The following is a 72,089-nucleotide window of genomic DNA, read 5'->3' on the forward strand; positions in this document are numbered from 1 at the left end:
ATACATTTTGAACCACCTTATAGACTCTTTTATATACTTTATGAGCCACCACATAGCTTCCTATATAGTGTCCACCCATATGCTGTCCACCGCCATTAACTTGAGATCGGCAGCAGCTATAGGCATAGAAGTGGTGTCTAGGTATAGTAAAGTAGCCATGCGCTACACAATGAAAGCACCTACTGCTCCACCTGGTGGAAAACAACGGAGTTAGCATTTGTATCTTGAAAACTGAACGAGATAGAGAAATAAAGTGAATAACAAAGTTGTAGGGCATCATCAATTTAATACGAATTGACACCTTCCATACAGAAATGCTATGATTAGAACGTGTAAAACTCACAAGGTTGCGGATGTGAAGCGATACCTCATGGTGACCTTCCTACAAGTCATTCGGTATGGTGGCTGCATGGAGTGGCCTCCACACACACCTGACCTGACCCCATTGGACTTCTTTCTGTGAGGTCACATCAAACAGCAGGTGTATGGGACCCCTCTAAGAACATTGCAGGACCTACAATGACGTATCACAGATGCTTGTGCAAACGTGTCACCTACCATATTGCACAACGTGCAGCAAGATACATTATGATGGCCAGAGTCCAGATGTACATTGCATCTGACGGTGACCACTTTGAGCATCAAAGTTAAATGAGCGCCATATCCGTGACCAGCATTCAATGTTTTTTGGGGGGTCATAGGTTTCATATCATAGCATTTCTGTATGCAAGGTGTCGATTCATATTGAATTGATAATGCCCTACAATTTTTTAATTCACTTTTTTTCTCTATCTAGCTCAGTTTTCAAAATAAAAATGCTAACTCTGTTGTTTTCCACCAGGTGGCGCCACTCCCTTTTTGCTCTGCTTAGGTCTCCGGCGCGCTGATGCTCCACACAGCACACGCAATGATGTGATGTCCCTCCTATGCCAATGTATTGACCTCTGTCTGTACCCTAAGGATGCACATAGCTGCGACATCAGAAAGCAAGTGGCGGTAGACGGGTAGCAAGGGAGGGTATTGTGTGGCCCCTTGGCCACTGATTACAGCCCATTGGCTACCTTGGTTCACGGTATGGCACATTGATAGGATCCGTCATCTGTTCAATACATGCAGGTCCATTCAGAACTTTTCAGAATTCTTATAGAAATGAATGGAGAGAGCCCTCACGTGTGCAGCCACCGCTCCTTTTCTGGAAGCCACCACTGCATCTGTATTATTTCCGTTCAGCAGTGGGACCTGAATTTATCGGACATACGCTGTGACAAATCCTTTGAATTTGCCATAAATATCCCAAACGGAACATAATTTACACATTTACTTTTCTTCTTGTGATGATGGTGTTGTTTGTATTTTTAAAAGGTGTCAATCTCCCCCAAAATGCATATTAAACTAGTTATACATGGGACTTAGCCCCTATAAAGAGTAGCGTAGTACATTATAGTGGTGCAGTCTTTGGTGCACACTTGGCTTGGCCAAGAGATCAGTCACCATAAGGCTGTGTCGCACGTCTGAGTGTTGCATGCTTTTACGCTGCGTTTAGAACTGCAGCGTAACTGCATACGTCTTGCATCCCCAGCAAAATCTATGAAGATTGTGCACGTTGCATTTGAGAGCGCAGCGTTTCGGATGCTGAAATTTGGATCCAAAACGCTGCGTTCTAAAAAGCAACATGTCACTTCTTTTGTGCTTTCCCACTCTGTCTATGGCAGAGCAAGCATCCAGAACACATCAATTCAGCATTCAACAATGCATTCAGAACGCAGCTTTTCGGCTGCGTTCTGAAACGCAAGAATGCTGCAGAAGATTTGCCACGGCAGAACGCAGACGTGCGCACATACCCTTACCATTTTTTGGAATGTAAGAATCTGTGCACATGGGAAGGGGGCTGGGGAGGCAATACGGTATGTGTACCAGGGCTGATTTTTAGTTTTTTAGTCCCAGTCCGGCCCCGAGTTAAAGCCTTTCCAATATTTACATATCTCGCGATAAAAAGAGATGAACTTGCTAAGCAAGAAAAATATAAGTATTTAAAAATAATAATATGCTGTATAATCTGTGTTGCTTCCTTATTAGATCTACAATGCCCAAATATCCATGTATCAGGCTTAAACACACAAATGGTGTGTGACCAGAAACTGTAGTGCAAAGCACCAGGTAGAATTCAATTCCACATTTTATAGAAAACCCCTGTGTGTTCATACCTATATATGGCCAGCAGGTGGCGCTACAGAACGCTCCTATCGGGCCTTCTCGCTGACTGTAGTTACAATTAAAGGTCCATTGACATGAAGAACTCATCATTATCATTGATATTGGGAAGTCGCAATACCATTCTGTTGCACGAGACTTCTGTTCACACCTAGTAGGTCTTAATAATGTATTTCTATTTATAAATCACAAGTTTGATTAAATCTATATTTATCTCATCAATTTATTATTTGACTCGTATACCTGGGGCAATAATCACTATAAACGCTTGTAATCAGGTTGTTTAATTTGTGTAATTGGTTCCTAATAGTTTAATTGTCGTTATCATATAAATAAACGTCTTTTAAAATATCTTTTTATGATTTCAGACTTCTCTTGGGAAGCTGTGAGTTTGATATATGAACTTAAGCCACATTTATTTTCACATTTTACAGGTGTATATGGAAAATGAGGTATGAAAATAAGAGACCACTTTTTTTTTTTTTTTCCACAATACAGAATAGTTTCTGAAACAACCACTGGTGGGCTGTCCGACAGCCACATTCACACTTAGCAATATTGGTGTGGCATTAAAGGGAATCTGCCTACAGGTTTTTGCTATGTAAGCTAAAGCTAGCATGCTGCAAGGGTTAACACAAAAAGTTCAGCCATGTCTGTCACAGGTTGATCTGTATTTTATTTGCTATGTTTGATTAAGCAGCAGTACACTTATCATTACAGGACTAGAATCTCATGTGCACTGCAGTCTGACGCCCCCTGCGGTGATCGTACATTGTACAGTGAAGTGTCAATCTCTATAGAGAGCTTGGTGTGGGCAGGGACAGCTCTCTGGGCTCAGCTACATGCCTAAACCTAAAAATTCAGTTGTTAGAATGGCTGCACTCTGAATCCAATGATGTACCACTTAGATTACTGTCACCTTGCCTACATAATACTACTCTCAGATGAATTAACAAACTTGCTGACAGATTCCCTTTTACAATTAGGACTTAGCACATGGGCAACACCCATGTCTAAATATCTAAACGCTTACTAAATAGGCCATCTAGTCCCTTTCCCATTTCTGACATTGTCCATTACCTTCTACTTTTTTCCACTTAGGTCCCACTCTAGACTACCGCAACTCAAGATTATTACCTGGATTGCTCAAGTTTGTCATTTTTTTCAGCTTGGAGATCTTAAAGCTAGATATGAAACAGCACAAAGTACTTTTGACCTAGTGATCAGTGGGAGTGTAATCTCCCTTTTTTAGCTGACCATAGTCCTTCAATTGCTGACAACCATTCCTACCATACCCTCACGGTCCAGCCAAACTTAGACTATGTTCACACAGGGCTTTTTTGGTAAGTTTTTTTTTTTTTCCTGACCAAAACTTGATCTTGTGGCAGGAAATCTTCTTTGAGTCATCTGCTTTTTTTGGTGTGTTTTTTAGTGGTGTTTTTGCTGCGGATTTGCTGCTTTTTTTTTCTACAAAATGGTTTGTATCATTGAAAAAACTACATGCTCATTCTTTAAAAACCTGACCAAAATCGCAGGTATGTGACAAAACAGTCAGGGAAAAAACCTAATGTGTTTGTGTGTGTGCATGAGATTTAAGAAATCTCAGACTTTGCTGGGACTGTAAAAAGAAGCTTTTTATTAGTATGGATTTGCATAAAACCAAGGCAAATCTGCAGCTAAAAAATGCAGCAAAAACTTACCAAAAAAACCCTGTGTGGACATAGCCTTACATTGTTTTTTCAATAGGAGGTAGGAAATGAACTGCTGACAGATATCTCTGGCGACAGCTTATCTCCTGTGAGAACAAAGGATCAAGCATGTTGAGGCCACATGCCACATGCCTTAAGGTCCCGTCACACTTAGCGACGCTCCAGCGATCCCACCAGCAACCTGACCTGGCAGGGATCGCTGGAGCATCGCTACACGGGTTGCTGGTGAGCTGTCACACAGGCAGATCTCACCAGCAACCAGTGACCAGCCCCCAGCCAGCAGCGACGATGGAAGCGATGCTGCGCTTGGTAACCAAGGTAAATATTGGGTAACCAACCCGATATTTACCTTGGTTACCAGCGCACACCGCTTAGCGCTGGCTCCCTGCACTCCTAGCCAGAGTACACATCGGGTTAATTACCCGATGTGTAGTCTGGCTATGTGTGCAGGGAGCCGGCACTGGCAGCATGAGAGCGGCGGACGCTGGTAACGAAGGTAAATATCGGGTAACCAAGGAAAGGGCTTCTAATATTTACATTGGTTACCAGCGTCTGCAGAAGCCGGCTCCTGCTTGCCTGCACATTCAGTTGTTGCTCTGTCACTGTCACACACAGCGATCTGTGCTTCACAGCGGGAGAGTAACAACTAAAAAATGGTCCAGGACATTTAGCAACAACCAGCGACCTCACAGCAGGGGCCAGGTTGTTGCTGGATGTCACACACAGCAACATCGCTAGCAACATCGCTGTTGCGTCACAAAAGTCGTGCCTCAGCAGCGATGTTGCTTAGTGAGACATGGCCTTTAGATGAAGGATGGCTAAACTTTCCTTTTTGGCAGATTGGCCAACCATGGGAGTTGTTTGGCGACCTCTTAATTCTTCCCCAACAGGTAATGTTGAATGTTTGTAGAGGAGATAAGCTGCTGCCATATGATGTCTGGCAGCGGCTTTGTCCTTATTGAAAACACATGAACACATCCAAGCGCACACGTGTTTAGGGGGGATTCAGCAAACAGCTCTCACATGTGTATGGTCTGCTCTGTAATTCAACATGCTAATATTTTTTCTCCCTAATGTCACCGTGTCTGACCAATATAAGTCTTTATGTTTGGCCACTAGTGATGAGCGAGCACTACCATGCTCAGGTGCTCGGTACTAATAATGAACATTCACACTATTGGATGGACTTGACTCGTGTACCAAATATAATGGAAGTCAAAGGGGAACTCAAGCATTTTTACGGAAGGGTACTCTTAACGAGTAGTCAGAAACTCGGACGGACTCGATTTGTGTACCAAATATAATCAAAGTCAATCGGGAACTTGAGCGTTGTTCCGGATGATCTTCCTTAAAAATGCTTTAGTTCCCCATTGACTTCCATTATACTCTTTGCATGAGTCTAGCCCGTGCGAGCTTCCGACTGCTCGTTACGAGTGCAGAGCATGGTAGTGCTCGCTCAGCAATAGTGGCCACCCTATATCTATCACATTTTTTTTTTAGATACAGGTTCAGTATATTTGCACAGGTTGTTCTGGACTTTTAACTACAGCCAACAAATCTGGTATAACTTGCAGAACATGGTCTTATTGACATATTTTGTCTTTTTGTTTGCATGCGACAGTAATTTGTGTTGGCAGTGTAATAATAGGGCAGGAGATGTGATTGGCATGTTTATGGTAGAATGAGTTTCTCTCTGTAAATCTTCCATTGAATCCCTGGGTGTGAATATTTTTGTGTACATAGGTGTGAAAATCAACAGCGAATACTTTTTTTTTGTAGTTGCATTCAGGCATGGCCATTCTACCCGAGTTAAAGAACTGAATTCTGGTGCCTCCAAGCTAGTATACCATAATATGCCTTCCCTCTCAGTATATGTGACTGTCCTCACTTTTCATTAAGTTTGTGCCAGTTTTGTGTAGCCTTCTCTTATGTATAAGGAAAATCATACATTATTCTACTATCTGTACAAAGCTGGCAATGGTCAGATAGGCAGGTAGATTGGGTATACCATTGTAGGACAGCCTGTGTATTTATAACAATATCCAATTATGGATGGGAAATATTGGACTACAATAAAAAAAAATTAAGCAAAATAAAACAAATACGCTTGGATTGTGGCTTTTTTTTCCCCCTTCACAATCAGGCACCTGATGTAATGGCTGAGATCTGTGTAACTGTAAGCTGAGACTCCTCCAAGTGCTTTGCAACTTTGGTAACTAAGTATAGATCAAAAGTAAAAGATAAATACAAGGCCGGTCACTTAATAAAACGGCCCTCGTCACATAATTGAATGGCATCCCATCCTAGTTACGTGTCAGGATGGGCTGCGGTCTGAAGAAACACAGTTCGCAAGACCTGCCCCCAACTGCCAGGAGCACACATACCTCTGTGAGCCCCACAAGTATGTGGCAGAAGAAGAAATATATCTTTTCCGCATGGATGACTGAGGCTAGAAATAAAATGTCTTTGTGCTCAGTCTGCAAAAAGATTTATGTATTCTTTTGTCACACTGTTTCATTGGCCCATGGGAGGTATGTGTGCTTATAATACAGCTCCTGTCACTTGAATCACAGGTCTCGGGGGCAGTGTGCCTTCAGATTGCAGCCTGTCCTAACACCTGACTATGACGTGCTATCATTTAAATTATGCAACAGGGGCCATTTTATTATTACATTCTTGGATAACTTCTCAAGTTTAACAACCTAAACATTCACTTCCATATTGAGTGGTCAAAATATTGTGTCTGATATGCAGATTTGTATGCCTCATAGACTGCACCCATATAAATGTTACCAGATCAATTCTTACCTCTCAAAATGAATTGGATACCTGTTAATTTAGAAGCGAGCATAGCCCTGTATGTAACTCTTAAGGCCCCGTCACACACAGAGATAAATCTTTGGCAGATCTGTGGTTGCAGTGAAATCATGGACATATTGTTCCATTTGTACACAGTCACAAACCTGGCACTGATTGTCCACAATTTCACTGCAACCACAGATCTGCTGCAGATTTATCTGTGTGTGACAGGGCCTTTACACTCTTCCTGGGTCAGTTTGGTGATGGATCCAGCTGACCGGTCTGCTATCAATTATACAATATTCATGATATATTGCTGCTTATTTCAGCTTACAATCATGTTGTTAACTTTACTTCAATTTAAAACACATGAAATTAGGTATTTATTGTTTTTATTTAAAAAAAAAAGTTAAAAATGTAAATTACAATTGTATCACGAGTTTTCAAGAATATGACGATGAACATAAATAATGAATTTGTTCATTTTATTTACAAGGATGTATCTGATATTTCAGCTGCTTTCAGAAAACGCTTGGAGAAGCATGTCCGCTGCATGACCTGGTGACAAGACACCAGCGAGGACCTGCTCCTCCAGGAGAGGTATCTGATCCTTAACTGCAGGATGATTCCTAAAGTGCAGGAGCACATTTTCCTGAATGAGACTCCACATCCAGACCTTCTGCTGACTCCTGCGTCTGGCTAGAAGTTCTTCGCTTGTGACCATGGTGTTCTGAAAGTTCGTCATTTTTTTCCACAGCTCTTGGATGCCTTCTCCAGTCTTAGCAGAAATGCGTACAACCTGCAACAGACAGCATTTGAAGAAATTGGTAAAGCTGGGTTAGAACATGAAATGGTCCACCAAAGGACTAACTATAGTTTTTGAACGACATTTTTTTTTCATTTAAAGGGAATCTGTCACGTGTAAAAATGCTATAAATCTGTAGATGTGGGGTTAATCTGCATGTTAGGCTGGTTTCACACTACGTCTTTTTAACATCCGTTGAAAACGTTTTTTTAACGGAAGTACGGATCCTGTGCAAATCCGTTTTCATGTCAATGCATTTTCAATGGACTCGCGTCCACCTGCGTTTGCGTGCGTTTGCGTCCGTTAGACGCAGGATCCGTCCTTTTGCGTTATTTTAACATGTTTCAAAAACGCAACATGTAGCGTTTTTGAGCTCCGTCCAAATACTGCAAATTGCTGGATCCTGACTATAACGCACGGAAACGCAGGTGAACGCTGCTTGCTGATAGACAGGATCCTGCTTTTGGATATCTCTCTCTCTCTCTCTCTCTCTCTCTCTCTCCCCGAGCAGCTGACTCGTAACCAAGATAAATATCGGGTATCCAAGGCCAATGTTTACCTTGGTTACCAGCGTCTGCAGCTGTCAGAAGCCTCCTCCCAGTCTAGTTCCCCTCACTCCCGATCACATGACTCCTTTGCCCGCCCCTAAACATCCACTGCAGGATCCTGCAAAATAACATATGCGTTTGCATACGTTATTTGCTGTAAAAGCAGGATCCGTACTTCCGTTAAAAAAACCTTTTCAACAGATGTTAAAAAGACGTAGTGTGAAACCAGCCTTAATGGCATCTGAAATGTTCCTGACACATGCACCTTGAACCACAATGTTGGGAGGAAAAAACTTTAATCCTCCCGGCAGCGTTTGGGTTTAGACACGGGGACGGTGCCATTGCGGGTTCACTGCTCTGTGGATGGAGAGTGGAGGTTGTAATCGGGTTCCCCCGCCGCACTGAATGACAGAAGGTTCTAATGCTGAACGTCAGTCAAGTCTGCGGGGGGCACAGTTACAGCCACCGCTCACTATACACAGAGCGGTGACTGTGCCTGCGCCGGCACCGCCTGATCACTGCAACCTGAATGCCTCTGGGAGGATTAAAGTTCTTTTCCTCATGGCATCAGGGTTCAATGTTCAGGCACCGGGCGGGTTTCAAACGCTTTTAACCTGCAGATTAACCCAATATCTACTAGAGTACAAAAACACGATAGCATGCAGTTTTACTTTGAATAGATGTGATTGTGCAATTTTTATTCTTGGCTAAACATTGTTAATCAAGCTCTGTTCACTCCGGGTATTCTAGATTAAGGTTACCTAGTATTTTTGTGATAAAAGAACTAGAATTAGTGGATCATTATAGAAGATTGCCAAGCTTTCACTGTAACATGAATTAATTATGCAGGAATGTTGCAGATGCAAAAAACACTACCAAAGCTTTATCAACCCAATGCTCCCATTTTACAGACTGTAGTTGGCTGAACACGTCAAAGTTGGTGAGATTGGGTGGCTATCTAATGTGTATGGAAGACTTTCGAAGCTTCCCTGAAGAATTGAAGGTTCTATCAACCCTGGATTTCCAAGGGCCGTTCCTTCGGTTTTCTTTGATATAAGCCACTGAAAGAGAAGTCTTTCAGCAACTCTCACATAGGAAACACGGGAGTGTCCAGCTGAGCAGAGCACTCCTTTGTATGGAAGCGAAACAGGAGATAGATGTTGGCTGAACCTTACTTTAAAGAGTCTGTCAGCACAAAACAACTCTTCAAACCAAGCACAGCAACTGAATGCACCATTGGCAAGGCCAAAGAGTTCAATGCTTATCCATTTAGGTGGGAGTAGATAAATGGAAGACTAATAGGTGCGAAGGTGCACTGAACTGTTTCAAGGGTGCAGCAAGGGGCTGTGCTTGGTTTGAACAGTCATTTTATGCAAACTTATTCCCCTCAGATGGACTTTGTCACCACATAATGATTGTTTAAACAAAGTACAGGCATAAAGGCATGGCCAAACATTAAAGTGGACCCTCCCACCTTCTTGTTTTCCCCTTCTATTTCTATCCCTCCCCCTTTTTTTTGATTGACAGCTCTGGTCTCAGAGTCAGAAAAGATAAATGGAAAACAAGCAGGTTAGAAGAAGCCCTTAAATGTCTGGCCTTGCTATAATGCACTGAGCACCTGTACTTGGTTTGAACAGTCATTCTATGCTGACAGAGTGATAAATGTGATATATCTTGATAGATATGCAAGGACACAAAACAATGGCATGTCCTATTGATAAATGAGGCGCATTTTATTATGTGACATGTTTTCTAGAGCTTTCAAACACGTCTAGGGGAGCAAAGTGTCTAAACAGACAAAATATGGCACAAAACTAGGTTTTGCCACAACCAGAATTTAGGCACATTTTTCTTAGTTCCTCCACTGTTCATCTAAAATAAAAATATGAACATTACATGTCTTTTGTAACGGAAATGGAATGAAATTTGAAGGATGCAAGGATTTTAGGGTTCCCTATGTTTTTTATATTTTTTGTTTGATTCAGCAACATTCCCAAACCATTCGATCTTCAAGTCGAAAATCACCTAAAGAAAACATGATGGCAGTGTAAACTTGTTGGATGCAAATTTTGACCAAACTGCTGTTTACATTTTATCTTATTTCAATACCTTTTCTTCTTTACAATGCAAATGATACAATTCTGTAAGGATGTGATATAGTTGCAGTATGATAATATTTGTTCACTTATATAGCCAAAAATATACCCTTTAAAAATCAGCCTTTATTCAATTTAAGTTAAAAAATCACCCAATGTAAATCACATCAATATAAACAAAAATAGAAGAAAAAGGGAGGAGGGTATAGTGTTCACCCTAAAAATTTGAGGCAAATTTGAGGCATCACTGAGACGCACATGTGACCTCAATACGATAAGTGATATTGACTACCTCTTTTGTTTGGCTGCTATCAACTCCACTGTATCTTATGTATTGGCACACTATTTATTAAGTATTTGCACTTTAAAGGACAGCTGTACCTCAGTATATGAATTGTGAATGGGACTATGTGCATTAGATTTTAGTAGCACGTTGGCTCTTTAATCATATGCACTTCTATCCATTGATTGCTAATTTTTGCTTGTGCTTATCAACACAGAGGATAGAGGTTAACAACTAGGCTGCTTTTAACTTCGCTGCACTTCTATGCATTAGCACCTTATGTGATGGGCATTTACATCTTAGAGGACAGCTGTATCTAACCATGTGCACTGTGAATGGGGTTATGTGCATTTAACTATAGTAGCACTCTAGTTCCTGAATCATATGCACTTTGCACTTTTTTCCATTGATTGCCAATATTGTGGTAGCTCTCTTGTCTATATCTATCAATATTAAGGATAGGGGGTAGCAACCAGAGGTAGTCTTGTTGGGGTATCAGACACTTTATCTATATGGTTTGACCCCTTGTTGGTTTGGAGAATGTTATTAGGTCCCAATTGTGGTCTACTGTGGACTCGTTCCTATCCAACAATCAATATCAGCATAAATTGAGGGGTATTTGAGTATCTTTTTATCCTGTCCACTACATTAAGCATACCCTACCTATCTGTCCTTTAATATCATAACTGTCGGAAGGGCCTTATAGGGCTTCCTTAGGGACAGCCGCCGTTGAGTGGGGGCGCCATACTCGTATTAGGCCTAGGGTGCCGACCTCCGCGGTAGGTAGAGGACAGGAGGGAGGGGAAATTTTTAGGGTGAACACTATACCCTCCTCCCTTTTTCTTCTATTTTTGTTTATATTGATGTGATTTACATTGGGTGATTTTTTTAACTTAAATTGAATAAAGGCTGATTTTTAAAGGGTATATTTTTGGTTATGTAACACGTCCCTTTGTCAATATTATTTTGTTCACTTATATAGCACAATTAATTCCACAGCACTGTGTCCATCAGGGCTCACAATCTAAGGTCCCTATCAGTATGTCTTTGGAGTACACGGAGGAAACCCACACATTTTTTTTTTAATATCTCTGTGTTACGTACATTATTTCTCTCACACTCGCCCCAAACTCATCCAATTCTTCATCCTTTTCCCCCTCACTGGCTATTAAAAAAAAAATGTAAAAAATTATCAATCCCCCTACTCTGGACATTATGCCTCCTTCCCTTTTCTCCATTATTTTTTCTTTTCACTTAAGAAACTTAGGTTAAACCAAACCAAGAGCCTTCAAAGCCCTTAATAGGTTAAAGTCTTCTAGTTTCTTTAAGGCTCTGTGCCCACGTAGCGTATTTTCATGCAGTTACGCTGCGTCCTGCGTCCCCAGCACAATCTATGAAGATTGTGCCTAAACCATGCCCACAAGGCGTTATTAGAACGCAGAACTTCATCTGCTGCCAAATCGCTGCGTTCTAAAAAGCAACATGTCACTTCTTTCATGCACTTTGCATGCAGCCCCCGCTCTGTCGGAGGGGCTGCATCCAGAGTGCATGAAATCGGCTTTTCATTACGGACTGTTTCTGCAGTGATTTGAAGCGCACATGTGCTGTTCAAATCGCTGCAGAAATTTCTGCAGGGACAGAACGCAACGTGGGCACATAAGACTTGAAGGACTTCAACCCTCATCTTCTAAATGCAACTGAAATACATTTATTAAGATAAAGTCTGCTAGAATAATGGCCCTCGATCCCATAACATTTTAGTTAACAGCTAAACACTCCATCGAGGAAGCTTTATTCTACTTCTCCCATAAGAAGAAGAAACGAGAGAAGCCCCGGCAGAACTTCTCAGCTTCTCAGGGGTTGCAATCCTGCGTGTAACACTCCAAGGCCTGATAAGAATAGGAATCAAACCTTTGTGCTCGGGGTTACAACCCGCTGCCTTACTCTCGGCCACCTTACCAGTGATAATTCCCCGATGATTATTGTTCACAAACCACAAAGATATCGAAACTCTATATTTGGTCTTTGGCGCATAAACTGGAATAGTAGGAACTGCCCTTAGTCTTTTAATTTGAACTGAGCTGAATCAGCCTGGTTCACTTTTAGGCGATGACCAGATTTTCAATGTATTCGTAACTACACACGCAGTTGTAATAATTTTTTTATAGTCATACCTATTTTAAGTAGAGGTTTTGGGAACTGACTAGCTCCCCTGATAATTGGCGCCCCTGACATAGCCTTGCCCCGGATAAATAATATAAGCTTTTGACTCCTCCCACCCTCTTTTCTTCTTCTATTAGCTTCAGCAGCAGTGGAAGGCGGAGCAGGAACAGGATGGGCAGTTTATCGGCCCCTTGAGGGAAATTTAGCCCATACTGGCCCATCAGTTGATTTAACCATTTTCTCCTTACACTTGGCCGGAGTCTCATCTATTCTAGATGTAATTAATTTTATTACTACCACCTTGAATATGAAGCCCCCCTCATTAACACTATCAGATCCCCTTGTTTGTCTGATCTGTCCTAATTACAGCTACTCTCCTTCTACTTTCACTCCTAGTATTAGCTGCCGGAATCACTATACATACGGAGAACATACAAACTCCTGCAGATGTCGTCCTTGGTGGAATTTGAACCCAGGACCCCAGCGCTGCAAGACTGTAGTGCTAACCACTGAGCTACAGTGCCGCCCCCATAAGATCAGGGCAATGCCAATGACCAGGTGTAAAGAAAATGACTGTGGTTGAAGAATATAGTAATCTGCGTGTCAGTAGATGCATACGTAAGACATAGGCATAATCCCAGGTAAGGATGAAATCCGCTACTTTAATTGCCTCTTCCCGCTGTTCTGTTTACCTGAGGTTTCCAGGTCTTGGATCGCTTCCGCAGTAACTTTAAGGCGCTCACATACTCAGCCTGAATCTTCCTCGCAGGTACAAGCAAATCTCCATCAGCCTTGGTTATTGTAACTAGGTCAGCCATTTCAACTATGCCTCGCTTTATGCCCTAAGGGAAGACAGATCATTATGTACTTGAAATCCCGGCTGTTGCCCACTTTATCAATATGTCTGCACACTGGGGAGGCAGGAATTATGTGAAGTAGCCCATTAAAATTAAATTACTTACTTTTAGCCAGGCATAATAAGAAAAAAAATTACCTTAAAAGCGTCTTGTTATATTATTAAAACTAGTTAAAGGAAAAAAAATTGCCAGTGAATATAATCCTCTGGGAACGCTTATATCAGCTAAATTACAGCTCCATTACCCTTTAGTAATGTAGTGATATGAAAGCAGAAGTGTTACTGCGTCAGAAGACAATTGTGACATTCAGAGTATAGGAAAGCTGGGTGATCACCACATCTATCGTGGTAGCCGTATAAGTAAGCCAAAAAGTATCTACAAGTCATTCTAGAGACCTTCCATAAGATACTGGGGGACGGCCTTCTCCTGAATGTATGTTCGCCCTTTGTACATTATACAAACACGCCAACACCTGGTTCCAATCTGCGGCACACATTTCAGTTCCTCCATGATTGTAACAGGAAGGCAGAGGAGAAAGTATGAGTCTCCATAATCCAGATGAAGCCCTAAGCCGTGGGCTTGATTTGCATACTCGTTTGTGCAGCGTCTGTGACTTCCAGTGATTTAAAACATCAGTTCCAAACTAATGCCACATAAAACTTCCTGTGCACTACAGGAAGCAGACAGAGGTGAACGCTAATGCAAATTACAAGTCATCCAGCCTAACTCACATGGAACCTAAGTGATTGCTCCCATATGGTCAGCTTTCTGGAGCAAAGGCAGCTGATTTATATTCCTTGGCTAACCGGGTGGATAAATATTTAAAGAAGAGACACAACACAGAGAGAATTTATTGGAACCGATGCAGATTTAACAACATCGCTACAGGATATGTTCTCTTTTTTTTTTTATTTTGCTTCGTAATGTAATATATAGCAAATCCTGCATAATAATAAAAAGGAGGCACATTCTCTGGTAAATGTCAGCAACACAGACACCGCTCCAAGTCTACTTAATCTATATTCACAGAAATTATATACCTGCAACTCGTCGCCCCCTGCTGGTGGCAGCAGTAAAACAAACATGTCAACCATGTCAGCCACGGCAAACTCTGACTGTCCCACTCCTGCAGGATGACAAAATAAATGCCAATACTCAAACTGAATACATGGTACACAGGAATCTGGTTCAGGACATGCTCAGATCATACAATAGAGCAGAAGACAGGAGCAGTTCATACAGTAGAGCAGAAGACAGACATCACCAGTTCATACAGTAGAGCAGAAGACAGGAGCAGTTCATACAGTAGAGCAGAAGACAGGAGTAGTTCATACAGTAGAGCAGAAGACAGGAGCAGTTCATACAGTAGAGCAGAAGACAGGAGTAGTTCATACAGTAGAGCAGAAGACAGGAGCAGTTCATACAGTAGAGCAGAAGACAGGAGCAGTTCATACAGTAGAGCAGAAGACAGACATCACCAGTTCATACAGTAAAGCAGAAGACAGACATCACCAGTTCATACAGTAAAGCAGAAGACAGACATCACCAGTTCATACAGTAAAGCAGAAGACAGACATCACCAGTTCACACAGTAGAGCAGAAGACAGGAGCAGTTCATACAGTAGAGCAGAAGACAGGAGCAGTTCACACAGTAGAGCAGAAGACAGACATCACCAGTTCACACAGTAGAGCAGAAGACAGGAGCAGTTCATACAGTAGAGCAGAAGACAGGAGCAGTTCATACAGTAGAGCAGAAGACAGGAGTAGTTCATACAGTAGAGCAGAAGGCAGGAGCAGTTCATACAGTAGAGCAGAAGACAGACATCACCAGTTCATACAGTAGAGCAGAAGACAGGAGCAGTTCACACAGTAGAGCAGAAGACAGGAGCAGTTCACACAGTAGAGCAGAAGACAGACATCACCAGTTCATACAGTAAAGCAGAAGACAGACATCACCAGTTCATACAGTAAAGCAGAAGACAGACATCACCAGTTCATACAGTAAAGCAGAAGACAGGAGCAGTTCACACAGTAGAGCAGAAGACAGACATCACCAGTTCATACAGTAGAGCAGAAGACAGGAGCAGTTCACACAGTAGAGCAGAAGACAGACATCACCAGTTCATACAGTAGAGCAGAAGACAGGAGCAGTTCATACAGTAGAGCAGAAGACAGACATCACCAGTTCATACAGTAGAGCAGAATACAGGAGCAGTTCATACAGTAGAGCATACGACTTGAGCAGTTCACACAGTAGAGCAGAAGACAGGAGCAGTTCATACAGTAGAGCAGAAGACAGGAGCAGTTCATACAGTAGAGCAGAAGACAGGAGCAGTTCACACAGTAGAGCAGAAGACAGACATCACCAGTTCATACAGTAGTACTGTAAAAGTAACAGGCAACATTATCACCATATGCATATATCTGTCATTGTGCATTTAGATGAGTGGATTACAGCTTTTTTATTCAACTATATAGAAGTCCATGGACAACTATATACAAGTCAACCAATATTGATGGGAACAGAACGTTTTTTAAAGGGAACCTGTCACCAGAATTTTCGCTATTAAACTAAAAGAATCCCCTTCTGCAGCTCCTGGGCTGCATCTAGAAAGGTTCCTCTTGCTACTGGTCCCCCTTTCAGACCTCCATAACTTTATAAAATATTAACTTTTGCTATGGTAATGAGGTTTGCTGGCCACGGGGGCGGGCTGTATTTTGTCCATTATCCCCCCTCCTGCCGCTGTTCGCCGTCCCCCAGTATTCATTTACATAATTGAGGCCGCCTCCCTCATCTTCCGCAGTGCTCCTGAAGTCTCGCGCATGCGCAGTGGCACTATCGTGGGACAGCACTGTTTTCAAATCGCGAGAACCGGTGATGTTATTGCGCAGGCGCGAGATTATGGGCGGTGCTGTGAATGTCATCACCAGCGTCATCCAAGTACCCGCCCATAATCTCGTGCCAGCACTTTTACCTCTGCCTCTACCGCTAGGCTATGTGCACACAGTGCGTTTTTCGGGTGTGTTTTTGTTCAGAAAACTACATGAGTTTGCTTCACTAGCAAAGTCTATGAGTTTTCATTTTTGCTGTCAGCACACAGCGTTTTTTTTTAGCTGCGTTTTTGTGGGTGCCCTCAAACGAAGCATGTCAATTATTTTTGCGTTTTCCGCCCATTGAGTTCAATGAGATGTTCAAAAAAACGCGATGAAAAACGCAAATTGCAAATATAGCTGCGTTTTAGTGAGTTTCTATGACTAAAAACGCATCTATAAACGCAAGGGGTGGGTAGTAAAGTGACATGTACAGGAAGAGGATTCCTCCTGTTGGTAAACACAGAAGCGTGAATCTTCTTGGTACCGCCACCGCTGCTTCCACCTCCCGTCCGGTGTCATGTCCACTCCCGTGCGGCGCCATGTCCGGGCGGGAGGTGGAAGCAGCTGCGAAATCAAAAGTGAACAGTAGAAAAAAAAATGTCATACTCACCTGTCTGCAGACTCCCGACATGTCCGATAGCTACAGGAGCTGGCGGTGATCAGCTGATGCGGTCACCTGACGCATCAGCTGATCGTATAAGTGCAGTGGTGAGGCCGGCTTTTTACCGCCTGGCCGGCTTAAACTATCAGCTGATGCTGTCAGGAGACTTCATCAGCTTATTACCGCCGGGTCCTGCAGCGATCGGACGGGAGTCTGCACAGTAGTGAGTACTTGTTTTTTTTTTTTTGCACTGATGCATCAGCTGATTGTATAAACGTCGTTTATACAATCAGCTGATGTGTGATGTGATTCACATCCTTGAACCTTACACATTATCTGATCGCTTTGCCTTCCAGCAAACCGATCAGATGATATTGGATCCGGATTGGACGGCGCGGGACCCTTGACCCAGGATTACTGCGGAGGGGGAGGGGTTCTTTATTTCAATAAAAATTGAGTCACTAATTGTGTTGTGTTTTATTTCTAATAAAAATATTTTTCTGTGTATTGTTTTTTTTTATCTTTACTAGAAATTCATGGTGGCCATGTCTAATATTGGCGTGACACCATTAATTTCGGGCTTAGGGCCAGCTGATAATATACAGCTAGCCCTAACTCCATTATTACCCAGCAAGTCACCCGGCATCAGGGCAGCTGGAAGAGTTGGATACAGCGCCAGAAGATGGCGCTTATATGAAAGAGCCATTTTCTGGGATGGCTGCAGACTGCAATTCGCAGCAGGGGTGCCCAGAAAGCTTGGGCACCCTGCACTGCGGATTCCAATCCCCAGCTGCCTATTTGTACCTGGCTGGAATCAAAAATTGGTCGAAGTCCGTGTAATTTTTTTTTTTAAATTATTTCATGAAATTCATGAAATAATTGAAAAAAAAAAAAAAAAAAAAGGGCTTCCCTATATTTTTGGTTCCCAGCTGGGGGTTGGGGGCAGCCCGTACCTGCCTGTTGTACCTGGCTAGCATACAAAAATATGGCGAAGCCCACGTCATTTTTTTGGGAGGCAAAAAACTCCTGCATACAGTCCTGGATGGAGGATGCTGAGCCTTGTAGTTCTGCAGCTGCTGTCTGCTCTCCTGCATACACTAGTGGATGGAGCATGCTGAGCCTTATAGTTCTGCAGCTGCTGTCTGCTCTGCTGCATATACTAGTGGATGGAGAATGCTGAGCCTTGTAGTTCTGCAGCTGCTGTCTGCTCTCCTGCATATACTAGTGGATGGAACATGCTGAGCTTGTAGTTCTGTAGCTGCTGTCTGCTCTCCTGCATACACTAGTGGATGGAGCATGCTGAGCCTTGTAGTTCTGCAGCTGCTGTCTGCTCTCCGGCATACACTAGTGGATGGAGTATGCTAAGCCTTGTAGTTCTGCTCCCCTTGCCTCTCCCTCCAGCATACAGTCCTGGATGGAGCATGCTGACCCTTGTAGTTCTGCAGCTGTCTGCTCTCCTGCATACACTAGTGGAGAATTAAGAACATATTGAAGAAGGAAATGACAGACATTTTTTTTTTCAACAATCTGTAATGGCATTGTTCATTCATGCAAAAACGCAGCAAAAAACGCGGTAAAAACGCATGCTTTTTTTGCCACGTTTGTCGCGGGTGCGTTTTTAGTGCGTTTTTTGCGGCAAAAAACGCACAAAAAAGCAACGTTAAAAAAACGCAGTTTGTGAACTTACCCTTAAGCGCTTAACGGTAGAGGCTGAGGTAAAAGCGCGGGAATGAGATTATGGGCGGTTACTTGGATGACGCTGGTGGTGACATTCACAGCGCCGCTTATAATCTCGCACTTGCGCAATAACATCACCGGCGCTCGCGATTTGAAAACAGTGCTCAGTCCCGCGATAGTTTCACAGCGTATGTGCGAGATTTCAGGAGCACTGCGGAAGATGAGGGCGGCAGCCTCATCTATGTAAATGAACACTGGGGGATGGTGAACAGCGGCAGAAGGGGGATAACAGACGAAATACAGCCCGCCCCCGGGGCCAACAAACCTCATTACCATAGCAAAAGGTAATATTTTATAAAGTTGTTATTTAGGTCTGAAAGGGGGGGCAGTAGCAAGATTAACCTTTCTAGAACGCAGCTCTAGTTTAATAGCGAACATTCTGGTGACAGGTTCCCTTTAATTCCGTCTCCAATTAGCAATGTTATTTGGCACCACATTACCGTTTACACAGGCTGTTTTGTGCTGCCAAAATGGACGGATTCACAGCCTTGTGTCTCTGTCTATACTGCATGGACCAACTGCAGGTCATTGCATAACGGACTACGACACATGAATGTGTGACTATAGGCACACACAGATTTTAACATCTGATCACATGACTAATGAGCATTTTTTTGTCAGGCGACCACCAGAATGTTTATACAAGCCAGTATATGGGAACATTTGAAGATTATAGGCCCATTCAAATGCACCTTTACATATGAACAATACTGGGTGGAGATGGAGAGTCGAAGTCTGGTGCTAAATAAATGAATATAGCAAAAAACTAATACAGTGGATTTCTAGCACTGGGCTTATAAATATGCATAAGTAATTACCTTTGGTTTTATTAGCATGCGTAAAAAAATTTGATGAAAGACTACCAAATATTTAGGATGCTGGGGCTTATAGAAAACACAGGAGGCTCTAAAAGCACCACAGTTTATGAAACCCATCCACACACAAAGTGAGGAACAAAATCTGGATAAGGCTAGTTTCACTCTTTTTTTTGGTACATGTTCTCTCCATTATTTTTGCTGATAAATCTCAGGCCCATTATTATCTGCCTTTTCACCAATGCAAGTCAATGGCTCCATGAAATAAAAAACAGAGAGCACATGGATGTCAGCTGTGTGCTGTCCGTATTGTACTTTAACTGTGTAAGAAAAGCTAAGAATTTTTTTTCCTTCATTTGTGAAAAACAGATGCAACAAGGATTGTAAAAATTGACACAAAATTGGATCAAGCACACTGAAAAAACATGGACCACTTTTCATGTATGAGGGAAAAAAAAGATGTGTGAAACCAGCATAAGATCATGTCCATTTAAATAGCAATAAGCCTTAAAGGGAATCTGTCACCAGGTTTTTACTACCCCATCTGAGAGCAGCATAATGTAGAGACAGAGACCCTGATTCCAGCAATGGGTCACTTACTGAGCTGATAAAATCAATGTTTACTCTGCTGCAGATATAGCAGTTATACAGAGCTCATGAATATGCTGGACTACAGGACAGCACGCCAAGTAGTCCTCTAATGATAATCTCCTGCTGATTAAAGAGTGATTTTATCAAAACTACACTAAGAAGTCCAGTAAGTGACACGTTGCTGGAATCTGGATCTCTGCCCCTACATTATGCTGCTCTCAGATTAGGTAGCAAAAACCTGGTAACAGATTCCCTTTAAATTCTTTGTCTCACAGACAAAATACATTTTAATCAATAAATCTTACAATCCACAATTGGAGGTTTTTAAAAACATGTTCCTGTGCTGAAAAAATCTTAGTGCCCCTGCTATGTACTGTGTAATGGCCATTTCTGACCATACAGGGACATGGTGTGATCATACCACAGCTCCTGGGGAGGGGAGGAACTGAGTCTATACACAGGAAAGTAAGGGATCAAAGCTGCTGGTTTCTGTCAAGAAAGACATGTTTAAAAATAGGCAGGGAAATGTTTTACCTCACAGAAAGAATCAGCTGTGATCCCATGTTGTGCTATCTTTATACTCTTATTTCCTCCCCTGTCCAGGAGATGTGGTATGATCAGACCATGTCCCTGCACAACCATTACACAGTACAAAGCAGGGACACATATATCAAATCAAATCTTTATTTTTATATAGCGCTAACATATTCCGCAGCGCTTTACATACATCAGGAAGACTGTCCCCATTGGGGCTCACAATCTAACGTCCCTATCAGCATGTTTTTTGGAGTGTGGGAGGAAACTGGAGAACCTGGAGGAAACCCATGCAAACACGGTGAGAACATACAAACTCCTTGCAGATGTTGTCCTTGGTGGGATTTGAACCCAGGACCCCAGCGCTGCAAGACTGCAGTGCTAACCACTGAGCCACCGTGCTGCCATATATAAGATTATCTCCGCACAGGAGCATTTTTTTTTTATTAACAAATCCAATTGTGGAACTTATTTTTATTCCAAGGACCATTGATTAAAATGAACTTTGTTAGTGGGACTACCACTTTAAAAGTAAAAAACAATGGGAACTTGTGAGCAGTCAGCATCGGCCAACCGTATTGGATGACACCATTATGATGCATATTAGTATTATTGATTTTTGTTTCTGTAGTTAAATGGTTAATGAAAAGACCAATTCAAATTGCTGAGAGCTGTCTCATTCTCTATGTGGTAGGTGAGTGCTGTGAAGGCTAAGAACACCATTGTCCCAAAATTCAGAGCACACTAAGATGATGTACCCAACAGTACACACCTCACTAAAGCCCATACTAATGGTCCTCCCAGAATGTGACCAAATTGGTTATCTGCAATGGTGTGTCATACCTGAATTTAATAATGATTAAAGGATTCCATGGCCCTCAAATAAGTTGCTCAAGGTCAGATCTAGTGTAGGAAAGTAATTAGCAAGAAGTGTAATGAAAATGCAACACAACCATAAAAAAGCCTGCACGGGTTATAACTTGGCCAACATCAAGGAGCTCTCACTTTTTTCTTACCTACAGTTTCCACAAGGACAATGTCGTATCCGGCACTCTCGCACAGCAGAATGGCTTCATTAGTTGTTCGTGTGACCCCTCCCAAGGTCCCTCTGGTTGGAGAGGGTCTGATGTACGCATTCATGTCTCTGGACAGCTCAGTCATTCTTGTTTTATCTCCAAGAAGAGAACCTAAAATGCACAAGAAAATTACTTAGTCTTCAGCTTCTCAGTGAACAAAGTCTGTGTCTATCTAACTGTAATGCCAGGGATCTCCATAGAGAATTTAGGGCAATTCTCCCTAAGAAATCAACACCCTTAGGATCCACTACATAGGTGATAACTGCTAAGTCGGTACAGGCTTCTCTGCTTAGCCACCTCCCAACTGAATGAAGCCAGCTCCATTCACTACCTATGAAAACGATCGGCTTTCTTTATCAGTCCCATAACCTTTTAATAGTGCGGCAGTGCGATGCATGACCACCACTCCATTCAAACACAAGACCCCCATATTGACAATCCATGGTGCTCTCAATGGTGTGACCCTGTCAGGTTAGGCTGCTTTCACACTACGTTTTTTTAACATGCGTCATGAACTTTTTTTGCTGGAAAAGTGGATCCTGTTTTTACAAAGAAACGCATGCAAACGCATGTGTTATTTTGCAGGATCCTGTCACTTGAAGTTTATGGGCGGGCATTGAAGTCATGTGATCGGGAGTGAGGGGAACTGACCGTGATAGACTGAGAGCCGGCATCTGACAGCTGCAGACACTGGTAACCAAGGTAAACATCGGGTAACTAAACGAAGTGCTTTGCTTGGATACCCGATATTTACCTTGGTTACGAGCGTCCGTAGCTGCTAGGAGCCGGGCTGCCTGCTCCCTGCACACGTAACCAAGGTAAACATCGGGTAACTAAGCGAAGCGCTTTGCTTGGTTACCCGATATTTACCTTGGTTACGAGCGTCCGCCGCTCTCAGGCGGGGGAGAGAGAGGGGGGAGAGAGGGAGGGGGAGAGGGAGACTGATCACGCCAGGCCGGTTTCTGGGCATGCTCAGTAGAGCAAGCAGGATCCTGTCTATCAGCATGCTAGCGTTCACATTGCGTTTGCGTGCAGTATAGTCAGGATCCAGTGAAAAACAGTATTTGGACGCAGCTCAAAAAGGCTACAAGTAGCGTTTTTGAAAAAAGTTAAAAAACTGCAAGTCGCTGGATCCTCACTATAACGCACGCAAACGCATGTGAACGCATGTTGGCACGAGTCCATTGCAAATGCATTGAAATGAAAACGCATTTGCACTGGATCCGTTTTTGCGTTAAAAAAACGTTCATGACGCATGTTAAAAAAATGTAGTGTGAAAGTAGCCTTAGCGGTTATTTGGCATTACCAGAATACCCCTTTAATTTCAATCAAATCAAGACTGACAGATATAACAGCACACAAGTGCTTTTATCCAGCCCTCCTAGACACCTGAATGCAGTGGACCCTCTTTCTTGTCTACTGCAGCATGACAGACAAGGTTTACCATTCAGGGGTCCAGGAAAAATGGGTAACAATGTATGAGGGAATGGAAATAATAATCACCTTCCCAAAATAAGATTTAATAACAAAATGGCAGTCTAGGGTCTCAAGTACATGAAAAAGGCCACATTTTTTCATACAAAGGTGACACTTCTGAATACTGATTATACAGGTTGTATGACCAGGAGCTGAGCAACCACTGCACCCGAAGGTTGCCATGAGAGAGACCGTCACCATGACCCTCCGCACTGACCCAAGTATGCTGCTATATATGACGGGGGAGGGTATTTTGGCAGCAGGTCTACCCTGAAACCCAATACTGGAATGTAAACAACAATATAAAAGTACAAGACAACCAGACATGTCACAACTTCTCCAACAAAGACGCGATAAAACAAATCTACATCTGAGCCCAAACAACGGCTCACAGGGGCCATATGAGGTGAAGTCCTAATACTGAAGCACGAAAAAGCCAAAAGGTGGCACTCACAATGTGTTTTAATCTTTTTTTTTTTTTTCTCATTGTCCCAAAAAAGGTTCCGATAAAAAAAGGCAATGGCCAATTCAGGCCCTGCAGAGCTTCATCTTTGCCTTCAGATGACGTGCTGCACATCAAATGGCAGTATCTTCATTATGACAATGAGAAATAAAGGATCTACATACTCTTTGTGCGTCCACAATGCCAACTTTACACCTTCTTAAATGGTTACTGAAGGCCTAACATTGCCTTATGGATGGGGCATCCGTGGCACCACGCTCCCATAGACTACATGGTTGGGCCTACAATCTCCAATAAAGCCTGAATGAAGTCTCTTTTTGGAACCTAATCTAGGTCCATATTTAGTCCTGCAATGTGGGATAAAGATTTCAGTAGATTTAGTGTTCTCAATCAGCGCTGTGAGTAAAGACAATCCTTCAACTTACCACCACTAGTGCTGGAGGAAGGATCAACAGCTAAAACTGCAACTTTATGTCCCAGTCCTGTCAGCATTTTCCCAAAGTATTCAATAAATGTCGACTTGCCAGCGCCGGGAGGACCGGACAGACCTGTGGCCAGAATGACAAAAAACAAAAATACACTATATATTTGGTATATACATCCTAGCATACAGCCACCGGGAGATGTAGACAGAAGTGTAGACATGAGGTGTGTTGTGGCTGTTCTGGCAGTCCACATGAATCAGTCATGGTCACACAGTCATTTTCTTGTCCTAACACAATAGATTTTTATCCCTAATAGAAATCTCAATCTAAGGTTAGGAATTGATTTTAAGAACATTTTTGTTTCATTAAACCCCTAATAACATGTAGGGCTTTTGATGCAGCAAAAAAGCTATAGATCATAACATGTGACTACACCCTTATTAAGCACAAAGCCTCTAATGAGGGGGTACAAATCCTCGCCAGGTCCAAGGGTCACATTGTCAGATTGGAATTGATTCCAAGGACTCAATTAGACATACAGCAGTGTTAAGATCTAGGATATTCATAAAATCTTGTAATTAAATGCCACATAAGTCAAATATTTGCAATTCGCAATACTCACACCTATCAAAAAAAATAAGCCACCTTTTCGCCTGATTACGCTTTACCATAGAAGAGACCATTCATGTAAACTGCACTTAAAGGGAATCTGTTTTTGCTATTCAATCTAACAGCAGCAAAATATAGCGCAAGAGAGCCTGATTAAAGGGGTGTGTCACTTATTACACTGTGTGCTGTAGTTTCAATACAATCAGTATTTTATCAGCAAGAGATTATCACTGGAGGTCTATGTCTCAGGTCTATGTCTCAGTCAGGCTAATCTGTGTAACCCTGCCCCTAACACAAATTGGCAGCATAGTACCCAGGAATTTACTAAAATGGGTCCTCCTTCAAAATTATATTGACGAGAGCTTCATTAAAGTAAGTATTCCTTTATGGAGTGCTGCCCATTGGTCAGGAGACCAATTCTGCTAACATTTTGGGGTTGCAGAGAGGGGCGCATATTAAACTATAGGTACTTATCTAATCTTGCTCTGCACTATACCAAACTGTTTCTTTCTGACAAGGAATATAAATGTCAGAAACCAGATCCAGGCAAGCATGTCTATGACCAGATGGTTGTGTGCTGCATAGAACAGCATTGTGGAGCGGTTTTCCCTCTGTGGGCTTCATATCCAATTGCGGTTTTCTTCTGAGCCCAGCTCCTAAGGGTAGGGAGGGTAAGGGATCCTAGTTGTTATGATGCTTCCCATACACATCATACACAGAAAAGGAGGAGATCCCATTCCTCCAGCTCTACTTTAGGTACACTTAAAACCAGCACAACTGAGGACATGATATGGGGACAATTGTACTGAGTCACAGAGTCACAATATGAAAAACTCTAATATGTCTAAGTCTATGACCTCTCAAAAGTTAATTAACATTGGTGGTACACTATGCATTTGTTGGTTAGTGGGTAATCAGCTGTAAGCATACTAAAGGCCTTCCAGGTTTTTAATCGCCGGTCTGGCTCCTGTAAAACAGAGTATTTTGCCCACTACTACTTAGGCATGGTATCATCTTCTCTCTACACTTTATGTAAGGTGACAATCAAGGACAAAAGTGTAGTCCACTTTAATATTTGTATGCCGCTTTAACCTTCAGTTAGTCGCACCAAAATACTTACACTATTAGTCGTGTGGGGTCGCTGCGTCTCACGATGCACTTAGGAGGGAGGAGACCCGAGCTAGGAAGCTACCAAAATGGATGGTTACCTTCCTTCCATACTTGCAGAAATATGATGAAAGCAAACTCGCTCGTGTCCAATGGACCTCAAGTGACTAATTAAAGGTTAATGTTCATAAGCAGTAACAGTGGTCATAGGGATGGCCTCGTAAGTAGTAACAGTGGTCATAGGGATGGCCTCGTAAGCAGTAACAGTGGTCATAGGGGTGGCCAATTGTGTTATATAAGGCTAGACTTATGATAACCCACTAGTAGGGTCTTCTAGGTGAAAGAAAATACTGAATAAACTTTTTGAAAAACTAGTAATGAACAATACAATAGACAGTGCAGAACTGAACGGCCATTCCTTTTCTCTGGACCATTAACTCTTACCGCTGTGAAGGTAAAATACATGTATAACCATTAATAACACATAAATGGAATAGATGATTATAAATGTACTAGAAGGTGGCCCGATTCTACGCATCGGGTATTCTAGAATTTACGTATTGTGTAGTTAATGTATTATTTTTGTTATATATATATATATATAGATGTTGTTGTGTGTAGTTACCAAGTGTTTGTGTAGGGCGCTGTACATGTTCTGGGTGTTGTGTGGGTGTGGCGGGGGGTGAGAGTGGTGGTGTTTGTATGTTGCGTTGTGTGTGTTGCGTTGTTTGTGGAGCGCTGTGTGTCTGTAGCGTTGTGGTTTGTGTGGGTGTGGGGTGTGTGTGTGTGTTTTGGGGGAGGTATGTTTTGTGCAATGTGTGTGTTCTGCGGTATGTGCGTATATTTGTGTGCCGCGGTGTTTGTGTGTTGGGTGTTGTGTGTGTGCGGCGTTGTCTGTGTGTGTGGGTGTCTGTGTAGGGCGGTGTTTGTGGTTCCCAGTGTGTGGTGTGTTGTGCAGTGCGTGTGTGGCGGTGTGTGTGTGTGTGTTTTGGGGGGAGGTGTGCACCCCCCATCGTGCTCCATCCCCCATGCTGCGCACCCCCCATCGTGCTCCATCCCCCATGCTGCACTCTCCCCATCGCGCTCCATCCCCCATGCTGCGCATTCCCCATCGTGCTCCATCCCCCATGCTGCGCACTCCCCATCGTGCTCTATCCCCCATGCTGCGCACCCCCCATCGTGCTCCATCCCCCATGCTGCGCACCCCCCATCGTGCTCCATCCGACATGCTGAGCACCCCCCATCGTGCTCCATCCCCCATGCTGCACACCCCCCATCGTGCGCCATCCCCCATGCTGCGCACTCCCCATCGTGCTCCATCCCCCATGCTGCGCACTCCCCATCGTGCTCCATCCCCCATGCTGCGCACTCCCAAACGTGCTCCATCCCCATGCTGCGCACTCCCCATCGTGCTCCATCCCCCATGCTGCGCACCCCCCATCGTGCTCCATCCCCCATGCTGCGCACCCCCCATCGTGCTCCATCCCCCATGCTGCGCACCCCCCATCGTGCTCCATCCCCCATGCTGCGCACTCCCCATCGTGCTCCATCCCCCATACTGCGCACCCCCCATCGTGCTCCATCCCCCATGCTGTGCACCCCCCATCGTGCTCCACAGTCACACATCAAACAGTATACACGCACACATCTGATTGCATACACTCACACCCCACTTCTGCCTGTGCCCTCCGGTGGGCGGTCCCAGCAGCTGTGCTGCACGCAGTGCTCCTCTGCTTTCTGCCGACACGCAAACACCCAATCGCATACACGCACACACCCGATCGCATACACCCGATCACATACACGCACACACACGATCACATACACGCAAACACACATTGACTATAGCGCACATACGCGCTCACACTCACAACATCCGGAGATACCACATGCTTCCGGCCATGTGATCCTCCGGCAGGTCCTGGAAGGTCACTGCACGCACAGTATCGCCGCCGAGAAGCAAGCGATATCACTGGATGTTGTGTGTGGATGCGATCTGATGTGTGTGTGACAGTGAGTGTGATCTGATGTGTGTGTGTGTCTGTTCTTATGTGTGTGCGTGTGTGTGTGTTCCGCCACTGCAGGACCTTAATGCGCTCACCTGGGAGCCGGTGTACGCTGGTAACCATGCTACACAATATTACCCGATGTGTACCATGGTTACCAGCGTACCCCGCCCCCCGCACGCACGGGAGCCCACACCAGCGTACGCCGGCAACTCCAGCAATGCGAGGGTATGTGTCGGCTGGGTTGCCGGCGTACGCTGGTGTGGGCTACCGGGGGTACAGCACTCACCTGGGAGTCGGGGCTCTGTGTCGGTTCGGGGAATGCGTGCGGGGGGCGGGGCCAGAGCGAGTGTGCAATGCGTGAGGGGGGCGGGGCGTGGCCGAGTTGCCAATGCATGCAGGGGGCCGGGGCGAGAGGCCAATCCGTGTGGGGGGCGGAGCCTGGGCGAGCGGCCAATCCGTGCGGGGGGGGGGCGGAGCCGAGGCGAGCGGCCAATGAGACGCTTGTCGCGGTAACGACAGAATTTTGGAGCAAGACAGACCGAAAGACAGAATAAGGCAATTATATATATAGATTACAGTATATGTATTACATAAGAAGCATTAAATACAACACTGACCCACTCTAAATGCTAGAGGTTTTCCGTTATTTAATTGCTCCTGTTCCCGGTGGTAGGATAGTACCTTCTGCAATAGTATTTGTGCAATCTGTCTCTTCCTCAGATGAGTAGACTCCACCAGTGTTATGGCTTCAGCCAAGCAGGCTCGTTGCCCATTTATCAGACCTTTATAGAGGTTACTCAGTAATCTCTCTTCTTTTCCTTCTAGAGGCTCAGACTCTCTAAGTGATATGGTAGAAACACACAGAGTCCTTCTATAACCAAAATAGTCTGTTTGGGTTGGATACTGTTCAGTGCCTACTCTCTGTGAAGACGCCAACATCAAAGCACTTCTATGTAGAGCACTTGTTAACATCCGCAGCTGGCGAAAGGCTAACCTTGACATATTGGCAAATTACTAAATGAGTCAGATGATGATGAAGAGCAAACAGCTCTGCAGCTCAGGAGAATGGACTCACAGCTCCGCTCAGTGGCTCCTTCAGCTGTAAAGACAATGGAAATTAGAAAAGGGTTCAGTCATTGAATAACGATCATTTCATACCTATCTGCCAACACACAAACTAGACAGAAAACATGCACATAATGATAATAATCATCTCATCATAAGATAGGTGTTGGGTAGTGAAAGTCTACACAAGTATCAATATGGAAATATGTGCAGTCAGTATTCCAGCTACTTACGAGCTCTATACATGTTTTTTTCTAAAAGCGCTTAGCTCTATAAATTTCTATTGAGTCATTCAGATGTCCAGGCATTGAGAGATCAGCACAAAGTCATGGAGACTTGTCTGATTTTGAGCCAAGTCCCGGATCAATCTTGCCAATGAAAGTCTATGGGTCCATGAAAATAAATCGGACAGTTCCTATGATGCCATTCATTTCTGTATGGACTGAATACTAGGAGCAGAAACTGTAGAAACCTCCAAAAACTGATGAAACTATTGACCAAACACTAATGGTATAAACCAGGGGTGCACCACACCACATCTTTTGGTTAAAGGGCCGCATAGCCATACTGAACCCATCCTAAGGACCGCAAAAAATTTAAAGGGATACTTGTATGAATACATCACCAGAACCACCATTAGTACATTAATGCATTGCCAGAACCAAGTTTTGAGTATTTGAGGAGGATTTGAAGAGATTATGCTCAGTTCCTGCTCCAAAAAAAAAAGTGTGAACATACGCTAACTAACACTAAATTTTTGGAGAAGAATCTCACCAAAATCTCAAAACTCTAAGTTTTGAGGATTTTTTTAAGTTTTAACATAGCCATGAAGTACGTTTTATATTACTAAATGTGTACAGGATCAGATCCTCCATCTGTACATGAAGGCCAGTTTTCACCTTCCTGACCAGGCCATTTTTTGCAATTCTGCCCAGTGTCACTTTCACAGGTTATAATATCTCTAGAACGCTTCAACGCATCCTGGTGATTCTGAGATTGTTTTTTCTGACATATTGTACTTCATATACAGATTCTGTAAGGCGTGCACTCAATCAGGGTGGAGGTGCTGGTAGAGAGGATGAGAATCCCAAGTAGTCAATAATTCTAATCACTGCACACTCAGAAGTATTTTGCAAAGTGTTCAAAGTTTATTCACAAATGTGGTACAGGGCAGTAGGAGGTGTTAGGAAATGAGCAACTAAAACAAAGTTTTGACCCTGCATGGGTCTTGTTCAGATTGTCGCTCAGATATTACTGTCCTTGGTCTGACTGCAAACAATCACAGCCTCACAGCTGAGGGCTGGTATTCTCAGGCTGTGGAGACCCACGTTATTGGGAGCCCCCCAGCCTTAAAAATATCAGCCAGCAGCCGCCCAGAATTGCTGCATCCATTAGATGCGACAGTCCTGGCACTTTACCCTGCTCATCCCGATTGCCCTGATGCAGTGGCAATTGGGGTAATGAGGGGTTAATAACAGCACACAGCTGTCATCCATCCCAGAAATAGTGATGGGAAGGGGTCTTCTATGAGCCCCCCCCCCATCACTAATCCTATAAGTAAAAAGAAATACACATACAAAGAGAAAAATCCTTTATTTGGAATAAACAGAACATTTTGGATCAGGTCACATTTCTCTTGTGCGCTATGCTGAGCACTTAAATTGGGGTTTTCATCAACATTTCTGAAATACATGATTCAGGTGAAACCCACTTCACTAATGAGGCAGCAGAGTTACTCCGGAGTCATAGTTTGGCTCAGTGGTGTCCGTCTATTCAAAGGTGAACAAAACTGTTGATGACTGCACTTTTGTGCACACCTAAAAAGAGGAGTAAAAAGATGGACACTGCCGGACCATAGGCCGGATGAGAGTTCAAAATGACTCTGCCTCATTACAGTGAATTTTCCACTGGGAATTTTGTCTGAATCACATTTATCAGTGAGTAAAGTTATGTGCCCACGATCTGCACATACAGTGTGTCTTCTCCTGCGGAGATGCAAGTGTTCTCCGTAGGAGACTGCAGTTGCCTGTGCACATGATCAGGCTTTAAGGCGATGTGAGAGTTTCACTTTTTTTTCCTCACTGAGAACATTTCCATCTACGCAAGCATAAATCGAGATGTTGCGGCCAGGGAAGCTGCGCCGCATGTCAGTTTACGCTGTGAAGAAACGAAGCATAGTGGGCACTGGATTTCTATAAATCCCATCCACTGTGATTGGACTGTACAACACAGCGTTTTGGATGCAGTGAAAACACAGTGTCCAAAACGCTGCTATTCCTGATTGTGGGCATGCACCCTTACACGTAATCCCTGATGTAAGCGCTCAGCATAGAGCGCAGGATAAATTAGCTGCACCATACTGCGTTCTTTTAGAGGCAGAATGAACAAATAAATAGTAGGTGAAGAATTGGCTTTATTTCTTTTTTACGCTGTTCACCGTGCAGTGATTAGGCATCTTTATTCCTCAGGTCAGTACAATTACCATGATACCAGATTTCTATATATTTCTTTTAGGTTTGTTGACTATCCACTTTTTTTTTTTTTTTACAAAATAAAAGTTTTGCATCACTAAATTTTGAAGGATACAGTTTTTTTTTATTTCTCAGCCGACACTCACGTGAGGGCTTGTTTTTTGCAGGATGAGATTGAGTTTTTGTTGGTACCATTTTGAGTCACATTTTTTGATCGCTTTCTATTCCACTTTTTGTGAAGCAGAATCAAGAAGACACAGTAACTCAGGAAGTTTTTTTTTGTTGTTTTTTTACGCTGTTCACTGTGCCGTAAAAGTGATAAGACTGTTATTCTTCAGATCAGTACGATTACAGCGATACCACCTTTATATAGTTTTATTATGTTTTGCTGCTCTTACACCATAAAAACTATTTCATAGGAAAAAGAAACAGTTTTTGCATTGCTATATTCTGAGAGCTATAACTTGTTTATTTTTGCTCTGATGGAGCTATGTGGTGGCTTGCTTTTGCCAGGACAAGATGATGTTTGAAGTGGTACCATTTTTATTTATATATGACTTTTTGATGACATTTAATTCCACTTGTTTTGTCGGCTGTATGATGAAAAGACTTGCTACGTTTTTTCTTTTTCTTACGGTGTTCACTGAAGGTGTTAACTAGTGTGACAGTTTTATATAGCGGGTTGTTACGAACGCGGCAATACCAAACGTGTACTTTTTTGCTTTTACACAAATATAACTATTTATTGAATTTTATTTTTTTTTTGTTCTTTATTTTCTGATTTTTAAAAAATAGTTACCGTATTTTTCGGACTATAAGACACACTTTTTTCCCCCCAAATTTTGGGGGAAAGTGAGGGGTGCGTCTTATAGTCCGATGGCTGTGGTGCGGTGGTGGTGGAGCGGATGAAGGCGGGTGCGGTGGTGGTGGAGCGGGTCATCGGCGGCACGAGCAGGCTGTAGCTGCGCTACCCTGACCACGTGGGCCCGCTCATTTGATATGCACGCCCATCATCTCTTAGCCATGAAGCCAGCACTGACAGTTGGGCGGGATGATGGGCGGGGGATGCGCGCATACTAAAGAGCCGGTCCGCGTGATTACCCCAGGCAACTACAGCCTGGAGTGATCATGTGCGGCTGTATTCACTGCCCCCCGTGCACCATAATCAGCGCGAGGGGCAGTGAATAAGTACGGTATACTCACCATTCCCCTGCAGCATCACGGTGTCCTCCTGTCTGCTGCCCAGCTGATCTGTGTAGAGAGCGGTGAGCACAGCGATGACGTCACCGCTGTACACATGGCTCCACACAGGTCAGCTGGCACACAGACAGCACGCGAGCGATGCTGCGTGGAGTGAGGAGAGGGGAGTATACAGCGGGAGTCCTCCAGCTGTTACCGCAAATCCGGCCGCAGCTGAAGTGAGCGCGAGATCCGCGGTGACTTCAGTCAGGTGATGTGCGGTGACAGCTGGAGTCACCGCTGATCCTGGCGGCTCACTTCACTTGCAGTCTGACCCTCACAGAGAGCGGTCATGCTCTATGGCTGCTCTCTGTGATTGTCAGATGTAGCACAGCTGGATGCGTCGTGGGACATCGTGTGGATTACATCGGACCTGGGTGTTTTAGGGGTTAATAAAGTGGTGAAAGAGGGTGTTGTTTTGTCTTTTATTTCCAATAAAGGATTTGTATGTGTTTGTGTTTATTTACTTTCACTTACAGCTTAGTGGTGAGGGGATGTCTCATAGACGCCTGCCATCACTAAGCTAGGACTTGGTGGCAGCTATGGGCTGCTGCCATTAACTCCTTATTACCCTGATTGCTACCGCATCAGGGCAATCGGGATGAGCTGGGAAAAGTCCCAGGACTGTCGCATCTAATGGATGCAGCAATTCTGGGCGGCTACTGGCTGATATTTTTAGGCTTGAGGGGCACCCAATAACGTAACTCTCCCCAGCCTGAGAATATCAGCCCCTAGCTGTGAGACTTTATCTTGGCTGGTTATCAAAATTGGGAAAACTGCACACCGTTTTTTTTTTTCTTTTTTAATTTACCCCCATACAGTGTCAGTAGCAGATCCTCATCCCATAACAGTGTGTCATTACATTTTTTGCTTAAACATTTTATTTTCCTATTTTCCACCTCTAAAACCAGGGTGCGTCTTATGGTCCGATGTGTCTTATAGTCCGAAAAATACGGTACTTTTTTTTTTTTTTTACTTATGGGACATTACCCCATAATACTCTGATTGCAGGTGCAATGTTCTGCAGTGCTCGATCACTGCAGAACTTTGCAGCTGTCAGAGCTGCACAGAGAAACTGAGTGAACATACTGCAGGCGTCAGGAATGATCATTCAGGCTTTCTGTAGTCAGAAGACCCGAAGATCATCATAACAACCTCAAATAACCATGACAGCATTCAGGCCCTCGCGATTACATCATTACAATCGGAGGGCAGAAGGCGCGTGATTGCACTCTCGATCCAAACAAAAGCCTTGTTGTGGATAAATAATATTTCATCATTTTATATAAATGAGCTCTTCCAGGCTATGGGGCGAATGCTGCCTGGAAGATAACTCCGCCTCCAGAGATTATCTTAAATACGGGCGTTACTCGTGTGAATTCAGTGACTGACACAGAACAGGAGAAATGAAGTTTGACTTCTTGCAAACACATTTTTTGCAGCTCCCTGATCTCTGCTTCATTGCAACAATATTGCAAATCTGTCTGACTGTAAGGCTAGGTTCACATTTCCATTGTTTTGCATCAGTCACATGCGTTGCTTGACGCTTGTGACTGATGCGTTGTATAAGAAGAATTGACAAGAATTGGAATTCATTGTCATGAGAAAACGGATTCTGTTGTAAAATGAGAGAGAGAACGATCAGCTGATCGTGCTCAAAAGGCGGCGGCCGGGAGATCAGCTCATCGCCCTCAAAAGGCGGCGGCCGGGAGATCAGCTCATCGCCCTCAAAAGGCGGCAGCCGGGAGATCAGCTCATCGCCCTCAAAAGGCGGCGGCCGGGAGATCAGCTCATCGCCCTCAAAAGGCGGTGGCCGGGAGATCAGCTCATCGCCCTCAAAAGACGGTGGCCGGGAGATCAGCTCATTGCCCTCAAAAGGCGGCGGCCAGGGAGATCAGCTCATCGCCCTCAAAAGGCGGCGGCCAGGAGATCACCTCATCGCCCTCAAAAGGCAGCGGCCGGGAGATCAGCTCATCGCCCTCAAAAGGCGGAGGCCGGGAGATCAGCTCATCGCCCTCAAAAGGCGGCGGCCGGGAGATCAGCTCATCGCCCTCAAAAGGCGGCGGCCGGGAGATCAGCTCATCGCCCTCAAAAGGCGGCGGCCGGGAGATCAGCTCATCGCTCTCAAAAGGCGGCGGCCGGGAGATCAGCTGATCGCTCTCAAAAGGAGGCGGCCGGGAGATCAGCTGATCGCTCTCAAAAGCCGGAGGATCAGCTGATCGCTCTCAAAAAGTGGTGACCGGCTATTGTGAACGATCAGCTGATCTCCCGGCGGCCGGCTAATGAGAGCAATCAGCTGATCTCCCGGCCGCCGGCTTTTGAGAGCGATCAGCTGATCTCCCGGCCACCGGCTTATGCGTTTATGTTTTTTTTTTTCCTTCTTCTCTCACCTTCTCCCTTCTTCCCCTGGGGGTTGGGGTTGTGGGGGTGTCGGGGGGTTGGGGCCAGGGACCCCTTGGGGGCGGGACTTGCAAGGCATGCATCTGAACAGGGGTTTATCCGTGGTCTGGGTTTTATAATAAGGCTTGGGAGGGGTGGTGGCTCCCGTTCTGGAAAGCAAATGCCTAGTTTGGGTTTACGCGTCGCAGGTTGAGTGACGCTTGAAGGTAATACCCAGAAGTTACTTCCTTTGTTTTGTTTACATTTTGTAATCTTTGTTTTCCCTTTCTTTTTCTCTTTCTCACAGTTCTACTCTTTTCTTGATTCTTGCGGCTTTCTTCACTTCTTTTTTATAACTGAATGTTTTATTAAGTTTTTAGAACAGATACAGAAAAAGTACATGGATGCATAGATATGTCTCACAAGCTTGTTAGCAATAACTGTAAACCAGAAATCAGTATACACATTATCCACTCATACACTGAAAACAGGGAATATGACAAGACGAACAATACAATACTAGACAGGGAAACATAAGGGAGGGGGGGATGGATTGGGGAGGGTGAGCATATCAGGCTTCAATCAAGACCGTACTTCACTGTTATTCTTTGTTGGCCCAATAAGTGTCCCAAAGTGACCAAACACTCTCAAAAAGATCTACTGTGTTATTTGACAGGGCAGATAAATACTTCATCCTTCTCACATCTTGGATCCGAGATTGGAGATCTGTAAGTGAGGGTGGATGGGCCGACCTCCAGTTACAGGCAATTAGACATCCAGCTGCTGTGGTCATGTGTAATAGTAACCCGAAGATTAGTTACTTTATAAATAAGAGATTGCACCAACCTCCAGAAACACTGGATATTGGGGCATACCCAGAATATGTGCGGTATGTCTCCTCCTGTGGCTCCACACCTCCAACAATTGTCAAGTATAGCTGGGTTTAGTTTATGTAGTAATGATGGGGTGTGATACCAATACATAAGTAATTTATACTGATTTTCCTTATAGACATAGCATGAAGATGTCTTAGAGGCCGTATCCCAGATCCGCTTCCACATACACAAGGGAATGGACGCACCAAGGAAATCTTCCCATTTCCTCATATATGTATGATTTGGCTTGTCTTCTGGGCATGGGGCCATTAAAATACGATATATATCGGAGATGAGGCCTTTAGTAGAGACCCCAGCTCTGCATAATCTCTCAAAAAGTGTAGGGATAGAGACTTCTAAGGAGGTAAAAAGGGAGTGCATCAGGTGTCTAACTTGTAAATACCGATATTGGGAATTGCCTGGGAGATTAAATTTATCAGCTATGGTGGCGTAGGGGAGAAGGACTCTGGAGTGTGCGTCTACTATGTCAGCAAAGCAAAAGAGTTTCCTGTCAAACCACGTTTTAGTCGCTGTACCCTGCATACCGTCTGGCATTCTGGGATTAAAAAGAAAAGAAGTCAAGGGAGAGTGTTCAGATTTAAGTGGAAACTTTTTGACACAACAGTCCCATATCCTCTTCGTGAAGGCTATAGGGCCCAGGGTATGTGGGTCAGGCTTATTAGATGAGGTGCCCCAAAGGTAGGAGTTAGGGTGTATTGGGGCAAGCCATAACTTCTCTATTTCCATCCATCTAGAGAAGGCACTGCGATTAGACCATGCAGGGATGTGACGTAAGTGTACTGCCCAATAGTACTTAGTAATATCAGAGACCCCCAGGCCTCCTCTCAGTTTACTGTCAAATAATGTTGTTTTCTTGATTCTATGTCTCTTATGGGCCCACACAAATTGAAGTATACTAGACTGAATGTTGCGCAATTCTTTGTATGGTACACACCGGAAGGGTCTCAAACAGGTAAAGTAGCTTTGGCAGAACAGACATTTTGACTGCAGAGATTCTTCCAAACAGAGACAATGGGAGCTTGTTCCAATTGAGCAGGAGCCTTTTTATCTCAGTAAATAAGCTAGGATAGTTCTGCTGGTACAAGAGCTTATACTTAGATGTTAATTGTATCCCAAGGTATGTCAAGGATATGTTTTTCCATTTATAGTTGTAGTTTTCCTGTAAGGAGGAGACCCGCACCTGTGGAATATTAAGAGGCAGAGCTTCCGTTTTGTTCTGATTGACCTTATACCTTGACAACCTTCCAAATTGTAGTAACAAGGAATGCAAATTCGGGAGGGTGATATGTGTTTGGGACAAGATCAATAGGACATCATCCACATATAGAGATAGCTTAAACTCCTTATCTCGTACCATTACTCCACTTATATTAGGGTCATTGCGAATAGCAGCAGCCAATGGTTCAATACACATGACAAAGAGAAGGGGGGACAAAGGGCATCCCTGACGAGTGCCGTTGTGTATTTGAAAGGGTTGAGATGTGGCATAAGGAAGCTTGACCGAAGCTGAGGGGCATGAATATAGACTTTTCAGGGCAGTAATAAATGGACCCGAAATTCCAAATTGATGCAATGTTTCGAACATGAATGGCCACCCCAGGCGGTCAAACGCCTTCTCCGCATCCAAACTAAGAAGGAGTGCTTCACTCTCTGTCTTATTAACAACCTCTACTAAGTCAATGATCTTCCTGGTGTTGTCCCCCCCTTGCCTACATGGGACAAAACCCACCTGGTCTTTGTGCATTAGGTGAGGAAGTAGAACTGAAAGGCGTAGAGCCAGTAGTTTAGTAAAGATTTTCAAATCAGCATTAAGGAGTGCTATGGGCCTATAATTGGCACATTCCATAGCATCCTTCCCAGGTTTGGGTATAAGCGTAATATATGAATGTAACATACTTGTGGGTATAGGGGAGCCCGTGAGGAAGCTATTAAATAATTTAACTAAATAGGGGGTAAGTCGATCCGCAAACGCCTTGTAGTAGAAGTATGTCAGACCGTCTGGACCCGGTGATTTTCCATTAGGAAGTAATTTAAGCACCTCTCCTACCTCTTCACACGTGATTTCTTTATTCAGTGTGTTTACAGCATTCTTAGTAAGGGTAGGCAGCTTACACTGCTCAAGAAAGGAGTGGATTAGCTCCCTCTGTTTTCCTGGGTCTGTAGGAAGAGTGCTGGGCAAAGAATACAATCTTGACAAATAATCCTGAAAAATCTTTGCAACTTTAGTGGGGTCATAGAACGTATTCCCTCCCGAATCTCTCAAGGCATAAACGGATGAGTTCCCCCTATCCTCCCTAAGTTGGCGGGCTAAAAGGGAGTGAGATTTATTTCCTATGTCATAGTATTTATGCTTTCTATAAAGTAGCAATTTTTCTGTTATATTGACTGCTAAGTCTTTCAGTTGGGCACGAGTCTTTACTATAGCTCTAAGGGTACGTATTGATGGGTTAAGGGTCATCCTATTTTCTAAGTCTCTGAGACTTTTAAGGAGCTGATCTCTCTGATATAGTCTATCTTTTTTGATGCGGGAGCTTAATACTATGCACTGCCCTCTAAAGACGGCCTTATGGGCTTCCCAAACAGTAGAAAAATTGGGCACTGACCTCTCATTGTTCTCAAAGTATTCCATCAATCCTGCTTCCAGTTTGTCTCTGTAGGAAGTTCTCTTGAGGAGGGACTCATTGAGCCTCCAGTGGCAGACTCTTGTACGTTGGGTTGTCTGATCTAGGGTGAGAGTCATTGGCGCGTGAAGGTAAAGGTTTTTTCTGAGGGATGTTTAACTCGCCACAAATCAAATAAGGCAAACCTGCGGATCAGTCTTCGAAAGGCAGCTGTCAATTTACATTGAGACGGGCTCAACAATTGATTGTTAATGGTCAACCTGTCTAAAGAGTCAGAGAAAATAGTGTTAAAATCTCCACCCACAATCCACACTGAGGGGGGAAGGCGTGTTAATTTGAGGAATACCCGGTTCAAAAAGAGGATCTGGGAGGTGTTAGGGGCATAAATGTTACACAAAAGGATTGGAACTTCCTTATATGTCCCTTGTAGGATAAGGTATCTACCCTGTGGGTCTGCCAGGGAGGTAGTAACTTGAATGGGACAGGTCCTTGATATCAAAATCGCCACACCGGCTTTTTTCCTTTCCTGGGAGGCTAAAAAAATCGTAGGGTAAAGGTGTTTAGCGAAATTGCAGTTCCCGTTGAGATTCAAGAGCGTTTCCTGCAAGAAAACCACATCAGCTCGCTGGGTCCGCATCTCACCTAGTGCCATTCGCCTTTTAATGTTTGAGTTTAAACCCTTAACATTTAGTGTTAAAATTTTAACCATATTTTAAATTATAGTAGTATAAAGCAAAATTAGCATTACATACAAAGGCTAACCGGGTATTGCCCATCTCAAACTTGCCTGACGGCCCATGATGCATGGCTCTCAATGGGGTACAGAAGATTCCCTCACCACAATCAGGGTAAACACATAAGGAATGGTAAAAGACAATGACAAAACACATAACATATAGAGCATAACATTTACATGTCACAAATGTTACCAGAGAGGAGTGAAGCCACAGGAGAAAGCCTTCACCTCCGCTTCCGTCCTCCCTGGTCAGGGTCAAAGAAGAAAAAATTGGCATAACTTAAAACTTTACCAATATCTAAACCCTAACCTCCTATACCAACTCTTCCGTAGGAGGAACCAGGGTAACTCTAACCCTTAAAGGGGGTTTGTAGCTATGGACACACTGCTATCACAGTCAGTGTCTAAAGCTAGATTCTAAACATCTAAGAGAGGGGAGTATTCAGTTCTCACCGCCCTAGTAGCAAACCAATGCAAATGGTATGAGGAATCTTAACCAGATATATCAATATCAAAAAAGAAAAAGAAGAAAGTGAACAGCTACTTATGAAAGAAAGGACCAAAGTCCTTATAATAAATCGGGGAGGGCATGAAACCACCCCCCAAGGGGGGACTGCAGCCTGAAACCAGAGACTCAAACTCAAGTTCCTAGAAGAAAGAAAAAATAAAATTGTCATCTCAGGTCGGAGCCGGTCGTGCCTTAGGCCGTGATGAGGGAGATCCCCCCTTAGAGTCCACTTGTTGCCAGACTGGACGGGGTGGATTGGATGGCATCTCTAATTCCCAGTCTACCAGAGAGGGTGAAGGGATTCCCAGGTCAGTGCAGAAGGCTGGGAGTTCCTGAGTAGAGCGTAGCACAGCCGTACGACCATCTTTTGAGGCTATGAGGGCAAACGGGAACCCCCAGCGGTATCGGATGCCCTTATCTTTTAAGGATGCAAGTAGTGGCTGCAGATGTCTCCTTTTCTGTAAGGTGATCCAAGATAAATCAGGGAATAATTGGATCCGAGTCCCTTTATATTCAATTCCCTCCGAAGTACGGGCTTTGGCCATGATAGACTCTTTTAGTTGGAAGTCATGGACACAGCAAATAATGTCACGAGATTGATTTTGAGGCCCCCTGGGGCGTAATGCTCTATGTGCTCTGTCCAATTTTATCCTTTGAGTTGTAGGGCGCTCCAGTACAGTGTTGAATATGGTTTTAAGTATGGCATGAACGTCTTCATTACCTGTAGCCACAGGGACTCCTCTCACTCGGATATTATTACGGCGCCCTCTGTTGTCTAGGTCCTCCAGATGTTTGTTAGTTTCACTCAGAGCCCGAGCATAAGAAGTCACGTTCTTTTGTAATTTGATGATGTACTGTCTAGTGGTATCGTGAACCCTTTCCACCAAGTCCACTCTATCTGCTAGTAGCCAAACATCTTGGCGGATTGAGTGAATCTCTGACTTACAGGTTTCTTTTACTTCCGAAATCAGGGATTTGAAGTCTTCCTTGGTAGGAAGGAGATCCAGATACTTTTTAATTTTCTGTGATCAAAATGGTGTTCCATATCTCCCGGCTCAGATTCTGATGGGGAGTCGCGTGACCCTCCTCCGTCTTCCTGTTGAGACACCAAAGCAGACAGTGAAGGCGTAGAGTCTAGGTCCATATCCACGGAACCCGACCGCGTAGTTTTATTTTTCGCTTGATTGCTTTTATGGGTTGATTGTCGTTGTGACTTTGGTGGCATGGGGTCACTCACAGCACAGTCTATCTTAGTAAGAAACTTGTCTAGAGGGGTCACAAATGACTGCCCCCCTTTCAATCTGTATGACCAGCTTGGATCTCTTCTCCTCCTCACCCCAGCCAGATCGTCACCTGGTCTGTACAGTGTATTATGTCGCCTTTCAATATTGTTTATTGATGTAAGACCGTTAAAATTATAGTTGTTCACTTATGTCCTCTATCTGGGCAGTAAGACAAGCCCCCCTCTACTCAGACATTATACAGGGGTGTACATCTCTTTCATGGCTCCGTCCCGTGGAAATCTCTTTGCAGCAAGCTATTATTCCAATGTCCACAAGATGGCAGCAGAGTACAATGCAGAAAGTGAGGGATTTTTCAATATAGAGAAAAGGCGGGCTCTGAAAAGACAATTCTGCAGCACTGCCCCGAATTTTCTTCCTTCTCCCTTCTTTACTTATATCATGGAAGAGGGAACCGAAGCACCCCTCTCCCTGTACTGCCACAGGATCAGACTTGAGCCCCCAGGTCAGGACGTCAGATAGCTGCACCGCAGCTCTTCTCCACTCCACTCAGGGCCCCAGACTGCCGCCCCTCACCGCTGCCTTCAGAGCACCTGCTCGTTTCCCTCCTCCAGACCACTGCACCAGCTGCCTCAATAGCTCCACTCACCGCACCCCCGCTCCAGGACTCCCCCTCCGCTGTGTACGTTCACCAGGAGACCAGGTCTACTCAGGGTGAGTGGTGTCAGTGTTCCTGTGCTCTGGGGGGTCTCAAGCTGCTGCTCCTCGCTGCTGCTCCCAGAGCATCTGTTCGCTCTCCTCCTCCAGAGCACTGCCCGATGTTTGTAAAGGCACCGCTCACCGTGATCACGCTCCGGGACTTCCCCTTCGCCGCGTGTGCTCACCAGAGATGCAGGCCTTCTCAGGGTGAGCGGTGTCGGCGTTCTTCCTCCTTCTCCCGGTCCGTTAGCGCTCCCAGTTAGAGTCTCACGTCGGCAGGGATCCCCCAATTGTCACTGGGTGCTAAGTGCAGGTCCGGGAGGGTCACAGGAATCATTAAACTGGAGATCTCCACCGGAGCCGAGCCACCATGCGACTTTCCCGCTCTGCGTCCAGGCCACGCCCCCTTTCTTCGCTTCTTAATCTGGTCACTTCTCTCTCCCCTTCTTCACTCTTATCCTTAGGTGTGGGACCCCAGTGCTCGGCATGACGCAACTTAATTTTGGCTCCCTTAATTGTAAAGGGTTGAAGAGGTCGCAAATTTTATGCTATGCATAAACAGAGGACTCAGGTGTTATTATTACAAGAGACTCATTTTAAAGCAGGCCAGGTCCCAGTTCTTAGGGATAGATTTTCACCACATGGTTTCACAGCCCTAACCCGACTGCTAAATCCGGTGGGGTGGGGGGGTCTCCATTGCTCTCCATAAGTCGTTGGTGTTCTCTGTGATCGACTCTTTGGTGGATCCTGAGGGTAGATTTATATTTTTGAAGCCCCAGATTGGTGTGGGGGTATATACTGTAGCTAATTGGTATTTGCCCAACTCCAGACCAACTGTGGCATGCTCTTCCCTACTGTCTCGGCTGGCGGACTTTGCAGAGGGGACTTTAATAGCTGGGGGGGACTTTAATTTCACCTTTGACCTGGCAATTGATACCTCCTCAGGGCGGCGTTTTATTTCTCAAAAAAGGATGTTGGCTTTAGGGAAAAAGTTGCAGGCATTACAATTGGTTGATATTTGGAGGGCACTGCATCCCACGGAGAGGGATTACTCTTATTTCACCCCCAATTCATTCATCTTACAGCCGTATAGACATGTTGTGGATTAGCCAACACGCCATGCCGTGGTATGCCCAGGCCTCCATAGGGTCTATATGTCTTTCGGACCATGCACCAGTGTTTGTTCAACTTAAGGCCCTGTCACACACAGAGATAAATCTGTGGCAGATCTGTGGTTGCAGTGAAATTGTGGACAATCAGTGCCAGGTTTGTGGCTGTGTACAAATGGAACAATATGTCCATGATTTCACTGCAAACACAGATCTGCCAAAGATTTATCTCTGTGTGTGACGGGGCCTTTACTCCACCAGAAGGTTCGCGGCGACCATGGACGTGGCGTCTTAGTGAACATCTACTAAAAGACAACTCATGTGTGGCGGAAATACGGCAGGGGATGAGTGATTTCTTGGAATTTCACACTCAGGATCAGACGGCCTTGCCGACACAGTGGGAGGCGCTTAAATGTGTGGTGCGGGGTATATTAATAAAGCATGGATCAAGACTTAAACGGGAAAGGGCCTCTCTGATTACTTCTTTGGTTCAGCGAATACGGACCTTGGAGGCGTCCCATAAAAAATCCTTACGGCCTCGGTGTATGCTGAATTGGTGGGATCTCGGGAGGAACTTAGGGGGCGTTTACAGAGATACATATACGAACATGCAGACAAGTGTCGGAGAGCATTAGCCAGGTTTATCCATCCGAGAAAACTCACAAACCATATTCCTAAAATTAAGGATAGAGGAGGACATATTATTCAGGACCCGGTTAAAATAACTGAAGAGTTCCATGCCTTTTATGGGGAGATGTACAACATAAAGGGTCAGTTTACTGATATGTTTTCGACGGCACTCAACAATAAGGCCAAGGACTATGTCCAGCGGACTGCCTTGCCTAGGCTAGCGCGAGCAGAAATTGAGACGCTGGAGTCAGATTTTACGGAAGAGGAGAGATCTTCGGTTATCGGAGACACCCCTGTAGGCAAGAGTCCAGGACCGGATGGTTTTACAACCAAATTTTTTAAAGTTTTTAGGGAGCAGATTGATCCCTTTTTGACACTGGTCTTCAACTCGGTGCCTGCTGGAGCATCTTTTGTTCCCCAGTCTTTAGAGGCGCATATACGTGTAATTCCGAAGCCGGGGAAGGATCCAGTTAATGTTTCCAATCACCGTCCCATATCATTGATTAATATTGATGTCAAATTCTTCTCAAAGGTTCTTGCCAACAGACTGGCTTCTATGCTCCCAAAAGTGATACATACGGACCAGGTGGGTTTTGTCGGGGGCCGAGAGGCAAGAGACAATACAAATAAGACGTTTCTCCTGCTGGCTCGGGTGAAGGCACTACCTATGTGTTTACTTTCCATAGATGCGGAGAAAGCCTTCGACCGGGTCAGCTGGAGTTTCATGTTGACAGCATTGAGACAGTTGGGGATGGGTGACAGGTTCCTTGGAGGGGTGGTCTCCCTTTATAGTACACCGACTGCCACAATAAAGGTAAATGGGTCCTTGTCCACGCCAATTAGCATAAAAAAATGGTACCCGCCAAGGTTGCCCCTTATCCCCCCTCCTATTTGTCCTCGTAATGGAGCATTTGGCTATGGCCATTAGACAGAACCCAGATATAAAAGAGATAGAGGTGGGAGAACACCAATGTAAAGCGGCATTATATGCAGATGACCTCCTCCTATACATTACACAGCCTCACATATCCTTTCCCTCCTTGGTTAAGAAAATTGAGAACTTCGGACATATAAGTAACTTTAAAGTTAACTATAATAAATCAGAAGCCTTGAATTTTACTCTGCCTGGGAGAGAAGTGGACCTTATTGCATCCAACTTTCCTTTTAGATGGCAAACATCGGCCCTGACTTATCTGGGGGTGGCGGTACCACGTGACAGTTCCAAGATTTTTCACCTTAATTACCTCCCTTTGCTAGAGCGCACTATAAGAGATCTGAAACAACTTGATAGACAGAAACTGTCCTGGTTTGGACGTATTAACGTCATCAAGATGGATGTACTCCCTCGTTTTTTATATATCTTTCAAACGGCCCCTATAGCACTACCATCTTTTTTCTCTACTAGAATACAGTCAATTATTAACAAATTTGTGTGGGGAGGGAGGAGCTCTCTGGTGGGGAGGGGGGTGTTGAGTAGGGTTAAGGGAGAGGGGGGGCAGGGTTGCCAGACTTTAAAAAGTACCACAAGGCAACCCTTCTGCTGAGACTACTGGATTGGCAATTTAATAGGAACACTAAACAATGGGTAAGTCTGGAGCAGGTCTGCACTGAAACACCCCTGCGGTTCCTCCCGTGGATCACACTGCTGCGGAGGGGACGGATAGATGGGGAGGCGGAGTGTCTCAGGGCATCGCTGAGGGTCTGGGACGTTGAGTGCAGGCGGCGATCTCTCTCAAGGGGTCCTGGTCCACTCTCACCACTTTTCTCTAACCTGGACTTTCCCCCAGGGGTGGAAGTTGAGCGTTTCTTATGTTGGAGGATGAGCGAGGACACACGGATAGCCCAGACTTTGCACGGTTTGGAGGTGCCCCCCTTTTCGGCCCTTTTGCTCCCAGAGGGTCGGCATCCAATGGCTTGGCTGGAATACCTTCAACTTAGGTCCTTTTTGATAGCTGATAACAGACTTGGGCTTTTTGCGGCCCCGCCCACAAAATTTGAACAATTATTTTTGCTGGATTCTCCCGGGCATCTTTTGTCACTGGTTTACTCCTTCCTGACTATAGAGGCGGATATGGGGGACCTTAACTATAGTGAGAAGTGAATAGAGATTTGGGGACTCCCATTCCTGAGGAGGACTGGAAGAAGTCCTTTATCCTCACCCATAAATTTTCCATTGCCTGCGCTGCACAGGAAAAAAAATTATAAGATTCTGACCCGTTGGTACAGGTGCCCGGATACTCTACACGCAATATTTCCTGGGGTCTCAGATAGTTGCTGGAGAAGGGGACAATGCTGCATATCTGGTGGGACTGCCCATTGATACAGCCTTTCTGGAAGTCCGTGTTCAAGGCATACTCTATGATTTGCGGGAGAGCAGTTGGTAGGTTCCCCTCAGATGGCATTGCTTTCAATTCTCCCAGGATCACTTAAATCACAGAAAATGGGCCTCCTGAGATTCTGCCTTAGGCTATGTGCGCACGTTGCGTATTTTCATGCAGTTACGCTGCGATCTGCACCACAGCATAACTGCATGCGTCCTGGCGTCCCCAGCACAATCTATGAAGATTGTGCATATATCCATGCCCACGTTGCGTATTAGAACGCAGCGTTTCGGCTGCTGCCAAATCGCTGCGTTCTAAAAAGCAACATGTCACTGTCTTTTGTGCGTAATGTCGGTCTCTCTCTCTGTCTGTCTATCGGTCTCTGTGTCTCCCTGTCGGTTGGTCTCTCTCTCTCAGTCGGTTTATCCCTCTCCCCCCTCTCTCATACTCACCGATCACTGACCGATCACGGCGCGGCGCTGCACATCTCTCACACTGCTCCGGTGGCTTCTCCTGCTTTTGAAATGCCGGCCGCCATTATTCAATCTCGTATTCCCTGCTTCCCCCGCCACCGGCGCCTACGATTGGTTGTAGTCAGACACGCCCCCACGCTGAGTGACAGCTGTCTCACTGCAACCAATCACAGCAGCCGGTGGGCGGGTCTATGTGCTGCAGTAAAATAAATAATTAAAAAAAACAGCGTTTTCGGCTGCGTTCTGAGATGCACATGCAGTGACTATTTACGCTGCGTAATAGAACGCAACGTGCGCACAGAGCCTTACAGCGGCACGCGTGGTGATCCCGAGATATTGGAGATCGACTGGGGTGCCATCTATGAGGGAGTGGTTTGCGGAGATGGCCATCATTCACAGGATGGAGTCCCTCACGGCAGAGACCAATGACTCAGTGTATAAATTCCTTAGGATCTGAACCCCCTGGACCCTGCCTCTTGATTCCCTACCATTTCAGAACCTTATTGGTAACTCATAACCTGGTTTACGTCAGTCCAATGTAGCGGTCAGAGTACTGTGGGAAGTAATAAGTAATCCCTCCCTTTCTGCTGCTCTTCTCCCACCCCCTCCTCCCTTTTCTTTTCCCTATCTTTCCCTCTTCCTACTTTCTTTTCTTTCTGGTTCTAGTTAAATCTTCTAATTTTTGTTCTTTTGGCAGTGGCCTCGTTTTGGTTGAGGCGTAATTCTCCTTTGGAAGGAGACTGTTCGTATTATAAAATGTGGTTACATGTCCTATACGTGCCTTTTGGTAGTTAGTAAGAGAGGATGTATTAGTTAGGACGTGGCTTATATTTTTCTCTGTAAGCTGACACGAAGTAATCACTTATTTGAATCTTTTTTTTTTTCTTCCTGTAAATTGTCTTGTTTACTTTAATAAAGAAAGGTTAAACATAATCACATAAAGCTCTGTAGTGAGAGCAGAGAGCGGCCTACTACATCCACAGGGGTGTACCTAACACATCCACAGGGGTGTACCTAACACATCCACAGGGGTGTACCTAACACATCCACAGGGGTGTACCTAACACATCCACAGGGGCTGTAACTAACACATCCACAGGGGTGTACCTAACACATCCACAGGGGTGTACCTAACACATCCACAGGGGTGTACCTAACGCATCCACAGGGGTGTACCTAACGCATCCACAGGGGTGTACCTAACGCATCCACAGGGGTGTACCTACTACATCCACAGGGGTGTACCTAACACATCCACAGGGATGTACCTAACGCATCCACAGGGGTGTACCTAACGCATCCACAGGGGTGTACCTACTACATCCACAGGGTGTACCTAACACATCCACAGGGATGTACCTAACACATCCACAGGGATGTACCTACTACATCCACAGGGGTGTACCTAACACATCCACAGGGGTCTGTACCTAACACATCCACAGGGGTGTACCTAACACATCCACAGGGGTGTACCTAACACATCCACAGGGTGTACCTAACACATCCACAGGGGTGTACCTAACACATCCACAGGGGGTGTACCTAACACATCCACAGGGGTGTACCTAACACATCCACAGGGGTGTACCTAACACATCCACAGGGGTGTACCTAACGCATCCACAGGGGTGTACCTAACGCATCCACAGGGGTGTACCTAACGCATCCACAGGGGTGTACCTACTACATCCACAGGGGTGTACCTAACACATCCACAGGGGTGTACCTACTACATCCACAGGGCGGGGTGTACCTAACCCATCCACAGGGGTAATGCTAATAAAGCCAACAGGTGGACAGGACAGTCCTGAGAGCAATGGCTGCAGAGATCTACTTTCCTATATACCCGGCACTATTACTGAACCCTATATTAATTTTTTTATCACCTTGGTGATAAGGAACCTAAAAAGAAATAACTAAGGTGCCAGGCCTGCGCCATACACTGGGGCAGCTTCCATTATGTATCAGGCTGCACCGGCCAGCACTGCAGGTTACCTGCTTCAGTATGACAGATCCTTGTCCTCCATGCCTGTCCTGCTGCTTCCTACCATGCCCTCAAAGGTTCATAGCCCCTATTGGCCAAGGACGCCTCATGCCGGTTAGTACTGCCGGGAAATGTAGTTCTGCATGCAGTCGTGTACAGTACCACGGGCACAGCCAGAACTACACATCCCATGATGCACTGACGCACAACCAATATGATTCACGTGACCGTCGGCTGAATCCTTCAGTAGTCGTGCAGAAGACTCCATAAGATGCGGACTGCGTGAGGGAGGCAGCGCCCGGGCACACGGGCTGTGCGAGGGAGGCAGCGCCCGGGCACACGGGCTGTGTGAGGGAGGCAGCGCCCGGGCTGTGTGAGGGAGGCAGCGCCCGGGCACACGGGCTGTGTGAGGGAGGCAGCGCCCGGGCACACGGGCTGTGTGAGGGAGGCAGCGCCCGGGCACACGGGCTGTGTGAGGGAGGTAGCGCCCGGGCACACGGGCTGTGTGAGGGAGGCAGCGCCCGGGCACACGGGCTGTGTGAGGGAGGCAGCGGCGGGCACACGGGCTGTGTGAGGGAGGCAGCGCCCGGGCACACGGGCTGTGTGAGGGAGGCAGCGCCCGGGCACACGGGCTGTGTGAGGGAGACAGCGCCGGGCACACGGGCTGTGTGAGGGAGGCAGTGCCTGGGCACACGGGCTGTGTGAGGGAGACAGCACACGGGCTGTGTGAGGGAGACAGCGCCGGGCACACGGGCTGTGTGAGGGAGGCAGCGCCCGGGCACACGGGCTGTGTGAGGGAGGCAGCACACGGGCTGTGTGAGGGAGGCAGCGGCGGGCACACGGGCTGTATGAGGGAGACAGCGCCGGGCACACGGGCTGTGTGAGGGAGGCAGCGCCCGGGCACATGGACTGTGTGAGGGAGACAGCACACGGGCTGTGTGAGGGAGGCAGCGCCCGGGCACACGGACTGTATGAGGGGAGGCAGCGCCCGGGCACACGGGCTGTGTGAGGGAGACAGCGCCCGGGCACACGGGCTGTGTGAGGGAGGCAGCGCCCGGGCACACGGACTGTATGAGGGAGGCAGCGCCCGGGCACACGGGCTGTGTGAGGGAGGCAGCGCCCGGGCACATGGACTGTGTGAGGGAGACAGCACACGGGCTGTGTGAGGGAGGCAGCGCCCGGGCACACGGGCTGTGTGAGGGAGACAGCGCCCGGGCACACGGGCTGTGTGAGGGAGGCAGCGCCCGGGCACACGGGCTGTGTGAGGGAGGCAGCGCCGGGCACACGGGCTGTGTGAGGGAGGCAGCGCCCGGGCACACGGGCTGTGTGAGGGAGGCAGCGCCCGGGCACACGGGCTGTGTGAGGGAGGCAGCGCCCGGGCACACGGGCTGTGTGAGGGACACAGCACACGGGCTGTGTGAGGGAGGCAGCGGCGGGCACACGGGCTGTATGAGGGAGACAGCGCCGGGCACACGGGCTGTGTGAGGGAGGCAGCGCCCGGGCACACGGACTGTGTGAGGGAGGCAGCGCCGGGCACACGGGCTGTGTGAGGGAGACAGCGCCCGGGCACACGGGCTGTGTGAGGGAGGCAGCGCCCGGGCACACGGACTGTATGAGGGAGGCAGCGCCCGGGCACACGGGCTGTGTGAGGGAGACAGCGCCCGGGCACACGGGCTGTGTGAGGGAGGCAGCGCCCGGGCACACGGACTGTATGAGGGAGGCAGCGCCCGGGCACACGGGCTGTGTGAGGGAGGCAGCGCCCGGGCACATGGACTGTGTGAGGGAGACAGCACACGGGCTGTGTGAGGGAGGCAGCGCCCGGGCACACGGGCTGTGTGAGGGAGACAGCGCCCGGGCACACGGGCTGTGTGAGGGAGGCAGCGCCCGGGCACACGGGCTGTGTGAGGGAGGCAGCGCCGGGCACACGGGCTGTGTGAGGGAGGCAGCGCCCGGGCACACGGGCTGTGTGAGGGAGGCAGCGCCCGGGCACACGGGCTGTGTGAGGGACACAGCACACGGGCTGTGTGAGGGAGGCAGCGGCGGGCACACGGGCTGTATGAGGGAGACAGCGCCGGGCACACGGGCTGTGTGAGGGAGGCAGCGCCCGGGCACACGGACTGTGTGAGGGAGGCAGCGCCGGGCACACGGGCTGTGTGAGGGAGACAGCGCCCGGGCACACGGGCTGTGTGAGGGAGGCAGCGCCCGGGCACACGGACTGTATGAGGGAGGCAGCGCCCGGGCACACGGGCTGTGTGAGGGAGGCAGCGCCCGGGCACACGGGCTGTGTGAGGGAGACAGCGCCCGGGCACACGGGCTGTGTGAGGGAGGCAGCGCCCGGGCACACGGACTGTATGAGGGAGGCAGCGCCCGGGCACACGGGCTGTGTGAGGGAGGCAGCGCCCGGGCACACGGGCTGTGTGAGGGAGGCAGCGCCGGGCACACGGGCTGTGTGAGGGAGGCAGCGCCCGGGCACACGGGCTGTGTGAGGGAGGCAGCGCCCGGGCACACGGGCTGTGTGAGGGAGACAGCACACGGGCTGTGTGAGGGAGGCAGCGGCGGGCACACGGGCTGTATGAGGGAGACAGCGCCGGGCACACGGGCTGTGTGAGGGAGGCAGCGCCCGGGCACACGGGCTGTGTGAGGGAGGCAGCGCCCGGGCACACGGGCTGTGTGAGGGAGGCAGCGCCCGGGCACACGGGCTGTGTGAGGGAGGCAGCGCCCGGGCACACGGGCTGTGTGAGGGAGGCAGCGCCCGGGCACACGGGCTGTGTGAGGGAGGCAGCGCCCGGGCACACGGGCTGTGTGAGGGAGGCAGCGCCCGGGCACACGGGCTGTGTGAGGGAGGCAGCGCCCGGCACACGGGCTGTGTGAGGGAGGCAGCGCCCGGGCACACGGGCTGTGTGAGGGAGGCAGCGCCCGGGCACACGGGCTGTGTGAGGGAGACAGCACACGGGCTGTGTGAGGGAGGCAGCGGCGGGCACACGGGCTGTATGAGGGAGACAGCGCCGGGCACACGGGCTGTGTGAGGGAGGCAGCGCCCGGGCACACGGGCTGTGTGAGGGAGGCAGCGCCCGGGCACACGGGCTGTGTGAGGGAGGCAGCGCCGGGCACACGGGCTGTGTGAGGGAGGCAGCGCCCGGGCACACGGGCTGTGTGAGGGAGGCAGCGCCCGGGCACACGGGCTGTGTGAGGGAGACAGCGCCCGGGCACACGGGCTGTGTGAGGGAGGCAGCGCCCGGGCACACGGGCTGTGTGAGGGAGGCAGCGCCCGGGCACACGGGCTGTGTGAGGGAGGCAGCGCCCGGGCACACGGGCTGTGTGAGGGAGGCAGCGCCCGGGCACACGGGCTGTGTGAGGGAGGCAGCGCCCGGGCACACGGGCTGTGTGAGGGAGGCAGCGCCCGGGCACACGGGCTGTGTGAGGGAGGCAGCGCCCGGGCACACGGGCTGTGTGAGGGAGGCAGCGCCCGGGCACACGGGCTGTGTGAGGGAGACAGCACACGGGCTGTGTGAGGGAGGCAGCGGCGGGCACACGGGCTGTGTGAGGGAGGCAGCGCCCGGGCACACGGACTGTGTGAGGGAGACAGCACACGGGCTGTGTGAGGGATGCAGCGCCCGGGCACACGGGCTGTGTGAGGGAGACAGCGCCCGGGCACACGGGCTGTGTGAGGGAGACAGCGCCCGGGCACACGGGCTGTGTGAGGGAGGCAGCGCCCGGGCACACGGGCTGTGTGAGGGAGGCAGCGCCCGGGCACACGGGCTGTGTGAGGCCTAAAACACACTTCTGCATAAAAAACGTACGTGTGACACTGCCTGTTTTCGGGTCCGTGTTCCGTTTTTTATGGGTGTTTCTCCGTTACGTTTGTCATCAGTGTGATGGCGTATGCTATCCGTGTGTGCTTGTAAAATGTCCGCGTGTGTGTTAAATGTCTGTGTACGTGGAATGTCCGTGGTAAAATGTCGTTGATACATGTCAGCAGACAGAGTTGCGCGATGAGAATGAACTCGGGTGAACTTCACCCGACTTCATTGTCATCCCGCGGCTCTGTCTGTGTCGCGTCCTGATTAGCGGTCACCCGTGAAGGACTCAACGGTGACCGCTAATCCCCTGAGTGACTGAATTGAGCAGCGTGATTAGTGCTGCTGTCACTCAGGTTACTTGCGGCCAGCTGGATCCTCCCCCCCCCGAGACCGCAACTCACCTGTGATTTCATCGCTGTCACTCGGGTGACTTGCTGTCACAGTTGGAGGATCCAGCGGTGGCCGCGAGTAACCTCAGTCACAGCTCAGCTGATCGCTTGACTCACCTCAGGTGCTGCGTGGAGCTGACAGGATTGGCGGTATTCTTCTGCAGCTCCTGTCACCTTCATGTAGCTGAGCTGGAAGCGACGCGGGACCTCCTTGGATTATGCCGGACATGGATGGGTATTTGGGGCATAATAAATTGGGGAACGAGGGTTTTTGTTATTGTTTATTATTTCAAATAAAGGATTTTTTCACTGTGTGTGTTTATTAACTTTAACTTGCCGGTTAATCATTGGAGGTGTCTCATAGACGCCTGCAATGATTAATCTTGGACTTATTGGCAGCTATGGGCTGCCATTAAACGGAACCAAACATCAGGATTTTCGTGTATAAGCTGCAGCCAGTGCAGTACTGGCATCATCATGTACAGTGTGTACATAACATCAGGGGGCAGCTCGGGTGTTTAGGCAGCGAAATCCAACTTTATAAAGTTTGAAATTTGACATTTCGTGCACTTTTTGATTGACGTGTGCACCTTTCTGTTAATGTCCGGGCGGGTTATGCAGGAGTTCCCCACCCCCCACCAGCCTGTTCCTCCCTCTCTCCTGATGTCCGGGCGGGTTATGCACGTGTTCCCCGCCCCCCGCGCTGCCTGTTCCTCCCTCCAGCTGTATGTAAATATCTAATCTTCAGAAACATGGCGCCGGAGTGGGCCTCTGCGCATAGCGCTTATCTCCGGCGCCATGTTTCTGAAGCCCCCGCATTACACAGCTTGGTGTCTGCAGACTGCAGAACAGCTGATCGGAGGACGCGATCAGCTGTAGCTATGATGACGTGCCGCCTCAGGACACCGGGCCAGGACAGGAGCTTGCCAGCGACATCGGGGGTCAGGTGAGGTAAGTTCACAATGGACTCACATGACCCCGTGACGGCAGTGCTGCGAGACCCGGTCACGGTAGTGATATCGCGTCCTCCGATCAGCTGTTCTGCAGTCTGAACCAAGCTGTGTAATGCGGGCTTCAGAAACATGGCGCCGGAGATAAGCGCTATGCGCAGAGGCCCACTCCGGCGCCATGTTTCTGAAGATTAGATATTTCATACAGCCGGAGGGAGGGAGGAACAGGCAGCGCGGGGGGGCGGGGAACACGTGCATAACCCGCCCGGACATCAGGAGAGAGGGAGGAGCAGGCTGGTGGGGGGGCGGGGAACTCCTGCATAACCCGCCCGGACATTAACAGAGAGGTGCACACGTCAATCAAAAAGTGCACGAAATTTCAAACTTTATAAAGTTGGATTTCACTGACTAAACACCCGAGCTGCCCCCTGATGGTATGTACACACTGTGCATGATAGTGCCAGTACTGCACTGGCTGCAGCTTATACACGAAAATCCTGATGTTTGGTTCCCTTTAACTCCTTATTACCCCGATTGCCAACGCACCAGGGCAAATCGGGAAGAGCCGGGTAGAGTCCCAGAACTGTCGCATCTATTGTATGCGGCAATTCTGGGCGGCTGCTGGCTGATATTGTTAGGCTGGGGGGCTCCCCATAATGTGGGGCTCCCCATCCTGAGAATACCAGCCTTCAGCTGTATGGCTTTGTTGGCTGGAATAAAAATTGGGGGGAGACAGCATGCCGGTTTTTTTTTAATTATTTATTTCACTGCACAGTATAAACCCGCCCACCGGCTGCTGTGATTGGGTGCAGTGAAACAGCTGTCACTCAGCGTGTGGGCGTGTCTCACTGCAACCAATCATAGGCGCCTGTGGGCAGGGGAAGCAGGGAATAGTAGATTCAAATGAATTGAAGCTGCGTGTTTTCGGCACAGCTGTTCCTCGCCGCGCTGGTGATTAGGAATTGGTAAGTATGAGTCGGGGGAAGAAACAGACCGAGCGCCAATGTAAGTATGACTGAGAACAGCAGGAAAAAAAGGTAAGTATACTGACTTTAATTTAAAAAAAAAAAAAGATCGCTCGTTTAAAAACGCACACGGACGAAACGTGCTGAACACGGACACACTCCGTGTGCGGTCCGTGCAGGCTCGGACCCATAGACTATAGTGGGTCCGTGCCTGCGTGCTGCCGGCCAAAAACGGACATGACGTCCGTGTAGAAAACCGCACACATGTTCTGTGTGATTTTACTTGTGTGTGCCATCTACCATAGAGTAACATTGGTCTCCGTGTCTCCGGTACGTGCAAAAACGTACCAAAAACGTACCGGAGGCACGGATGTGTGTTGCAGGCCTGAGGGATGGAGACAGCACCGGGCACACGGACTGTATGAGGCCTCAGACACACAATTGTGCCGCCGGTGCGTGTTTGGTACGTTTTTGCACGTACCGGAGACACATACACCAGTTACTCTATGGTAACAGGCACACACACGTAAAACCACACGGAATGTGTGTCCGTGTTGTTTGTACGTGTGTGCGTTTTTCCACACGCTCAACATGTCCGTTTTTTCCAGCATCACGCAGGCACGGACCCGCTAAAGTCAATGGGTCCGTATCCGCACGTATGTGACACGGAGCATGTCCATGTTCTAGCCTTATCGTCTGTGTGCGTTGTTTGGTGAATTCTGGATGTGCTGTCGGTCAATCTCCCTCTGTCGGTCGGTCGGTATCTTTCGCTGTCAGATGGTCGCTCTGTCTGTCCCTCTCTCTGTCCGTCGGTCGGTCTCTCCCCCTCTCGCATACTCACCGATCACTGGCGCGGTGCTGCACAGCTGTCAAAAAAATTCCGGCGGCTTTTACTTTTTTGAAAGTGACGGCCTCTCATTATTCAATCTCGTATTCTCTGCTTCCTCCGCCCACTGGCGCCTATGATTGGTTGTAGTCAGACACACCCCAACGCTGAGTGACAGCTGTCTCACTGCAACCAATCACAGCCGCCAGTGGGCGGATCTATATCTTGCAGTAAAATAAATAATTAAAAAAAACGCCGTGCAGTCCCCCGCAATTTTGATACCAGCCAAGATAAAGCCACACGGCTGAAGGCTGGTATTCTCAGGATGGGGAGCTCCACGTTATGAGGAGCCACCCAGCCTAACAATATCAGCCAGCAGCCTCCCAGATTTGCCGCATCCATTAGATGCGACATTTCCGGGACTCTACCCAGCTCATCCCGAATTGCCCTGGTGCGGTGGCAATCGAGGTAATAAGGGGTTAATCACGGCAGGCGTCTCCCCGAGATATCTTCCATGATTAACCTGTAAGTTAAAGAAAATAAACATACACAACGAAAAATCTTTTATTTGGAACAAACAGCCTCTTTCACCACTTTATTAAGCCACAAATATCCATCCAGGTCCGACGTAATCCACAGAGGTCCCACAACGCTCTCAGTTCTGCTACATGAAGGTGACAGGAACGGCCACATACCATGACCGCTGTCTGTCAGCCCCACACAGCAACTGAGGTGAGCCGCACAATCAGCGATGATGTCAATCAGGTTACTCACGGCCACCGCTGGATCCCCCAACTGTGACAGCAAGTCGCCCTAGTGACTGAATTGAGCTGAGCGATCTGCAAAAAAGTCACAGGTGAGTTGCGGTCTCAGGTGGAGAACTCCAGCTAGCCGCGGGTAGGCTGAGTGACGGCAGCGATAATCACGCCGCTAACTTCAGTCACTCGGGATTATCGGTCACCGGTGAGTCCTTCACGGGTGACCGCTAATCAGGACGCCAAACACAGACAGAGCCGTGGTATGACAATGAAGTCAGGTGAAGTTCATCCGAGTTCATTCTCATTGCGCGTCTGTGTCTGCGGGTATGTATCAACGACATTTTGCCACACACACGGATCATTTCAAACGGACACCACACGGACATTACACATACGTATCTCACGCATACACACACATTCCACACGCACACACGGCAAGCATATGCTGTCACACGTACCGGAGAAACACCCATAAAAAACGGAACATGGACCCGAAAAAAGGAACATGAGACACGTATGTTTTTTTTTCGGAAGTGTGGCAGAGGCCTGAGGGAGGGAGGCAGCGCCGGGCACACGGACTGTATGATGGAAGCCGCGCCGGGCTGTATGAGGGAGGGAGACAGCACCGGGCACACGGATCAGACATTTTTGGAGACTGATAAAACAGATACATTTTTCTATTTTGTCTTACAAAAAGCAGAATAGAAAGTAAAACGTGTCCAACAACATTTTTCCCAAATTTTTAAGTGACTTTGAGAGGCCTGTGTGATAAGAATCATTTATTTGTAATCAAATATCCATTATTAGGTCCTTTTTTATCAGACTGATGAGTCTCTTTGCCTTCTTGGACCCAGGCCCGCTACACTGACTGCACGTGTGGTGTCTGTCCTGCAGAAACAGGAGTTCATTCCGTTGCAATCAACAATTAGAGCCTGGTGTGATCTCAAAATGATGTAGAAAGTCTGCAACTTCAGGGCCAGGCAGCTAGAGATTTCCTATTACAAGCTGACCCCATTGTGCAGAAAAAGAAAACCTAAAACATAAAAACACCTCAATTACCATTTCTGTTGTAAGAAATGGAGAAGAAAGTGTTACATACATTCATAAAAATTTTAGAATTTTAAAAGTTTAGCAAGAAAACTGACAATACTTTCTATACATTATGGAGATTGTAGTCAGTTAAGAACCTGGTTGAGAAGGTATGATATCCTGATGCTACGGCAATTGAATGAGAATACTGTAATATTTATTGTTTTGCACATTGCTTCACTCTGGAAGGCAGGGCCACCAGCAGGGCATTACAACCATAACTGGTGTAGGGGGCCCGGTGAAGAGGGGGGGCTGTCCGAGCCTGGGGTAATTACCTAGCTTTATTAAGCCCCGGGCCGGCCAGGACCCCTCTTCACCGGGCCCTAGGCACAGCCGCAGCAGAGGGGCCCGGCAGTGTCGCTTCAGCTACTATAGATGGATAATTTGCATGTGAAGGGGTAGAGCATGCAAATTAGCCATGTGCTGGACTGGAGACCAGGTCAGTGGAGCAGAAGGGGACGGGTTTGGGGAGAGGAAATGCATGTCAGAGGGTGCACCCAGTGATCAAAAGCACACAGGGGGTCTGGACACGCTGGCAGCCCAGGCCCCACTTCTTTCATTGTTCTACTCATCGGGCCCCAGGGGCGAGGACCAGAGCCTATATAGAAGAGGCAGGCGGCTGCCTGATGAGGGGTTCAGTGGTGTCTCCCAGCAGCTGCATGGGAGTCGGATGTTCTCTGAGACGCTGTCAAGCTCACCACGACTAACAGAATTTGCAGTGCCAGCTCCCAAGGATCACTGTTCAAGCATCTATTAGACATCAGTACAAGCTCTGACCCGGTGACGTCAGCAGTGTGATCCGGTCAGCTGATCATGCTGCGAACGTCACTGGGCGCCGCAAAGGCACGAACAGAGCTGGTGGAAAGTGCTCCAATATAACTGAAGACACTGAAGATTAATTGTAATTAAGGGCCAGGGAGATGGGGCCAGGGGGTGTGTATGTGGAGCAAACAGGGGCCATTTACGGCTCTGTGCGCACTGGGAAATGGAATTTTCTTGTGAAAATTCCGCATCCTCTCAAAGATTACCGCACCCGCGGTAAAAAACCGCGGGAAACCGCACCCGAAAACCGCATGCGGTTTGCCGCGGTTTTACCGCGGTATTATTCGCGGTATTGCCGCGTGCGGGTTGGGATGTGCTTTATTGCATTCAATGCAATAAAGCACATTGAAAAAAAAAAAAGAAAAAAAAAAAAATCATTTAATTCTGATAGTAGATAGACAGAAGAATAGATAGAGGGATAGATAGATAGACAGAAGAATAGATAGAGGGATAGATAGACAGAGGGATAGATAGATAGAGGGATAGATAGAGGACAGATCGCTGCATTTCCCACGGTCGGCGGTGAGTTCACATTACCGGCCGTGGGAAATGACCGGTAATTACCTCTGCTGTCTGCTGCATTCAGCCTGTGTCTGTGACAGTCGCGGCTGGATGTCAGCAGTGCAGGACGCCGGAGCCGGAGCTGTGGATTATGTCGGACCTATGGATTACGCCGGAGCTTTGTTTCGGGGGGGTTAATAAAATGGTGAACGAGGCTTGTTTGTTTTATTTAAAATAAAGGATTTTTCGGTGTCTGTGTTTTTTTCACTTTACTTACGGGTTGATCATGTCAGCTGTCACATAGACGCTGCCATGATCAAGCCTGGAGTTAATGGCGGTGGTCCCCCATCACCATTAACCCCTTGTATTACCTTGCCACCACTGCTACACGGTGGCAAGAAGAGCCGAGGACACGCCGGTATTGTCGCATAATGTATGCGACAGTGCCGGGGCAGCTGCAGCTGATATTCTCGGCTGCGGGAGGGGGAGTGAGGCGGGGGACATTTCCCCTGCCCCTCTCCCTCCCCAGCCTGAGAATACCGGCCCGCCGCTGTGTGCTTACCTCGGCTGGAAGGTAAATATGCAGCGGAGCCCACGTTCTTTTTTTTCTATATTTCCGTTTTCTTTCTATGTGTGTTCTATGTGTCTGTGTTCTATGTGTCTGTGTCTGTGATGTCTGTGTGTGTGATCTGTGTGTTTGTTTACTCTCTGCACGGCTTCCTCTTCCTGTAATGACATCACTTCCCTGCAAAACCGCAGACAGGCGATGCACATTACCGGAGGTAAACCGCAAAATACCGCAGGGAATAACGCAGGATAACGCAGTGAACCGCACAGAATTTGCTGCCTGCGTTATTCCCTGCGGGATTTCATGATTAACATTGAGTCAATGGAGTGAAATCCCGCAGCGATGTGCGGAAAAGAAGTGACATGCACTTGTTTTTGCTGCGGGATTCCCGCAGCAAAACATGCAGCTGTCAAATTCCGCCCAGTGCGCACAGGATTTTTCTTCTCCATAGGATTTGCTGGTGATTCACTGCAGAGATGTTATGAACATTTTCTGCAGCGAAACATGCAGCAAATCCGCGGAAAATCCGCGGCAAAATCCGGTAAGTGCGCACATAGCCTAAGACCCTAGAATGTGGAGCAAGGGGGTGATAAGTGCACACAAAGTATGGGGACCGCATGGAGGGGGAGTATAGAGAGCCATAGGTTAAATTATAGACTCAGTATTGGGAGCATTAAGGTAGGATAGGTGCTGATACAGTATGAAAAGTGAGGGGGGATGGGTGCGGACACCGTATCGGAAGTGAGGAGGATGGGTGCGGACACCGTATGGGAAGGAAGTGAGAGGTAATGAGTACAAACAGTATGAAATGTGAGTGGAGGATAGGTGCGGACACAGTATGGAAACTGAGTGGAGGATGGGTGCGGACACAGTATTAAAAGGGAGGGTGAGTGCGGACACAGTATGAATAGTGAGGGGGGATGGGTGAGGACACAGTGTGAGGAGAAGGGATGGGTGCAGACATAACATTGGGAGAGAGGGGGATGGGTGCGAATAAAGTATGCAGAGAGGGGGGATGGGTACAGACATAGTATGGGAAGTGAGGGGAATGGGTGTAGACACTATGGGGAGTATGAGGATGGGTGCGGACACAGTATTAAAAGGGAGGGTGAGTGCGGACACAGTATGAATAGTGAGGGGGGATGGGTGAGGACACAGTGTGAGGAGAAGGGATGGGTGCAGACATAGCATTGGGAGAGAGGGGGATGGGTGCGAATAAAGTATGCAGAGAGGGGGGATGGGTGCAGACATAGTATGGGAAGTGAGGGGAATGGGTGTAGACACTATGGGGAGTATGAGGATGGGGGCATAAGTGCAGACATAGCATTGGGAAAGAGGGGGATGGGTTCAGACAAAATATGTAGAGGGGGACGGGTGCGGACACAGTATGAGGAGTGAGGGGGATGGGTGCAGACATAGTATAAGAAGGGGAATGGGTGCGGACATAGTATGAGAAGGGGAATGGGTGTGGACATACAGTCATATGGAAAGGTTTGGGCACCCCTATTAATTTTAACCTTTTTTCTTTATAACAATTTGGGTTTTTGCAACAGCTATTTCAGTTTCATATACATATATATATAATATATATTTATATAATAACTGATGGACTCAGTAATATTTCTAGATTGAAATAAGGTTTATTGTACTAACAGAAAATGTGCAATCCGCATTTAAACAAAATTTGACCAGTGCTAAAGTATGGGCACCCTTATCAATTTCTTGATTTGAACACTCCTAACTACTTTTTACTGACTTACTAAAGCACTAAATTGGTTTTGTAACCTCATTGAGCTTTGAACTTCATAGGCAGGTGTATCCAATCATGAGAAAAGGTATTTAAGGTGGCCACTTGCAAGTTGTTCTCCTATTTGAAAGTTGTCTCAGAGATTTAGGCTATGTACCCACGCTGCGGAAAATGCTAGAAAAACAGAGACCAAGTAGAGCGGACCTCATATTTGTTGTAATATACATGGACCCCATAGAATACATACAAAAACTTGTGAACAAGAAGGGGTATTTATCATGTTTTTTTTAAGTAAAACTACTGTACCACAGTTGTGAAAAAGTATACAGTTTTTATTATTACAAAAAGTGCAAATATCAAAAATCACATGTGATGACAGTTAGTAGTTAGACATACATAGTTAAAATCCAATTAGATGAGACAGAGAGAGAAAAAAAAAAGGTCCCAGGGAGGGAGACAGACTACCCCTTAACTAAAACTGGTAAGAAAGTAGTATTACTATATCCAGGGGGGCATATAAGTAACCAAAAGATATCAATAGTATACCCCCTGGGCTAGTGGAGTGATGGAATGTCCATACATTAAACAGTAACCAACAGGATAAGGTCCAAATCAGGGCCTGAATACACCAGTATGTAACACCACCAGAATAATCTCAGGAAAAAAAAAAAAGTCATATAGTGGTTGGTAAAATGGCACCTGAAGGACCTACCTGTGGTATGTATAGCACCCAGAAAGGGAGTCTGTCAGCCTCACATGTGGACCCGGTCCCTACACGTGTTTCGCATGTGCTTCAACGGGAGACCGTCAAAAGAAACCGCTGCGGAAAATGCGCGGAATTTGGCGCATTTTTTTCGTGGAAATTCCGCGGATTTTTCAAAAATCTGCAGCACAGCTACTCCCCAGCCATTTCTATGGCATTTGGGAACTGCTGTGCCCACACTGCATTTTTTTCCCGCAGCGGAAATAATGCGGATTTCCCTGTGGAAAAATCAGCAGCATGGGAATTATTCCTGCGGACTTCTCCGCAGGGTCCCATATTCTTACCTGCCTTGATAGAAGACAACAATGTCACTTTCTCCGTCCGGTGCACAGGAGCGCGGTCGATCCAGGTACAGGAAGGAAGAGGTGGGCGGGGCCTGCACAAGCTCCGGTCATGTGACAGCCGGAGCTAGTGTAGGCCCGCCCACCTTCTCCAGCACAGTGCACCAGACGCTGACAGAGTGACCCGGCCGCCGGAAAGCGAGGTGCTGCATGATGGAGGTAAGTAATATGAACGCCCCGATCGCTGCAGCACTTGTTCTGCAGTGAGGATGCAGTGCCGAAGCCATGGTACTGTATCCTCAATGCAGAATGCCTGCACCATATCCGCATTCTGACATTCTGAAATACATCCGCAGCATGGAAACAGACGTTTTGCTGCAGTTTTCTGGGAGGACCTGCGGAATGTCCTGCGGATATAACCGCAGGACACTGTAATCGTGGGCACATAGCCTTAAACTGTCAGTTTCCACTGGGAGGAACATAGTAAGGAAATGGAAGAACACAGGTACAGTTCTTGTTAAGCCCAGAAGTTGGCAGGCCAAGAAAAATATCAGAGAGGCAGAGAAGAAGAATGGTGAGAACAGTCAAGGACAATCCACAGACCACATCCAAAGACCTGCAGCATCATCTTGCTGCAGATGGTGTTAATGTGCATCGGTCAACAATACAGCGCACTTTGCACAAGGAGAAGCTGTATGGGAGAGTGATGCGAAAGAAGCCGTTTCTGCAAGCATGCCACAAACAGAGTCGCCTGAGGTATGCAAAAACACATTTGGACAAGCCAGTTATATTTTGGAAGAAGGTCCTGTGGACTGATGAAACAAAGATTGAGTTGTTTGGTCATACAAAAAGGCGTTATGCATGGAGGCAGAAAAACACGGCATTCCAAGAAAAGCACTTGCTAACCACAGTAAAATTTGGTGGAGGTTCCATCATGCTTTGGGGCTGTGTGGCCAATGCCGGCAGATTCTTGACAATAATGTGCAAGAATCAGTGACGAAGTTGAACTTACGCAGGGGATGGATATTTCAGCAAGACAATGATCCAAAACACCGCTCCAAATCTACTTAGGCATTCATGCAGAGGAACAATTACAATGTTCTGGAATGGCCATCCCAGTCCTTAGACCTGAATATCATTGAACATCTGTGGGATGATTTGAAGCGTGCTGTCCATGCTCGGCGACCATCAAACTTAACTGAACTGGAATTGTTTTGTAAACAGGAATGGTCAAATATACCTTCATCCAGGAACTCATTAAAAGCTACAGGAAGCGACTAGAGGCTGTTATTTTTGCAAAAGGAGGATCTACAAAATATTAATGTCACTTTTATGTTGAGGTGCCCATACTTTTGCACCGGTCATATTTTGTTTAAATGCGGATTGCACATTTTCTGTTAGTACAATAAACCTCATTTCAATCCAGAAATATTACTCAGTCCATCAGTTATTAGATATATGAAACTGAAATAGCTGTTGCAAAAACCCAAATTGTTATAAAGAAAAAAGGTTAACATTAATAGGGGTGCCCAAACTTTTCCATATGACTGTAGTATGGGAAGCAAGGAAGTGATGACTATGGAGGTCATTATGAGACCGTATGGGATGAGAAAAATGGCACATAATAAAGACTGGGTAGGGTGGGGGCAGGATGGATGCAGACATGACTGGGTAGTGTGGGTGGGGGCAGTTTGTAGAAAGGACTTCATTGGGGGATAGTGTGAGACCACAGCAAGGAGGGGACAGTATGGTGAGAATGGGGGAGTGTGAAGAGAGGGAGCAGTATAGAGACTGGTCAGTATGGAAGGGCATAGTGTAGAGGAGTATGAAGAGAGGGCCCAGTATGGAAAATAGAGGGCAGTGTGGAGGACATGTACCATAAGGGGGCCTGTGTGTGGGTCATGTTTTGTGCAGGGAACACAGGGAAAATTATTTATTCAGGACGGATATTTTTATTCAGCGACATTATAATGCCACACTTATTTTTCAGGCATCGTGTCGGGATGTGCTGCAGAAAAGCCAAGAAAATGGAAGTCTGTAGAGACAATGTGTGGCCATGAAAATTGGGCCAGGTCTTCCTTATTATAAGTTAAGTATTTATCATTACAGGGATTGTGTATGTTTAGATCAGTGGATCTGGATCTTTTGACTACTGGGTCAGGATTTTTTTTTTTTTTTTTGCTGCCTCAAACTGGGGTCCAGTCAAGGACTTATAGGTACCAGTATCAGTGTACTATATTATCCTCTGATGATTAGGTTATTAAGTCTGTACTGTATTGTTTGAATTCCAGTGCTTTTTGATATGAAGTAAACGGCTTGATATTCAAAAAAAAAAATAATTTTTCATATAGATCCAATCCCTGTGAACCTTATGGAAAATTCATTATAAATAATTTTATAGGAAGACCAACTGGGTATTGCTTGTTGTCTTTGGTGCTTTATCACACTTTGTGCACTTTATCATGTTTGTTATTGTTGGTTTTAATATTTTGTACACAAATAAAATTGTTTTTAACCCTTTATATACCTTGTGGAGTGAGTGCCTTTATGGTCAAGCTTCTTGTTTCTCCTGTCCAAAATGTGTTTTGCTTGACGTCTGCACCCCCATTTCATGGTCATTATCTGAATTCCTTGGCTGTGCATTCTAAAGCTGTTGTTTTGGCCATGAAAATTCATCATGGTATCTTGACAAGATAAAGAAAAGAAAAAGAACAAATCTTCAGAGACAACATCATCTATAACAGGGGTCTCAAACTCAGCTGGGTGCATGGGCCACCTATAGAAAAAAAAATTGAGAGGGGCTGCATTATTTGCAAAGACAATTGCAAGACAAAGTGAACATTTTTAACCCCTTCAGCCCCAGAGCGTTTTCCGTTTTTTTTTTTTGCTCCCCTTCTTCCGAAAGCTGTACCTTTATTATTTTTCTGTCAATCTTGCCATATGAGGGCTTGTTTTTTGCGGGACTAGCTGTACTTTTAAATGAAACCATAAGTTTTACCATATAGTGTACTGGAAAACAGCAAAACAATTCAAAGTGTGGAAACACTGCAAAAAAAAGTGTGATCACACAATAGTTTTTGGGATATTTTATTCACCGTGTTCACTATATGGTAAAACTGATGTGTCATTGTGATGCCTGAGGTCGGTGCCAGTTTGTAGAGACCAAACATGTATAGGTTTACTTGTATCTAAGGGGTTAAAAAAAAATCACAAGCTTGTCCAATAAAAGTGGCGAACGTTTTGCGCCATTTTCCGAAACCCGTAGCGTTCTTATTTTTTGGGATCTATGGCTCAATGACGGCTTATTTTTTGCGTCTCGAGCTGAAATTTTTAATGATACCATTTTTGCGCAGATGCTACATTTTGATCGCCTGTTATTGCATTTTGCGTAAAACTTGTGGCGACCAAAAAACGTAATTTTGGCGTTTGGAATTTTTATGCCGCTGCGCCATTTACCAATCAGGTTAATTGATTTTATATTTTGATAAATCGTGCATTTCTGAACGCAGCGATACCAAAAATGCGTATATTTTTTATTTTTTTAACCCTTTAATTTTCAATGGGCTGAAAGGGGAGTGATTTGAACTTTTAGGATTTTTTTTTTAGAGGCGTCATCACATGACCCTGTGCTACCATGGCAACCACCGAAAGTCACGTGATCACGCACGTGACGTCTGGTGGGGGCGGTGGTAAGTGAAAATAATGGCCGCGCGCATATACATCTCGCTGCCAGACTTTGGCAGCGAGATGTAAGGGGTTAAATGTACCGGGTGCAATGCGATTCCACTCGGAACATGCAGGCACACATGTCAGCTGTTGAAAACAGCTGATATGTGCGTGGATCGCCGCGACCTGCCCACGGCAGGGGGCGGGGATTAACCTCACACGATCCATGACGGATAGATCTGTCCTTGGTCGTGAAGGGGTTAATGATTCCATGGGGTTTTTTTCTATACAACTTTGGATCACTTTTTTTAAACATCTTTTGCTTGTATATTATAACAAACGTGCACTTTTTTGTAGTTTATATATAAAAAAGCATTTTTAATGGTAAATAAAATCATGATTTATTATGAATTATTTTTTACATTTTATCACCTTCTTCTAATATTGTTTTACAATTAGCAGTATCATATAGTAATCTTAGCCAACATCTTGTAGTAATGTGCCCATGCTGCAGTAATGTCCCCATCCATGTGCCCTGTAGTAAGGTGCTCATCCTTGTGGTATTGTGCCCAGTAGTATTCTGCCCATCCTTGTAGTATGTGCCCAGTAGTATAGTGCCCTGTAGTATTGTGCCCATCCTTGTGCCCTCTAGTATTGTGCCCAGTAATATTGTGCCTTGTAGTATTGTGCCCATCCCTGTAGTATTGTGACCATCCCTGTATTATTGTGCTCATCCCTATAGTATTGTGCCCATCCCTGTATTATTGTGCCCATTCTTGTAGTATTGTGCTCTTCCTTGAAGTATTGTATTCATCCTTGTAGTATTGTGCCCATCCCTGTAGTATTGTGGCCCATTCCTGTAGTATTGTGGACATCCCTGTAGTATTGTGGACATCCCTGTATCATTGTGCTCTGTCATATTGTGGCCATCAATGTAGTATTGTGGCTACCCCTGTAGTATTGTGCCCTGTAATATTCAACCCATCCTTGTAGTATTGTGCTCTGTAGTATTGTGGCCATCCCTTTAGTATTGTGCCCTGTAATATTCAACCCGTCCTTTTAGTATTGTGCTCTGTAGTATTGTGGCCATCCCTGTAGTATTTTGCCCTTTAATATTCTGCCCATCCTGGTAGTATTATGCTCTGTATTATTGTGGCCATCCTTCAGTAATACGCAAAAAAAAAAAAATTCTCACCTTTCCTCCATTCCCTGTGTGCACACCACCAGTATTTGCAGAGTTTTGGATGCAGCATGCTTCAGCTGCGTCCAAAACCCTGCTATGCACAGTACAAGCAGAGTGGATGGGATTTCTAAAATCCCCATGCTGATTGTGCGTGTACGGACCTGCGTGCGGCTTCCAGAGGCCGAAACATGTGAATTTACGCTGCGGAGTCGGAAGCGTCCTCCCTAGGCAGAACACAGCGAGGAGACCGCAGCAGCCCGAACCCTGATCGCGGGCACGGGCAGCTGCGATCTGCTGATTTTGAGCACCTACCTTACCTGCTTGTTGCGGCCCGTGACGATCGCGGCTCTATGCTGAGGGTCGGCTCCGGCAGGAACATCCTGCATTTAAATCCATTTGCGGTGCCACGCAGAGGAGCTGTGTCTAGACCAATGGCTGCTGCCTACCAATCAGATGCAAGGAAGTGACGTCGCTGTATGACGTCACCTCCTTGCATCTGATTGGCAGACAGCAGCAGCAACTGGGATAGAGCTGACAGCTCCTCTGTGCGGCACCGCAGATGGATTCAAATGCAGTAAAGTCCTGCTGGCGCCGACCCTCAGCATAGAGCCGCGATTGTCACAGGGTCTGTGGGCCACAAAAAGCAGCCTCAGGGGCCGCATGCGGGCCGCGTGTTTAAAACCTCTGATCTATAAGGTACCTGGATGTAAATGTTTATTTGTGATACTGACTAATTCTCATCAGTACTGTGGTTCCTGTATGGTCTGATAATGACTGATAACTACAACTCCCAGTATCTTCTTACCATAGTTAAGGACATACTGGAAGTTCTAGGTTCATGCGATTAATATGTAGACAGGGCTGACCTGACATTACAATTGATGAACCGTACCGTGTACCGATTCTTGTGATGTATTCCTGTACTGATGAGGGATTTGATGCTATTTCTGTATCGATAGGGGTTATATAGATGTATTTCCGTACTGCTGGTGCAATGTATTTCTGTACTGATGGGCATTGTGATGCTTTGTTTCTGTATCTATGGTGGTTCTGGTGCTGTATTTCTGTACTGATGGGCATTTTGATGCTTTGTTTCTGTACCGCTGGTGGTTCTGGTGATGCATTTCTATACCTCTGGTGCCTCTTGGTTCATACACGCTGTCAGTATTCTTTGGTGCCGGCGGTGAGAGTGGGAGGTCACAAAACCACAAGTATGCTATTTACATACATGTGGTCATGTGCCGACTAGACATGCGTGGCTTTGATCAATGAAAATGAATTCGTGAGGCTGGACACGTCTAGTCAGAATGTGGCCAGAAGTATACAAATCACATATTTGTGCTCATATGACCGTCCAACCTCACCATTGGCACTAGAGATCCTAAAAGTGTGCAATGCAAGTGCTGTGAGAATTCAGAAGCCCAATCCTAACAGCTTTTCTTCTTACCGCTCTCTGAACAGTGAAAGAATTAGAAAGAGCAGCTTGTCATCACATGACTCTAAGGCGGGCTTTGCACACTACGACATCGCAGCCCGATGCTGCGATGCCGAGTGCGATAGTGCCCGCCCCTGTCGCAGCAGCGATATGTGGTGATAGCTGGCGTAGCGAAAGTTATCGCTACGCCAGCTTCACACACACACTCACCTGCCGTACGACGTCCCTGTGGCCGGCGACCCGCCTCCTTGTTAAGGGGGCGGGTCGTGCGGCGTCACTGCGACGTCACACGGCAGGCGGCCAATCAGAGCGGAGGGGCGGAGATGAGCAGGATGTAAACATCCTGCCCACCTCCTTCCTTCCGCATATCCTACGGAAGCCGCAGTGAGGCCGGTAGGAGACGTTCCTCGCTCCTGCGACTTCACACACAGCGATGTGTGATGCCGCAGGAGCGAGGAACAACATCGGACCATTGCGTCAGCGTAATTATGAATTACGCCGACGCTGTACCGATGATACGATTACGACGCTTTTGCGCTCGTTAATCGTATCATCCAGCCTTTACACACTGCGATGTCGCATGCGATGCCGGAAGTGCGTCATTTTCAATTTGACCCCACCGACATCGCACCTGCGATGTCGCAGTGTGCAAAGTGCCCCTAAGTATGAAAAACGCATATGAACGATTGGTCACACGACAACTACTCAGACTGCGGGTGGGGGGAGGGAGTGGAGTGCAGATGTGGTGTTTTTCTAGAGTAGACAGTGGGATTGTGGCAGGTTTGAGGACTGGAGGCGGAGCTGTGCAGAGGCGGGGCTGGAGTGGAGCCTGGGCAGAGTCTCAAGGGGGCCCGAAAATGTTGACAGTATGGGGCCCTGAAATTCCTGATGGCGGCCGTGTCTATGAAGCCGTTTAGTGTTGTGTCATACGTTTTTTACTGGAGAAAAGATTTTTACTTTCTGTTGGAAGTTTATGGACTGAATAAACCTTCGTGTTTGCACAAGAAACTGTGTGCCTGTGTGAATGGTGCCGACTGCCAAAATGCTGATTCTCTGCAGCTCTTAGGCTATGTGCCCACTTGTGTGCACTCTGCACCGCAGCGTAAAAGTCACTGCATTTCCGCTTCAGAACGCAGCTGAAAAGCTCCGTTCTGAAACTTTGGTGACTGCAGAATTTGTGCGCTCTGGATGCTACCTCTCCCTATAGACAGAATGGAGACAGCATGCAAAGCGCACGAAAGAAGTGACATGTTGCTTTTTAGAATGCAGCGATTCTAAAACGTCACGTGGGCATGGATTATGCACAATTTTCATAGATTGTGCATTTGACGCATGCAGTTACGCTGCAGTGCAATACGCAGCGTAACTGCATGCAAATACGCAATGTGGGCACATGGCCTTACAGTTATTGCTCCACTTTCCTTCACTGTCTCCATACCCCATCACTCTCCAATCAAATAATTATCTCAACTTCCCTCTTACCTCTCTCCACGTAACCTCATTTGCTGCCCTGCTTCTCAAACTCACATCCCTCCTACTAAAAAACAAAACTTGTCACACACTCTCCCACTTGTTTGCTCTGATTTGAGGACTACTCCTCAACCCTCAATTCATCTTTATCCCACAACCCCAGTTATTTAACACTTTTATCACCATCCTACGACCATCACTGCTGCCTCCGACCTCTTTCATCTCTGTAGAAGACTGCCACACATTTCAAAACAAAGATCCACCAAATTGGGCTAGTCTTTACTACTCAACTACAACCCCTATGTATAGCAGACCATTACCTTTCCCTTATAACCTTCCTCCACACCATCAAAGAAGAATACTTACTCATCTTCTCTCCAAATCACACTTAACCACTTCTGCACTTAACTCCATCCCATCTCCTCCCCAACCTCACCACTATGCTTGTCCCGACCCTACCTCATCTCTTCAACTTATCATTAAAGCTATTCCAATCTCCAAGATCCTATCCCACTATGTAGTAGTTGTATTCAAAATATTATCAAATACCTCCAAATAGAAATGTAGTATAGTTCTCCTAATTAGCTATGTCTCTTACCTCATGTGCAGGGTGCTTTGCAGCATAAGTATGCCCCCTTGGCCATACCCGAAAGCTGCCTTTTTTCCATAGAAATTCCACCTCGCAAGCTGCCCCCTTATTCATACAGATCCCATCCCATTGGCTGCCGATTTTTCTATACAGATCCAACCCCACAGGCTGCCCCCTTTGCCATACAGATCCCACTCGCAGGCTGCCCCCTTTGCCATACAGATCCCACTTGCAGGCTGCATCCTTTGCCACACAGATCCCACCCAAGCTGCCCCTTTTTCCACACAGTTCCCAAACCACAGTTCCCAGTATCTTCAGCTCAAGGAGTGCTTACCTGCTCCTGGCTCCAGCGACCTCTCCTCCTCAGTGGCGCTCTGCAGAGATGCTGGCAGCGTGATTATGTAAACTACGCACGCTGCCATGACCTTTGGAGCGTGCGCACTCCATCGCATGTTGGGTCACTGAGCTGATTGGAGCTCCACTGAACCCAGAAATGACGGCGGTACAGAGGTTAATTTGTATTAGATGCTAAAACAAATGAATAAACGACAGTGCCCCAGGCCCCCAGAAACCATAATATACAGTTTTCACTTAGTATTTTCTTAGAGTAGATATGACAGAGGACAATTATCACCAAAACAGAGGAGGCGACTTATGTAACAATCTTTATCAAGTTAGTTTACCAGCTCAAGGTCTATAAATTAATTCCATGATCTGTCATTTCTGAGATTGGTTATAAACTACTTGTGGCAGCCGCTGTTTGTGATGTCGGCGGACTCACTGTAAGGTGCTGGGCTCCATGACATTGTATGTAGCAGCAGCAGTGTCAGAGCTGGTGGGCAATATCAGTATAACTAACAGCTGCAGAGCAGTGGGCAGAATCGGCATCGTTTGACATATCGTAGTGTGTGACAGCTATGAGCGACTGTTAACGAGCAAAAATACTCACCTTATCGTTGCTCGTTGACACGTTGTTCATTTTCAAAATATCGGTCAAATTCCTGGATGCAGGTTATTCGTCGTTCCTGAGGCAGCACACATCGCTACGTGTGACACCCCGGGAACGACGAACATCTCCTTACCTGTGTCCCGCCTGCAATGAGGAATAAAGGAGGTGGGCGGGATGTTACGTCCCGCTCATCTCCGCCCCTCCGCTTCTATTGGGCGGCCGCTGTGTGACGTCGCTGTGACACCGAACATCCCTCCCCCTTCAGGAAGAGGGTGTTCGCCGCCCACAGCGAGGTCATTCAGGAGGTAAGTACGTGTGACAGGAGTGACCGACTTTGTGCGACACGGGCAACAAATTGCCCGTGACGCACAAACGATGGGGGCGGATGCGATCGCACTATAAATCGACGCGTGTAACGGGGCCTTAACTGACTAACTGGGACTAAGTCACATCTGATATTATTACTACCATTTTTACTATTACTGCACGATTACTTTTTTAAATGTCCATCTGTTATAATTTTCTTTATTTTTTTTATCATTTTTCTTACCTTTGTTCAAATTGTTGTATTAAAAAAATCCTAATAAGTTATGCCTAATGGTTTTTGATCCAGAAAAAGGCAAAAACCACAGGACATGTTCAGCCAATTTGTATCATAGGGGAAAAATTCCTTCTCAACCCTGGGAAAAGGCGATCAGTCCTAGAACCCTGGATCAAAGCTAATGATGTTCTTTCTAGTTAACTAATTAATATTAAGGAGCTAATTAAACTAGGACTATAGTGTTTGTAGATTTTAGGTGTTATACTATTCTAATACTGCTCTCTTATTACAGTATTATTCAAACTTTAATATTTTTTCTAATTTAGTGTTTTATTTTAATAGATATAACTTTTTTATTACTATTATTTTCCTGCTATCATATTACAGTATAATTCTAACTTTTCTATAACTATTAATACTACTCTAGCCCTACAATGTTGATCCAGAAGAAAGCAAAAACCCCAGGACACATTCAGCCAATTTTTGTCACAGTGGAAAAATTTCTTCTCGACCCAGAGAAAAGGCGATCAGTCCTAGAACCCTGGATCAAAGCTAATGATGTTATTTCTAACTAAGTAATTAATATTACAGTGCTAATTAAACTAGGACTATAGTGTTTATAGATTTTAGGTGT

General features: G+C 46.6%; 1 protein-coding gene across 2 annotated transcripts; it reads right to left on the reverse strand.

Moving 5' to 3' along the window:
- Positions 1–7,103: 7,103 nt before the first annotated feature.
- Positions 7,104–48,264, reverse strand: MMAA (metabolism of cobalamin associated A). Of its 2 annotated transcripts, XM_075335766.1 has the most exons (8): positions 48,175–48,242; positions 38,442–38,723; positions 28,406–28,887; positions 24,064–24,186; positions 21,640–21,810; positions 14,512–14,597; positions 13,307–13,456; positions 7,104–7,518 (listed from the first exon to the last, which is right to left on the reverse strand). In XM_075335766.1, the coding sequence occupies exons 3-8, from the start codon at positions 28,788–28,790 to the stop codon at positions 7,231–7,233; spliced, it is 1,203 nt and encodes a 400-aa protein (XP_075191881.1). In that variant the 5' UTR covers positions 28,791–28,887; positions 38,442–38,723; positions 48,175–48,242; the 3' UTR covers positions 7,104–7,230. The 2 variants fall into 2 exon arrangements, with proteins under 2 accessions (XP_075191881.1, XP_075191871.1); XM_075335756.1 differs by lacking the exon at positions 38,442–38,723 and having other exon boundaries at positions 48,175–48,264.
- Positions 48,265–72,089: the final 23,825 nt, after the last annotated feature.

The sequence above is a fragment of the Anomaloglossus baeobatrachus genome, chromosome 1 (assembly GCF_048569485.1).
Source record: "Anomaloglossus baeobatrachus isolate aAnoBae1 chromosome 1, aAnoBae1.hap1, whole genome shotgun sequence".
NCBI classification, from domain to species: Eukaryota; Metazoa; Chordata; class Amphibia; order Anura; family Aromobatidae; genus Anomaloglossus; species Anomaloglossus baeobatrachus.

What these genes read in the sequence shown, in the direction of transcription:
- MMAA (XM_075335756.1), bottom strand. Translation starts at nt 28,790, where the DNA reads ATGTCAAGGTTAGCCTTTCGCCAGCTGCGGATGTTAACAAGTGCTCTA. An exon ending in ACCTCTAGCATTTAGAGTGG is followed by an intron (nt 24,187 to 28,405) that starts GTCAGTGTTGTA and finishes TTCTGGCCACAG; the next exon opens with GTCTGTCCGGTCCTCCCGGC. An exon ending in TTCCTCCAGCACTAGTGGTG is followed by an intron (nt 21,811 to 24,063) that starts GTAAGTTGAAGG and finishes TGTGCATTTTAG; the next exon opens with GTTCTCTTCTTGGAGATAAA.